At 36.0% G+C, this 72,089-nt stretch overlaps 1 protein-coding gene across 1 annotated transcript; it reads right to left on the reverse strand.

The window, feature by feature from the left end:
* Nucleotides 1–7,659: 7,659 nt before the first annotated feature.
* LOC125178544 (zwei Ig domain protein zig-8-like) lies at nucleotides 7,660–42,725 on the reverse strand. Its single transcript, XM_047882561.1, has 6 exons — nucleotides 42,528–42,725; nucleotides 34,967–35,095; nucleotides 20,254–20,362; nucleotides 13,823–14,006; nucleotides 12,554–12,654; nucleotides 7,660–10,490 (listed from the first exon to the last, which is right to left on the reverse strand). The coding sequence occupies exons 1-6, from the start codon at nucleotides 42,723–42,725 to the stop codon at nucleotides 10,084–10,086; spliced, it is 1,128 nt and encodes a 375-aa protein (XP_047738517.1). The 3' UTR covers nucleotides 7,660–10,083.
* Between the last annotated feature and the right edge of the window lie 29,364 nt (nucleotides 42,726–72,089).

Below are 72,089 nucleotides of genomic sequence, written 5' to 3' on the forward strand. Positions count from 1 at the left end.
ATAAATTTATCTCTCACTCGTTCCATATTGTGCCACTTAAATTTGCTAATGTTTGGCCATCGTTATCCGTAATTTGTTTCTTATTACCGCTCGATACTAACATTCCATATTTTGTTGTAATTTGAGTCTTTACGTTTCACAGTTTACCCGCTTGAGTATCAGTAAAAATAAGACTATTGGGCGAGGCATCAACGAAGTATGCATGCATTACTCTTCTAATGTGACGGTTATCTGGCAAGTTATTAGCGGTCTCACAGGGAATATTAGCTATAAAATATTTAACAGCCTTCTTCACACGAATGAGTGCTGTCGTGCTTGCGTGATACATGCGTACTGCCTGTACATGCGCATTGCGCTCCTCTAAACAAATGTTTTCAGTTTCTTATTTATTTCCCATAAAAACTTCTATTTCATTACACGCGTGATTATTTAGTTTATGAATTAATATGCTGGAGTCATTTCCAGCATTAGATATTTTTATGGAGTTATTTCCTGCTTAAACAGTTTAAATTATCTTCATATAGCAGTATTATTTCCGGTGAATAAATAGGTTGTTTTTTATAGACCATAGAAAAATTTACGCCATAGTTATGAATTTTTGATAGAAAAAGCATAGGAGAAATTTCTGGACAGCTTCTACTAGACCATCCATCTAGTCTTTAATTGACGGTCATCTCTTAATTGACCGTCAGTTATCAAAAATGTTTTTTTTCCTGCGATTTTGCACCGAATGTTATTGGATTGATTTAGTACATGACAAAAATGCATCATTCAGATTTCAAATAAAGTGCAACGCATTCACTGCCAAGAAAGCTCGTGTAGATAAAAATTTTTGTAATGATCCTCACTAACGGAGGAAAATAATTAATTCTAGAGCATCTAGGTTGTTGATAATTAGAAGACTTCCTTATTACCAGCAAAGATTGCAGCAAAATTTTTATTCCCCTCGTTGAGTTTTCTAAAGAAACTAACTTCTGTGAGCTGCACAAAAGTTTACGAATGAATGCAATTAAAAGTTTGCCAGTGTTTTCTCGGGTGATATGGCATGAATGAAAAACTTCTTTGCTCGATCCCAGGGGCAACAATTGAATACCAGTTTCGTTCTTAATCGTTGAATGCTTTAAAAAAGAAAATAAATTTGGGGAGCTCTAGAATAAAGAAACATAAGACTCACAAAGACAGAGGGACAAAATAACTATGCTATGTCAACTGTTTACACGCTCTCTATTTATTTTGACACTGAATTATGGTCATACACCTTTGTCATGCAATTTATTATATGTCGTACAGAAGTACCAAAAAAAAATATCTATCTGTTGGCATAATTTCTGTTAAATTTTCATCTAATATTACTAAATACCTGCTAACTAACTGACGATTAATGTTCGTTCGATCGAAACAAAAAACTAGTAAATAATACGTGGCATTGTACGTGTACAAAGTTTACACGTGCAGTCGCTCGACAAATACAGGCCTATCAACAGAGGCCCATATACGTTCGAACTGATAACCGAAATGCTAAGTTCAGTGTAGCACAATTATAAGCCTGTTGATGTTGACTAGCTCCAGCAACGAAGAACACCACTCCTCACTGGATATTTCAACTGCTGAAGTAATTACTCTGGAAAGAAGAGCTAGTCTTTTCATTCTGATCTAAGCTGTTAAACTGAATTTCTGGACAGGGCGAGAGAAGTCCCTATGCTCAATTATTGGATTTTGATGTTTTAATTAGTACCTTAAAATGCACTATACTGCTTAAGTATTCAATAGCAATTGTAATAAAAATCATGTCTAAAAAGTTTTTGGATGTTATCATCTAAGTGTCTTATCATTATTATTTAGAATTTCTATAATACCGTGCATTAGATTACAGCGAGTTTGACTTATCTCGAATGTTCCAAAAAGATAGTGAGTACAATTAATACAGGGCATTCTAGAATTATCCTGAGCCAATCTAGTGTCTTGCATTACGCTAGCTTCACAATATATCTCAATTACTATAAGAAACTCCGCGATTTTCACGAACTACTCAGCATGTTTTGAATTAAGCTATAAAAATTAAGAGTCGTAGCTTTAGGAATTGGAAGTATCACAAATTCGATGAAGTTTATCATTTTGCTTCGTTTGGAAAATATCTTCAGTGCAAACTTTAGAATCTTTAGATAATAGTAGCAAAAAAAAATTCTGGCAATAATAATAATTTCAATCACCTTCACTTCAAATATGCATAAATACAATGTCTGATCGAATATGTCTCCTAAAAATAATTATATATGAATCGCCTGAAAATTCATTCAGTATTATAACATTGATTACTGAACTTCAACTTTCGTAATATTTGATAAACAAAAAATTATTTAAAAATCAACTGAGGCACTAAACACTTCCATTTGAAATTATTCTCAAACCAGATCCTACGATATTATTCAATTTTGTTTTATATTTTGCATAACATTGCTTTGAATAAACTTTAAAAAGACAATTGAGCGCTCTGACAGGCATTGTTCTCTGGCTCATATATTGTTCTTCGAAATTCGGGCAGCCAGCGTCGTTCTGGCGAGCTGTACTGGATTTCAATACGTTCGATGATCGCGTCTTTTCCCCCTCTGCAGTGCCAAGACTTTTTGACTGTGATAAATGCCCAGACTGAATTTATATCCCTGATAAATTGGAAGCGATAGCGCTACTCACTTCAAATTGAGACACGACTTACTTCCCTTTGAAGGGACAAAAAAGAACGTTCAGAGCAGCCCGCAGCAGTCAGATGACATGATCACAAACCTTACGATACATTGTTCACGTCGATATGTTGTAAGAGGATGAAAATCTAGCATTGCTTATAAATTTTGACTGCGGTGTATTCAAAAGATGAACGTCCCAATATTAGTGTGCATAAAATTATTCGTCTCATTTTGCTTCCTTTTCTTATGGGCGCTTCGATGTATCGAAACAGATGATCGTATTTCGTTTGCAGGTATCCGTATCTGTTCAAAGCTTTTCATTGAAAGCTTGAATACAGACGATTATGGCTCATATACAAATGTACGTTCTCTTTAATTCACTTTTTATGAAGTTTTTGATGTACGGTAGCAGACGATTATGGCTCATGTATATACAAATGTCGACTATTTAGTTTAATTTTTTGAATGTTTTTGATGTACGGTAACAGACGATTATGGCTCATATACAAATGAACGTCTCTCTTTAATTCACTTTTTAGGAAGTTTTTGATGTAGGGGTAGCAAACGATTATGGCTCTTATTCAAATGTACGTCTCTTTTTAATTCACTTTTTAGGAAGTTTTCGATGTATGGTAGCAGACGATTATGGCTCGTATTCAAATGAACGCCTCTTTTTAATTCACTTTTTAGGAAGTTTTTGATGCACGGTAGCAGACGATTATGGCTCATATACAAATGAACGTCTCTCTTCAATTCACTTTTTAGGAAGTTTTTGATGTACGGTAGCAGACGATTATGGCTCTTATTCAAATGTACGTCTCTCTTTAATTCACTTTTTAGGACGTTTTTCATGTACGGTAGCAGAAGCTTATGGCTATTTTTCAAATGTACGTCCCTTTTTAATTCACTTTCTGGGAAGTTTTTGGTGTACGGTAGCAGACGATTATGGCTCTTATTCAAATGTACGTTTCCTTTTAATTGACATTTTAGGATGTTTTTGATGTACGGTAGCAGACGATTATGGCTCTTATTCAAATGTACGTCTCTTTTCAATCCACTTTTACAGGTTATTTTTGATGTACGGTAGCAGACGATTATGGCTCTTATTCAAATGTACGTCTCTTTTCAATCCACTTTTACAGGTTTTTTTTGATGTACGGTAGCAGACGATTATGGCTCTTATTCAAATGTACGTCTCTTTTCAATCCACTTTTACAGGTTTTTTTGATGCACGGTAGCAGACGATTATGGCTCTTATTCAAATGTACGTCTCCTTTTAATTGACTTTTGAGGAAGTTTTTGATGTACGGTAGCAGACGTAGCTCGTCCTCTCCACGACCAAGAGGCCATAATGCGCCTCCTCCTAATGCTCCTCTTGGTCGTGTCCTCGAGGAACAAGTACCCTGATGGGATTAAATTACCCCTAATGTCTCGTCGTAATCTAGGACGAGTCTTTATACAGATACGCTCTGACAGTGCCAAGAACCTCCTCCCGAGACATGCATCTGAATAAAGCGTTATTTTTAATCATTAATTACGGGAATTGTATACATGAGTTCTAAAAAATAATACGATTTCAAAGTTTAACCTGTGATTTTGGATACTGTTTCCGATTTGAACGATTTCTATTGGATTGCAATTTCAGAGAGGCAAAAATTTCTTCAGACTTGAATTGCCAATTAATCAGTCTACAAATTATTAAAAAAACCCCAATTAATTCATTTAAAAACTGTTGATCTTAAACTAAGTTGAGCTCACTACCACTTATGAAAGAGTGAATAAATAATGAATAATTTTTGTTCACCAGAAAATTTATAACATGAAGTAAAGATTAAACACTCATTGAGTTTATTGAGCATAAGGATCATGCAACTCCATGATCGAATACTGTTCAGTAAATTTAATGTCGAATTTTCTAACATCGATTAACATGATGCATAGCATTGTTGCAACAGGATAAAATATGAAATTTATGCAGAACTCTTCAAAATACTCTTTAATTGTCACAGCAGCGAATTAATAGCAACGCAATCATGGACATTAAAATAAAGTTATGATAGTTCTTCCAATTAAGAGCAACTTAATGGGGGCGAGCGATTCCGATGAATTTTGACACTTTCACACGCAGTGAGAGGGTAATAAAAAATATTTATTACAATTTTAATACATATATATTGCCTTTTAAAGGATAATATTTGCTCCAAGAATTTGGCCGATAGATGAGCAGTGCAGCTAATTCCCAATTTTAATTCCCGTGGTTGAGGAAGAGTTCAGCCCATTATTCAATGTTCCAGAATATGTGTAAAATTTAACCCCATATAGCAACCATGTTCTATGGTTGATAGTATATAAACGAATAAGAACCTGCAATAGAGAATTGGAAAATTCAGCCCATAAAAAACTTGAATTAAAACCTTGAACATTATAGCTAAAATCCCGTCCGAAAATCTTCAACATAGGTAAACAACGAGGAACCTTGACTTGAGGATGTTAATTTTTTGTTGCGATTATTTGAGTTAGATCCGGACTCAGCTACGCAGATACCCTACAATTGAGTTCTTAGGTTGAATTGAATGACCGAGCATGAGCTATAAATTTCCGGTGATTAAATTACAGATCGCTTCCTGCTCAGGCTTGTCAGTTATTTAGGAGGACTCAGGGTGCTGCTGCATTCCTGCTCAGGCTTGTCAGTTATTTAGGAGGACTCAGGGTGCTGCTGCATTCCTGCTCATGCTCGTTCATTATTTTAGGTCGGTCAAGGCAACAGGTCCCTCGTCGTTAACAAATATGCAGACAACACATACTATTGAAGATGAAGAAATATATAATAGTTTTAAATAAATTAGTGTGGGCCGTACGGGGCCAGGTTTATACTGTTGAAAAGGAACGTCTTTTATACCATTAAATAAAAGTACATATTGAATTATTAGAAGATTAACCATTCTCATGCCGGTTATTTCGGTAGCCATATCACCGTGGGGATAGACGGAGGAAAGTTATCAAATTAAACATGATAGCGCTAAAGAAGTATAAATATTTTGAAAAATAAGAATGGAAGGTCAAGTATTGTTAAAGCAGGAGGGAAGGTCTCGTATTGTTAAAGCAGGAGGGAAGGTCTCGTATTGTTAAAACAGGAGGTAAGGTATCGTATTATTAAAACAAGAGGGAGTTCCGCGCACCCTGAAAAAAAGACAGCTTCGTAGGGGTTGAAGGGAAAGGTACTGCCAGGGGCGAGCGAGGTTCTAAGGTGGGTTGTAATCCACATTCAAATGTCACCGCTAAACTGAGTAAAGAACGGTTATGTGGGACCGCCATGCTAGGTGGCGTGAGATCTCCGTGGCCCTGGTGGGGCGAGGGCAAATCTTGCGGGATATGTTGCCAGAACTAACAGGATAAGCAACAGAAAAATGGGCTTGTTGGATGTACTGTTGATGGAAAACCAGTCATTGTATTAAAAAATTATTATTTGGAGATATTTCTGTTAAATGTTTTAAAAATTTTGCCAATAAAGTAGTTAATCTATTTGTTAAAATTTCAATTTTCTCAGTAGAACATTTGATTAAGTTTTAATTCTCTGTGTTTATGATGGCAATTTAAATATATCCAGGCGTGTAAGTTCAAACAACATAATTGAAATCTAGACTATTTTAGTACATATGGCTGTTCCCTACATGAATTTTTTTCACTAAAAATATTCCACCAGTCGAGTAATTAAATAAATTTCTGTATTTGCCTAGTAAAAAATAATGAGGTCCATACCGAAAATTGTGCAAATTTTTCAGGTGAAACTGTGCGAAAAAACAAAATCACTGCAATAATTAGCTGTTGAAAATGGGCGAAGTACTAATGAGCAGAATTCGCCATACGACTCATTTTCATTGTAACTTTGAATTTTCCAATCGTACACTCATAGAGAATATCAAATTAATTTTGTTGATATCTGAATTTTACGAGGCGAATTTGTTGAGCTATTTACTTAATTTCTATCATATTCGAAATACACTAACGTTCTTTTGGTGTGAACATTTCAAAGCTTTACAATGAATACTATCATTGCATATATAATACTCCCGGGGGGAATATTCGGATTCATGAATATAACTGCTGACATCGTAAACGGCATCACAATTGTTATTGCTATTGTAAAATCACAATGTCCAGAATACGTACTTTTCTCAAACGTTCCCAGAAATTACCTAAGGAGGCCTCATTTAAGTTATATTGTCCTCGGGTGCCTGCCTTCACAAAGTGGACCTCGCCGCGCAATGGCCAATTGCACACACGCGTGCCTCTCAACAACCCTGCCGCTAATTTTTTATTGTTAATAAGTCTTTGTAGTCGCAGAAAATAACTGCTCGATAAAGACGTATGTGCTCTTTCACAAGAGTCTACATCTATAATAATAGTCTTTGATAACAGTCCTAACGGCTCTATATTTGATACAATCAGATGGAAGGTTATGGACATGACGGCTGCAAGTCTTCGTATATGGGCTGTAATATACTCGTAGATGGCGTATATGGGTTGTAATATGCTCGTATATGATATATAGTTTGAGTTAATGGGATGACGGTCTATATGTCTGCTATTTGAACATGTATTATATACTGCTCTGAAGCATGTGAATATGCTTACAGAGTTAGTGTTGGATGCTTCGACACCTTTCATTCGTCATTGCATTTAAATGGTTTCACTTGGTAACCTTCCCGGTGCAATGAAAATTAGTCGAAAACTTTAATTAATCACATTGGCCGGATTGAATAAGAGAGATTCCAGTGAATTATGTAATATTTCTGCATGTTCATTAAAATATTACGAAAAATGTTTTCATAGCTATTGCTTAAGCATATAATATCGCTCGACAATTTTTAGCATGTGATGTGGGAAACTTTTTGCGAATTTTTGATCCCTTATTCTGGGCGGTCTTCAATAAGATGTTAATGTCACCTAAGGTAATTAAAAGACAACATTCACCGTATATAGTGGATCTATTGACCACGTACACATGATATTTATACAAAAAAATCACGATACAGGAAAACGCTACTTATATGCATCCAGTCCTAGACACTAGAAAAATTGGCTCACCTGCTGAAATATAGTAGAATATTCGTATGCACATCATATGTTGGGTGTCACGTGGCATTGTATTGCACGTAAGTAAACTGCCGGGCACGTCATGAGCTCTACACTGCACGTAAGAACTCTGCCGTGCACGTAATTAGCTCTACACTGCACGTAAGTACTCTGCCGTGCACGTAATGAGCTCTACACTGCACGTAATTACTCCGTCGTGCACGTAATGAGCTCTACACTGCACGTTATTACTCTGTATAGCCCGTGAGCTTTGCACTGCACTGAAGGAGCGATATATTAACTGCACGTAAGAAGCTTTGCATTGCCCGCGATAAGTTCTGCACTGCACGTAATGAGCTCTGCATTGAGTAATATCATTATCCCTTTATCTGTTGTGAAACTTACAAGATTATTTTAGAACTCAGAAGGAATGTAACGTTTTAACTTATTTTGGGCCAGTAAACTTTCAGACCTCAGGTTGTATGAATAAAAAACCAAGAAAGATTCGAACTTGAGTGTATCGAAAGTTAGCATGAAAATTTTATAATCAGCGCGTAATCGTAATATTTAACACTTAAACTCGGCGGATAAACTTGAGGAGAGGAGCAAAACAATTTGAGTTAATTAAAGATTTCGGTTCTTAAACTTCAATTAAATTGTCGCTAATATTGTCTGCTGATCTTTATTTCGTAATGGGCTCGGATAACGTTTTAGACGAGTAAGCGCGTAATCAACTTTTAAAAATTCATTTAAATCTTTGATTATTCATGTGAGAATAATTCAACAATCGAAGGTAAAATGTCAATAATAAAATTTGCAGACAAAATCGCATTTAACACATCAAGATTTTCAGGAAGAAACTGTGTTGGATTGAAATTTGCACGTGTATTGCCCATGCAAGGATTGTGATCACGAGACACGTTCAAGATAGACAACCAAGATCAAATTAAACGATTAAAAAAATTTTGAAAATTCGTTAAGCAAATTTCCTGTGAACATAAATGACTGGAATGAAAGCCAAAAAAATAGAAAGAGCAATTTTCAATGACATCCTGAGAATTTTGAGAAAGCATAAATAGATGTAGACAAAGGAAAAAATGTCTATGTTAACCAGAGATGGCACTAGAGGCTTCTGGATGAACCTGGCTGAACTAGACATGAACTTCCTGGCTGACATTTCAATTTTTACGAGAATATAGATATTGAAATATGTTCTTGACTTCTTGCGTCCATTTGTACATGAGAATAAATATAAATATTCTATATATACGTGCATGTCTTTACACTCTATGTCATGTGAACAATAAGAAATGTGAATTTCGTACAAATTTTGCGCATAATGTAAAAATCTAATGTAAATCGTAAGATTAGTTCACACTCAGGAAAGCGAATTCTAATTATAAGAGGACCAGTTTATGAAATTTTATAATTTTTCTTGTTTTCAAAATAAATGTTCCAAATTTAAATCGAACTCGAATAAAGGCTTTTAACGATTCTTTATATTATGCAGTAAAAATTTGGGGATAATAAATGTTATTCGTATTGAACTAGAACAGATTTACAAATGAATGCGTAAGAAAATTTGAATAAAGAAATTTTTCCGTGTTGAAGTTCTGACAAGTTATACTTACGTATTAAAATACATGAAGGCAAGACACTTATTGTAGTTTATGCATTTTCCAGTAATCGAACACTATCAGTTAATAATCTTATAACAATAAATACGATTTGTAATTATCTAAGCTGTGCATTTATATACACGATATGTTTTTCACACTAGGGCAAAGTTACTTACTTCACTCATCAATAATGTTTGCAATTGCAAAACATTTTTCCATGACGACCACTTGAATAATCCAGATTTAATTTTTATTATATATATAATCCATACATGAAATATTGAAATGAATGATTCGATTGAATGAATTCACTGTGACATTGGGGAAGAGGTTCTATCTACGTCACTAGACAATTGAATATTACGACGAAAGCTATTCATGCTTAGCATTATTATCATAGTTATTATTGGTTTAGATGAAGGATTTTATCTGAGAAAGAGATTATTAAAAATGATTAAGATTATTTAGAAAAAAGTACATACACGAATATATTGACATAAACTCACATTTTGTACACATACGCCACACTTGTGACGGCTTCATACAGTTGTGTTTTTTGCTATATCTTTCGTAAATTGAAATCAAAGTTCAAAAAAGTTGTAGGAATGATTTTGCACATTCTTGTCGAGAAAATAAAATACTCCCAGTTGATACCCACCGTACTTGTTGTTTACTAAACAATTTACAAGTCGAACATATACAGATGTTCAGCACAAAACTTCTCCTATAACATGAACATTAGGAATAAATACAGAGGCATTATCGTGAACAGCGAAGTCCCTGCAATTTAGGAAATTCAAGGCAAATCTTCTGCTGTTATTCCCCTTAATTTGGCGAGAGCTTTGAACCGTAGGACTCTCTGGTAGATGACCTCCGCCATACTGGGACTTGCGGACGCTCGAAGCGCACTTTTGCGGACTGCAAAAGGCTGTCATTGTGTACAAGTTTGCAGTGAACCACACGGCGATTGACCAGGCAGCGAGATAAAGCACGGAGCCCCTAGCGCCCCCTCCCTGAAGGGTGAGAGTCCGTGGGCCGGCCGAGCTAGCACTCTTCACCCCGAGTTGCCGCACCGGAGTCTTGCGACTGCCTGACGAAGGGCCAGCGTTGCTGCCTGGGGAGCTATTGCTGCTCACGGGGTTAGTGTCCGAGGCCGTCTCCGTATCTGCAACGAAACGCCCAATGTAACTTTACGAGGAGAATTAGCTCGTGGATTTTCGATATTTACGATTTTTATCGGAGCTGTCCCGTTGTAACGGGATGCACAGAACCACTTTTAGATTGAACATTTCCGTTACAGCTCGAACGATCCTGGATTTACCTGCAGGGAATTTCTCGAGCCCTGTCACCGTATCCGGAAGTAAGAGCGCAATGAAGCTTCATGGTGGAATATTTTCAACACGTCTGGCATTCTCTTCTTACCTTCAGCGTAGAATGTTATTCAGCAATATTGTGGGAAATTTTCACCAGGATTTATTGATATAGTTGAAATTTACTGGACTTGAATATCGAATTTGATCTAATTCGCGGCAGGCATAACAAGAATTTATGGAGCCACTACGAGAAAATATGGACAATTATGAGATAAATTCACCCGTACGGATTTTTCTAAATTTCACATGATATTAGAGTAAGTGGAAGATGGAAATTCTCTTAAAAGTGGTTACTACGCCAAATGAAATTATCATTATTCTTTTCATCATTAATTCAGAAGCAAAGTGAAACTATTGAGCTGCAATTTCATTTTATTATGTAAAGCATGTTTTAAATTATCTTATTTGATAGAGATTTATTCTACTAACTATTAAAAAAAGGCGGCCAGAGTGTCAATTCCATCGTCCATGTCAAAATTTTCGTTTAAATGCTCATATTCTAATTCCTGGGTCTGTCAGGAGGTGAAGCATATGCATGGATGGATGGATGGACAGATGATTTGAGATTGGCAGAGGAATGTAAACGTTGCTGGGCATTATTGGAATGCAATTTTAAATGACCACATATAGTAACTTGCACGCCAGAGGGTTGATGTTTCCCTTAAAATTAACAATTGATTTATTTTACTCTCCCAAATGATTCTATGAACAGGATTTCCGAACCTTTCATCGTCCGGTCCTCTTACCACCAACACGTGCATTTATCCGGATAATTCAACAGTATTAGAATTAAGCTGCACGGAAAACTCATGTGAAATTTATTTCTCTGCCTCTTTGGTTTTTTACAGTAACCACTTATATAGTAAAATAATATAATATACATCGCTTTAGCTCTCCTTTTATAAGTGCGTTTGCAAAAATATTCAGTACCGGCTAAATGGATGAATTTTAGATTCCCTCTATGAATAACATAGTTCAAGGAATAATTAATCATAAACTCGCATAAAATATTCATGATCAAATAGCAAGACTCGATAAAATGATACAAAAATAAGTGAAGGCTGAAGCCTCTGAAATGTACTGTGACAGTACAATATTTAATTGTTTTGTGAACAATACACAATATTTATAAAAGCCGAGGATCAATAGAAATTGCGAAAAAGATTACCCCCGCAATCGGATTGTTGGCGTTCTGAAGCTCTGATTGGATTACCACACACACACATCCAGTGTAACTCAATAACTCAATCGGCTACCGTTACAATGACAATCACAGGATATAGAGAAAAAACCGCTCTCTGAATTAGAATACAAGAGAAATTACGGCGCAGAATTTTGAATTTAAGTGAGTTAAGAGCTCTTCCGATCGTTTATTGTGAACAATATCCATTATGCTATTCATTTTTAATCCACCAGAAAAAACAACTTAAGAAAATATTTGTCAATGACAGGCCTAAAATCATGTAACCATTAGTATCGTTATTAATAGTGATGGTTCTCCACTGATCAGTAGACTGATCATCACACTGTCCTTTCGTCTAGTTAATTGCCTCCAATACGCATTCATTCCTCTGCTTTGATATCAAATATCAATTAAATCTGTCCATGCGGATTACCGGCATAATATTTTCATGGAATTAATTGTCATGTATCCACTATCTTGCTTCCATTAAAAATAAGGTGAACTTACCTGGCGTTTTCTTTGTTTCTAAATTTTTGAAGAACCATGAATATTCGGAGGCCAATTTAATATTATTCATTCATAATAGTTATAAATATTTTAATGCGTTTAATTAATAGTAACCTTCAACGACGTGCACGTGTACAGACGAGGGCGAGGCGTTGCTAGGCTCACAGGTGTAGTTGCCGCCGTGATCATCTGTCACGGAGCTCACGGTCAGCACGCTGCACGCCAAACATGTTGCTAATTAGAAGATGCTGAGTGAATTAATCTGATTCGCATGATTGTTAACTATAATAAATATTATAAACAACGTTTAAGCCATTGTTATTAGCTAGCAGGTTAGCCCAGCATTGCTCGTTATTACCGATATACCTAATCCGTAAAAATTACGAAGCTTATGTCTTCTAATCGATTATTAGAAGTTCTTTCAAACTCACATATTACGCATATAAACATATGACACGACTTTCATTTATTCTCATTTTAAAATATGAAAAACATTTTGCTTCTCTGCGTCGTTGCAATTATATATTTTTGCCAATTTAAAAATTAAATTAAATTTTTCGATCCAGTCCTTCCCCCTTCCTTCTAATCCTGTCCTATTCCCCCCATTAAAAATGAAATCACGGGACAAGGTAATATATCGAGGAGACTCGACCCCTGCAGCACTTACATATTTGTGGCGCCTGGCTTCTTACATACACATAAGCCATCCCACAAAATTGGCAAATATTTATAAAAATCATATCTCTCATCACATTGGATAATAATTTTAGTATTTTTTAATGCAATGCAGGAGCTTGCAAAATTTAGCATTTTCGCATTTCACCAATATTTTTGCACTTCTATCGTGTGATTAAAAGTTTTCAAATGCATTAAACATGCTTTCTAGTCAACGTTATGCGTAAAGTGCAGAAGACGATAATAATCCGAAGTGCCTCAATAGAAAGTTCTTCATGGAACATAAATGTTTCAATGAATTCTAACGTTTGAAATAAACTGCCATCGTTATGTATTATGACGAGCGCTGTTCAACTGTTATGCAGTACTGCAACAAGATACAGAATCTTAACAGTTGAACAGCCTGTAGTCACGTACGAATACAACAGAACTGTTGTGTTAAACAGGCCGGCCTGCCCTTATATAGCCCTACTAACGTTACTCTGCATCGCGAAGACTCGCCATGCATTACAAATAGACCTGCTTTTCACTCCATCACCTGCCTAATAGACCTAACTGATAGACAAGACGCATCATCGTCGAGTTACCGGCGGCCATTCTTCGGCCACCAACCATGTTGTCGGCCCTTTTTAATAAGGACGATGTCGAGCTCGAGTAGCAGCGAGTCTTGCATGTCTCGAGTTGTCAAGCTGCAGGTCATTTAATTACCTGTAGTCCTTGCCAGACACGACCTTGACGTTTCTCTCGGTGTCATAATTGACCATCCGACGTCCCTGGTACCAGAAGACGAAGCTTGGAGGCGACGTTGCGTTCCTCATGGAGCACACCAGACGAAGGCTGCTGCCTGATGCCACAACGCGCTCCGGAGGCCCAAGAATTTCACTGAATGGTTCTGGAAATGAATTAGGATTTCACTTTTAGATTAATCTAAGTCATATAAAATTAAAAATACCTGGAATGAACAATTACATTGTGTCCTTCTGGAGATAATGTCGTTGTAGGCGTGGATACATTCGGTGAAGTAATTAAAGAGTGTACGGAAGTTACAATCTTAACAAGTACATGTGAACGGGAAGTACTTCACTAAAATCGATCCGCTGAAGCAAAATATATCTTATATATGAAAACGAAGAAGGTCATTGTGAAAAACCAGATCGAAGCGATATAATCTTTATAATTTAGATCTAAATTCAAGGTTTCTAGAACTAAATATTTAAAGGCAAGCCATCAGCCGAAGTAATCAATTTGCTTAATTTATGCCGCACTCAACGCTAAATAACGTCAACTGCCTTAATAATTGAGACCCCAAATCATGCAAAGTGGGATACGAGTCTTGACTACATACATTACTAAATATTGAGAATACAAAAGATGAGTTTGCAATTTTCCTCACATTTGAAAAGTGAACCTGGACTTTTTATTTGCTTCCCAAAGAGCGCAGTAACCAATTTTGACTCTCACTTGCACCCTCGGGAGTTAGATTACAAGCAATAATGGAGCTTTTCAAGCAATTTAGATAGAAAAGACAGAAAATCAAATATAAAGTTCTAATTTACAGATATGTGCAGTTCTTTTATGTGCAATATAGAGCAATCAGGACTCGCAATGCGTTATAAAAATCCAACGAAGGCTACGACGCGCCACTTCACATCTCCTGATTAAATTTAATAGCTCAAGGCAGAGGGGGGCCTGGACTTCATTTTTTTCAACTTGAAATTTATTTCAAAAGCCAGGCTCAAGCGCCAAGCAAATGAGCTATAAAATAAGCTGCAGAAATGTTGGCCGTTTTCCTCCATTTGCCGTGACTCCGCTGGGAGCCCGCGTCTCAAGCTCGACTTTTTATCTACGGTATTTCACTCGACTGCCGGCGCTATAGGTGTCTTGCGATTTACTGTCCTAACATTTATTTATGATGTTTTGTTTACATATTTATTTAAAATGTATAAATAACACATCTAGGTCATTGTATTGGTCATATCTAGGCATCACCGATGACCGAACATAGTTCTTAATGAAAACCTAAGATAATATTTATATTTGCCGCGTATGCATTGATGTTATTAGATCAAATTAAATAGAAAAAAGGGTCTCGTTTTCCTAATAATGCAAGGTAATTCATTCCCAAGCAAGACCCAATAATAAAGAAAAATGAATAAAAATTGCGAATTAATCAAAATTGTGTTAACCTGAAGAGAATTTATAAAGACATATACCTGGAACAAATACTCTCAAAGCTTTCATCCACGGTACCAAAAAATCTTTTTGTTCTATGCAATTAATTTTTAGTGTAACACTTTTATAAAAAATATTAGCCATTCTACGACAGTGAATTTTATGACAACACGCAGCCACTGTTTACACAAATAGCGTCCCAAAATATTAGGCTTTTTGTCGAGTCCAAGTGTCAATTTTAAAGGATATTCCAGTGAATTTATGGCCGTGCGCCACAAAATGCCTCAAAGCAATGGTAGTGCGACTGTTTGCCTTCACTGCAGGCGGCTTGACTTTGAGTGTCGTGTGTCCACAAAACAGCAGAAATAATTTTCGTGATTCAACAGTCGAAAGCTTTTGTCAATGGTTCAACAGTCAACAGATGTTCAAAAGTAGCTGAATACTGTGACGCAATCAAAAAATCATCACTCTATGTCAAACACGTTTTTCAACATTTTTTTTAAAGGCATACAACTAATCAAAAGCTTGTAGTAACGACTTAAAAATCGAAAGTCTTTGGTTGCCTTTGACTGAACAAAAAGACCGTTAGCAGCTTTTGAACTAGAGTAAAATCGCTAAAAATTGCGACTGAAAATTTTTTTTTAGCTGGTCTGCAGTATGAAATGATTCAACATTCCTAATAATCAGTGTGTTTGCGATTCAACTGTGAACGGCCTTTCTATAAGATTAAAAACATGGCCGCCTGCATGAACGATTCAACGACCCTGCTGCTAGTGTGTGCAATTGAATTCTAACATGCCTACGAATACCGTTCAACCCTAATCTGCCTGAGGATACGGTTAAACACTGCAACTCTTTATGATTCAACACTACTAAGCGTGTACACGATTCAACACTCCAACGCACGAATACGGTTCAATACTACAGAGCGCGTATACCATTCAACACTATAACGCGCGTATACGATTGAACACTACAACCCGCGTAAACGATTCAACACTATAACGTGTTTATAGTATTTAATACAACATTTAAAAGCGCGTACACCATTCAACACTCCAACGCGCGGATACAATTCAACACAGTCCCCAGATCCGTGATAACAAATCATCTCTCCCTGAGCGCTCAATTTTCGCATGGAAGACTGGAGAAGACAGGCAGTCATTTCCTGATCACATGTACAGCTGTTAAGAATGGAAATTTTCAGTAAAAATTCTGTTTTTTTTTTTTAATTATTGCTATTCTTCATGATAAAATAAAACATAGTTGCCCATAGATGCGAGGAATTGCCCTGTTAATGAATATCTTAAAATCAAATCCAATCTACTCTAATCTCGTCGTTATTCATTAAATATAGATATACGAGTACGTTTCGGATTGGACGCGAAATTTAAATCCAACAACTTTTTTTGCAACTCTCAATTTGCAAATATTATGCAAATTCCTTCTGGAGGATATATCAGCGATTGGCCCTGTGGTTCTTTCAGATCCATTCAACCATCTTCTCTCCGCCGTGAAATTTATTGGGAATCGCTTTGCTACTTGACAACCAACGAAAGATTTTGAATTTCCGACGAAAACTTGGGAAGTCCATTAGCGAAGTGACATTCAGTCGCGCGATGAGACGCGCTTTGCCGCACAACATTGCATCAGCGACAATTGAGCTCGCAAATCTGCTAGCGCATGCAATTAATTCCGGGACAATTTTTTTCTTTGGATCCAATGTTGCGAATTCCCATGACGATAAATTATTCTTCTTAAAAACATCGACCACCATGCCGATGAAGAGTCACGATCATCGCTAACTTCTACCGATATCATCCGTGCTTCAAATACTGATAAATAACGGAGACTTTCAACTTTTGGGGCGTTTTAACTTAGAAAATTTGTTTAAGACCGTTAAAAGCACAATGTTTCACGCAAAACATAAAATTTGATGACAAAATTTCTCATAAGAAAATTCACTAAATATTTCCCTGGATTGCCTTCTCTATGATCAATATATTAGAGATATTTTCAATGAGGAATTTTGGAAAAAAGCTCTTTCAATGAATAATTATCAATTAGACTTAACAATTTTCCCTTCGCTGTCAATAAAAAAGTAATTGCACCCCAAAATAGTCTCGCCCTATATTAATGTCACACCCTGCATTTCAATAATCTTATTCCCATGTGCCTAATTTTGCATTGGCTTATAAAAGCTACAGAGATTCAAATTTCTCGGTATTTGCTCTTGAAAATTTGGAGGAAGGCAATGTAAGACGAACTATATAAGAATTATTTATGTTCATAGAAGAAATTTAATTACTTATTTTTCTGAAGTAATATTAAGTCGTTCCTGCCATGGATGCTCCGTAACTCAGTTTTAAATTTTGAAGTCTCTGTGATATGACTCTTTCCTGAGTCTCTTTCATCACACGTTTTATAATTTCCCTTTGCTCAAAATGGTCAAATGCTTGAATGTGAATAATTTTCCTGTTGGAATTTTATCCTAAAATGCCAGCAGTCATTTTGAGAGAGACGACGTCCGGCCACCTATAATTCTACCATAGTTTCCTGCAGGGACCACTAAGGCAGTCGACGGCCCTTGAAGCAGCTCTTTATAACAGCTCGCAAAATCTGAGCCGATCGTTTGGAAGTCTCGATGAGGAAGCGACTGTTGGAGTCTCCGAATCAAACGCCTTCCAAGTAAAATATAACTTTCCCCCGAATTTTGGTATTGAGAAAACATCAAAGATGAGGAAATAGTTTGGGTTTTATGAATACTAAAGCGCCGCCGAGATATCGAATGGACGACTTGAGTACCGATAACAGCGACTCCTGTTCGAAGGCGATTTTATGGTGGCATCTTTGGTGCCTTGAAGGACGAGTGCCACGCCAAAAACCCCACAAAAACTGACACACAAAAAGCGATCCTGCGACACTGATAAGTTCCCTGCAAAAATGCTGCCTGAAAATGCAAGGTTTGGACAGCCCGACTTGTTTTGTGGGATAAAATATGGACCACGTGAGACGATAAGCAAAGTGAATAAAGCACGGAAAGCGTACGTTCGGGCGGGAACGAACGTTCGAATAAACGAATTCTTTTGTCATATAACATGGATTTTAGAAATGTTAAGAAATAGTGAAATAACATCAATGCTGGACAGAATGATGAATCAAAGATAAAATTCCGTTTGTAAACACATAACTCAGCACACATTTTCAGTTTTTAAAGATTATTGAAACGCTCGAAGCTTATTGCGTTAATTAAATGGAAACACTGTATACTGATCCAAAATAACTCTGATTAACAGCGAATTGAAAGGTAATATTTTGAGAAGCTAATTATCATTAATTAACAAGAAAATATATACGTTCATTCAATTTTATGGGGGTATTTTTTACGCGTGCCAATCCAAGCGGCGAGAACTCGGAGCCCTGATAATAACGTTATTTATTTTATTAGTGTTCTGAACTACTCGTTCCTTTTTACAGCTTATGACAGGATTTTCATGACCCTGAGTGAAATTCACTATTTCCAGTAATTTCTCTTTAATGTATTCTAGAGCTCACCCACAACGTGGAATAAATGGGAAATCATTAATACTCATGGCTCCGTAGGCGTCCTCCAATATCTTTCTATCCGATTATAAATGGTGATTTTCGTTGGAAAATCCAGTCATTCAACTCGTAATAACTACCAGACATAATCTTGCCGTATCACATTTTTTCCATTGACACGTGTAATCAAGTTGTACGCTCCTGTTCACTATAACACGAGTTCATTATTCCCCTCAACTGATGCTGGTGTGAGGTTATGTTATTTCACTTTAATGTCATAGCACGCACGTGAACGCTAGCTGAACATTAATTCAAACCGTCTTTCTAGTCAAGAATTCTAAAATCTATTTGTCCGACGTTGAATAACTATTGATTTGCAATGTCCTAGTCTTTTTTTTGTATAATTATTAGCGAAACTTTAGTAAGTCAGGCAAACAGCAATTTACGTTTTTCACGCAACTCTCAGGGACATTCCATGGCCATGAATGTGGGCAGCGCATAAAATTCATCATGAATGTAAAAGATGAACGGGAGTGCCCATAACAGCTCAGATATTGTGCGTGTTCACTGACGATTATATCAAAACTTTAACCTCAGGGCATTTTGTTGCAGCATTTTGTTGTTATTATACTTTTTATACTTTCATGAGTAACTCCGCATTCTCTGTTGTTAAGCAATATAATTATTCATAGCAATTGATTGTCCAAGGTTATATTGTCAACGTTGAAGAAGGTCAGAGCTTGAAATTATAACAATTGCGAGCAGCTGATCACTATTTTTTTCGGAAAAGTTTTCAATATAATTAAGTAGTATGAAGTCGCTTTTCTTTTGAACAGTGATCCGATTAAAAAAGCATAAAAGTACAGATGCGATATGCTAATACGCAATACCAAAATTTACAATATGATAATGAATGATACCAAAATGATAATGCACCATCTCAGTACAGCTAGTATGATGATGCACCATCTCAGTACAGCTAGTATGATGATGCACCATCTCAGTACAGCTGGTATAATTATGCACCATCTCAGTACAGCTAGTATGATGATGCACCATCTCAGTACAGCTGGTATGATGATGCACCATCTCAGTACAGCTAGTATGATGATGCACCATCTCAGTACAGCTAGTATGATGATGCACCATCTCAGCATAAATGTCGATAAAAATTTTTCCCGCGGCAGCACAGACGACAAGAAATTTGTAGCCCTGACACAAAAAGTGGCTACCCAACTAACAAACGAATGTACATTCAAAAATATATTGTCAGGAATGGTCCAATGCTGAACAGAATTAGGTTAAAGGGCCAATAATTTTACGATTCCATCACAAGGTTTCAGTTTTCGTAGAAATAAAGGGCAGATGATACGGTAGGGTTAACAGGTATAAGTCATATAATCCTCATGAAATATCATACTCACCGGCAACCGTGAGATGGACGAGGGTGGAGGTGTGAGGGTAGGTCGAGATCTGACATTCATACTCGCCCTCGTCAGAGTGGGTCACGTTCAGCACATTAAGGAACCACACCTGAGGACGAAACAAATAACTCTCGATACATTTACTTTTTATTGATTTATAAGGCAATATAAAAGGTGGTATAATAAATATGAATCCTATATGACGTACGACTCACGTATACTAAGATACGACCAGGTTATTTACAGGAGTCATGCCTTTCATCCGGGAACAACAATAACAAAGGGAGCTAATCAAAGACGTACAGTTTTTGTATACGATTGGGATGTAATTTAGAATTATGATATTGGAACCTTGGGATAATGTAGTAACCAGAGTTCCAACATTGATGTAAGCAATACTTTAATGCAGTTTATGTTGAGGTGCAAGTGTAATGAATATATTTATAAATATTATGAAAATATATTTCCAATTGAAATATTATCATGAAAGAATATGAACAACAAATGAATTTTCTTCAAAAGAAAGGCTGCACAAGCAAATCTATCATATAAAAAGAATTAAATAAATCGAACTGGGCAGGGTAAAGGATCTCACCAAAGATTTATTGTGAGGGAGAAATTTTTGTTTTGTGACATGTTGCTAAACTGCATTCAAGCAGCAAATACAGTAAGTGTAGGCTTCCTTGACGGAGCATCGTTACTGAAAAGTTCGTCCAGATGAAGTTCGTATGCTGTATTAACTTTAAATATAAGTGGTTGCTTAAGTAACTCGAATAATTGAGTTCGGCAGCGGCCTCGACTTCTTGCAGTAATAAAAGTCGCAAACAACTGAACTGAGAGAAAAAAACTGAAATATTTATGGTAGCGAAGCGAGTTGGTACAGACTCGAGACGTTATGGGCGAGGCGAGACATCGTCGTCTGTACAGACTAGGGATGTTGGAGGCGAGACGAGACATGGTCGTCTGTACAAACTAGGGATGTTGGAGGCGAGGCGAAACATCGTCGTCTGTACAGACTAGGGATGTTGGAGGCGAGACGAGACATGGTCGTCTGTACAGACTAGGGATGTTGGAGGCGAGACGAGACATGGTCGTCTGTACAGACTAGGGATGTTGGAGGCGAGGCGAGACATCGTCGTCTGTACAGACTAGGGATGTTGGAGGCGAGGCGAGACATCGTCGTCTGTACAGACTAGGGATGTTGGATGCGAGGCGAGACATCGTTGTCTGTACAGACTAGGGATGTTGGAGGCGAGACGCGACATCCTCGTCTGTACAGACTCGGGATGTTGAAGCAGAAAATTTCAACGCTAGGATGCATAAAAATAACTAAACCGTCCGGTATTGTTTGTTTGTTTAATACCTTAAGAGGTGAAGAATTTTAAACATTTGAGTTTAAGTTGCATATACTGTTATGCTTTAGCTGAAATATCAATGTTCAACGTTAATTAACATAGACGAACCCAAGATGAAAGGAAACCCAATAAATCGAATAGGGTCAAATTATTCTCAGAAATTGCGAACTGATACACGACTTGCTCTGGCATACGGTATTCAACAGCAGAACATTAGCTTACTTTCTATCATCCTATGTTACAAGCATAAGAAATTTCATCAAACGGTACGAGGTTTGATCGAGCTTAATCACTATCGGTAGCCAAGATTGAAATCGAGTTTCGCAATGAATACTAATTATCAGAATTATAATGCCTATAAAAAGAGATTCACTGATAGGTGTGAACGATGGTGACCAGATGGAAACAATGACGGAAAAAACACAAACAGTTGCTAAGCTGAGTTAAAATAATATGCGTTCAAAAATTACTTTTTAAAGACAACACTTCAAAAGAATACAATGTTTCCAAAGTTACACATCTACAATGAATTTCTAATTTTATTTCCATACATAAAAAAATATTTTTTTTTTATTTTTTCATAAATTAAAAATTGTATTTAAATCATGTTTAATAAATATTTTATTCAAAATAATTTATTGTGTCAACTGATTCATGCATCGTCTCCGAATTTACGCAAGTGTGCAAAATTTCAGATCAATTGGACAGGTAGAATTGTGTTGAATATCGATTATAAGACTTGTAGAATAAAAAATTATTTTGAAATTTTTTAAATTACAAAATAAAATTTATTTCTAAAATTATATAATCTGTCAATTGATTCCTGAATGTCTCCGACTTTACGCAAGTGTGCAAAATTACAGATCGATTAGAGAGGTAGAAGTGTGTTAAATATCGATTACAAGATTTGTAGCAGACAGACAAACATACAAGAAGTGAAGTTAAAGAGAAGTGTTGTAGAATTAACCTACCAACATGACGAAAATTGTTGCATTGCATGATAAAAAAACATGCGAACAGAAGGTAAAATGTTTACAATAGAAAATTTATGGTCAGTGAGCGCAACTCGAATGACATGCAAGGTGTCTGGAGAAAACCAATAGCAATATAGTATGCAAATCAAGCAATATTCTTGCCCAGAACTAATGGCTGGATAAGAACGATATACATAGAAATTGTTTTGCTCTGCGCTCGACCGAAGCAGGTCTTGGAGAAGGACCACGCTGAAATTGCATACGCATAAGTCATTTTTAATGCAGGTTTCGTTGAAGACCAGAGAGTATTTCTTATTGACAATTTTCTTATTATTTTTCTCGATTCGGCGAATTAGGCTCTTGATAGGAAGTGAAAATCCAAATATCAGGTTTCCAAGGGACATTTTATTATAATTACCTGATATTTGGATTTTCACTTCCTATCAAGAGCCTAATTCGCCGAATCGAGAAAAATAATAAGAAAATTGTCAATAAGAAATACTCTCTGGTCTTCAACGAAACCTGCATTAAAGAACAGCTTCTGCCAAACTACAATAAGGCATTTTTATGCATATACATACAATATCATTTATTTCTTGATCCCAACTACTCTAGAGAGTGGAAGTAATTATTATGAAGTGTCTCCTTTTTTTAATTACAAAATCTGATAGCGTCAAAATGCAGATTTTCATTCGGTATTATTTGTAAAATATTTGGAATTTTGCTGAATTTTTAGACCAGAACATATGTGAATGAATATTTATATAATAAAAAGCCCAAATTAAAAACATTTAAACCGGCCAAATAAACAATAATTACGTTTTTTGTTGGAATTCCTGGAATGATATTATGAATTCGTGTTTTGAAACAAAGATTTAAAATTTAACACTTTTATATATGGGACAATATGTGCACTGATGTCACGCAAGTCATTTATTTCTCGTAACGCAATCTCATTATAATAAGCTGCAGGAAGATAAATTCTAGTATCTTATCATTTCACATAACATCTGAAATCGAGACTAGACTTTTGACAACTATCTTGATATCTCATGGAACAATTTAAAATGCCCGGGGAATGTTTTTCCCAGTCATGCTTAGATCTTACATTTATTCTCCTTTACTAATTAGATATCTACTTTGTTGAGGACCAAAATGAGCGACTTGTCATTCTAATGAATCTCTTGAGCAAGTTCTGCCTCTTGCCGCTGGTCCCTTGAGGGGAGACTTCTTTATGAACAGAGAACTCGTGCTTCCTTATTAAAAAAGACGACCGAGAAATATTACTTTTTATCAAGGAAATAGCGGTATTGCATGATCCAAGAGATTTCTTAGTTGTCAACTACCTGGAATTCTTTTTCATCATTTTTCAAACAGTAAAATTCGTTCGTCAAGATTTATACTTTAAGGTAGAATCTCTTCTGCAATAACTTTACTAATGCACAAAAATGGAAGAAGAGAAGACGCTAAATGTGAATTTGTCATTTATGAAATTCCTTTGCAATTCCTTGATATTACTGAAATATGCTCATTTAGTGGATTGGTGTGTATATTTTACTAATATTCTTACGCATCATCATAAAACATACATGTTCATAATATTTATCCAGATTTATAGTTGTCGCAGCACCTCTCCCTTTTGACCGGCCAATGATGGAAATTTCAGAAAACAGCAGAAAAAAATTTACTACCAACCACCAAATTCATTCGAATATACTTAATCTTTAGTGAGTAAAAGACTTTTAAATATTTACTGTCCATCAAACTTAAATGTGCTACTTAATTTGAATATATATTTGCAAGCAAATTTGCAATGTTTAACGTGGCTTGGAAGTCTAAATTCTTTTGAGTTCAGAGAGAACGCAAATTATTACTTCGGAAAATTTCACTGCATGTATTCGGACCGGAAACATTAACAAACCAATTTACTAGCACTCAAAGAGGCCGGAAATATTTTATGCTAATTACCCATATTTTCAGTGCATTCGTTTCCACACAAAAGCTACAGTGTTTCTATACGTATTTCTCAGGCGTGTTTGATGAAGACCATTATGGGCGTTAAAAACGAAAATGAAAAAAGGTTGCGCGCTGCCGTCTCCTACGTAATGATCTTAAAGACTCAATTACGTGCCACAGCGCTGCAGGAGCGAGTGCAGCGCTGCACTGAATAAAAATTTCAACCATTCTGTGGTAGGGAAAACACCGGCGCAGAAAAGAAAAATGATCGAAACGAGCGTGTATTCCCAACCCTATTGTTCGTCATCATTGTTATTGCGATCGATGAAAACGAATAGAACTGAAAACTACATGCTAAAATTGAATTTTTGTTTAGGAAGTTTGGCAGCATCACTATGAATTGTCGTGCTATAACACTGGACTAAAGTGAAATTGTAACGTACCTAAGATAAACTAATCCAAAGCTGCAGCAAAGCAAACACATAGATGATTTTCGTAATATTTTGCTTAACTCTATATTTCACGTTATCGTTAGAAGTTTTGTTGAATTATTTCGTGGTTTTAATTGAAGGTATTGACTTACTCTAGAATCGTATTTTTTATTCATACGTTTTTTCAACATATAACTGTTTTGTGAGTTACCTCCAGATTTCATATTGAAATGTATTGATGTTATTTCAATATTAATTGTCTTCGAAAATGCCAAATAAGTGTGTCGATTATCCAGATCCATTATGTTATAATTGTGAAACGGTGAAATTTGTTTCACAGAAACATACTGTCAAATCAATTATCAAGAAAGCTTACCATTTGTACTTTGGATGTAAGATTAGAGATCAAGACCCACCCTGGCCCTTCATATTAGTTATATATTTTTTACGCAGGGCTCCCTGAAGGCAAAAGAAAAGCCATGCCCGTTGCTGCGTGCGTCCCTGGTTAGCAGGGAATACCAGATCGTGTCACCGAAGTTTATTTTTGCAATGTACCCTCTTTAGATCATGGCATCACAAAAAAATATAACTCAGTACTCACTGCAGTGAGTGACAGAGAGCGCATTTTCTCATCGATGAAAACGTGAAGTCACGGACGGGCAGACAGACAGACGGACGGACAGACATGGCGAGCGCAATAGCGCATTATTTTCCATAAATGAGAAAATGCGCTAAAAATAGTATTCATAAACCATTTATTTATGTAAAATCATTGCAAATTGATTTATCGCTTTCATTTAAGTATGTTAATACTTGAACAACCAATTAAGTTTCCACTATACCCACTCTGAGGCTAGCTGGTATTCAGCATACCACTCGGGGCGTCCAGTATAATATGGTTAGGATGTACAGTACACGTTCCTCAGAACCCTGACACACCGACAACCTTGGGCCGATGTTCACCCGAAATGCCTAACGACATTCCGCTGTACGGCTTGGGCTAGCCTTGCTGCTACATCTGACATGGGTAACTTAACTGGTTTTGGTTCAATTATTGTTTGGTTCATATTTATTTTTGTTCATTTTTTTGCGTAATAGGTAAGGTGATTCGTAGTAAATTACAAACTTCACAGTAAATTAAAAATTTATTATAATCTTAGAAATTCGCGTGGATTGAACCTATACGTTTCATTTCTAGTCCTTTAAATAATTCTCGAGAAACCCGCAAATTCTATCGGATGGCATTTTTCAGAATAATATGCGTCTATTATACAATAAAAACATTCATAAAAGTATCATTGAACGACAACGAATTATTATTCCGGTGAAGATAGCCTTGGGTTACGGGTTGCAAATGCCAGGCAGCCGTAATTTTGAAAAAGGTATAAAATGCCCCGGGACTATCACAACCTCACTAAATTATTCTGAAGCAATAGCAGAGACAGAATTTCCAAATATATAAAATTGATTTCAGTTCAAGCTTAAAGAACCATTATAAAAAGAAGAAAAGAAAAGCGGGTTTGTTCGAAGGCTTGTTCAATAGTGAATTTCTTAAATAAATTTACTAATGAACAAGCGTTGAAATTTCAGCAATAAAAAGTTAGAAAAAATACTACTGTCCAAAAGTAATATGACTTCAGAATAATTTCAGCAATTGCTTTCAAAATAAATGTGAACTTATCTAATTCTTTATACCATTGTGGTATTATAAATTTTCGGTATCATAAATGCACTGCAGAATATAAAAAATCAATATGCTATCAACCATTAGTGTTTCTTACGTTAGAAACAGAGATCTGAAATAAGATCACTGTAAGAACTTGCACAATATTATGATATATTACAATTGAGTGCGTGTTTAATTCTCGAATCTCGGACTATCTCTGACAATAACATACAACGACTACAAAATTAAAGCCGATTTCAAAGTTTAATGATGTGCCTCAATTACCTTTTTGGAGGATTGTGATGGTCTTTTCTCGAAAGTTTTCGCAATAGGCAAAGTTTTGGTAAATTTATCTAGATTAAATGATCACTTTTCACTTTACAGGCTAGATGATTCTGACGGTTGTTTCTAATGTTATGAATTTAGACGCGTTAATGATTATTTCTTTTGGAAAAACTTGTATTAATTTGATCCTTATTAGGTATAATAATAAATTTCATTACCTTGTTTCTGATTTTTTCAGCCACCTCACCTTAATAACCCACTACATTGAATATAATATTAATTCAATGTATAGCAGAAATTTCTAGTATATTGGCAGAGTCTTTGAGATTCTCTTTGTTTTATTCCTTTTTATCGTATCATCAAGAGGAAGCTGCTGATCATGAAGATATCCGGAGGCTAAGCGAAGACTGGAGCCTCCAGAAAGTTCAGAAAAGATTCAACTCTTTGCGTTAAACATAGAAACTATGAGATGGAGTTCTTCGCATGTCTTTTGTGTCGACAATGCAATAGTGGAAGATTTTGAAGTGATTCTTATATATGTATATGCCATGTGTAAGGTTTATTGATTGAAGGAAGTAATTTTGTCATCATGTATTCATTCCTTCTGTCTTCTTGTCATCATGTATTCATTCATTCATGTACTCATTCTGCATAGGTAAGAATTTATTTTGTGTTTGAAGCCAGGGGCTATAAAAGATTGGTATATTCCATGGCGTATCCACAATATCTACCGCGTTTGAATAATATCTGGATCTGATGTTTGGATTTTAGTTGCAAACTTGCGAGATATTGAAAAATTGTTAAATGAGATTAAAAAAATTGAAACTTTATTCAAAATTTAGGAATGAAAATTTTCTCAGATACAAAATCAAGTTCTATTTAATAGTTTTTGTGATTGGAATTCATCAGGTGGCTAAGAGTTGGGCGATTTCACCGAAAACTATTGAACAAATGATGTTGTTATTTAAAATTGGTTTCAATCAATCAAATAGGGTTTCAAAATCAAATAAAGAAGATGAATGTCTCCAGTTGATTCATATTCCTGTTTCTGGAATTACTGTTTTTAGGATAGATCTTACACAGCATCAAACTTTTATGGATACTGAACACCCAACGCTGGGGAAAATGCTGATAAGAAGAATATAAATTGCGTTAATTATTTGCCTGTCTTCTTGAGTATATACAGTAATATCCGGCAATATTTCTTTCTTAAAACGTAGAACCGTCAACACAGAGCTCCTTACTTCTGACTTATTTCTGCTCAAGAGTACTCAGAAAGAATACTTCAAGATGTGGTAGACCCTTTAGATAATGAGATGTCTCAAGATCCCGCAGAATTTTTACTCAGCGCTAAATATAACTCTCTTAATTGCCTTGAAATATACTCAAGAAGATGATCCGCGATTATATACCTGTCTCAGAAACGAACAACTTTTACGGTTAGCAACACATAACATTCTAACAAAAATGGCTCGAATCCATATACGTTGAGGAAATATAATTAAAATAACGACATGATAATTGTATCGATGTGTGAATGAGATTGCGTATTTATTTGTTTTGCTAATTTCATTTCATTTGTTGAGCGAACACCAATCCAAGGTAATTAAATCTTGAGTGTCAAGACCGTAGATTTTCATTTTGATTTTGATTTCATCACAGTTTTGAATGGAATTAAAACTGGAGCAGTATCTTGAAGTAACATTAGAAAAAGTATAATTTATGCAGTTTTTACCAAGCATATATTTGGGTTTTTCTGCATTTATACCGTCATAATTATTACTAGCAATATTACTAACTGTAAAATTACCAACTTGATGATAATTAGTATTCCATTGTAAAAAATAAATTGCTATGCAGCTTTGCTCTTTCTTCTCGTTTCAATGGCAAAAACTTCCAATTTGACTGTTAATTTGAATCATTTTGGCTTAGTTTCACTCGTTAAAGCCGAGGGAAAACTTATTATAGATTGTAGAAAGGTTTATCATCAAAATCATACTGAATTAATGACTGAGGAGTAGTCATTATTGTAAGTTAATTACATGAGATTTTCTAAATTCCGCTTTATTTCAGGCCTTTAGACTTCAAACAAGAGAGATCGTCAGCAATGCAAATATTTCAGGGGGCAAATTAGTGAGATTTAATCAAGCAAATTCAGTTTTAAACGCAGCCTGCATCGCGATGCTAGGCAGCGAGGCCATTCATTTCCCTGTCATGGCTGGCCATTTCTTGGGAATAATAAAAAGTGAGATATGAAAGCTATTTATATGAAATCATGTTGAAATGATTGAAATAATAATTAAATGATGCTGTTGCACAAAGTTCGAGTGTCACATATAAGTGATAGAATACATGAATAAATAATCTTATGATCAAAACTGTATTACTAAAAAACAAAAATCTAAAAAATAGCGGTATCATAACATGGTTTATCATGTCTTTGTTGAGACTTCAAAGGTAAAATTTAAATCGAAGAAATAAAGTCGCTTGAATTTTACTTTAATGTCTTGCCCAAAAGTTTGTGTTACCGGTTCTGAACAATCTTGAGACAAAACAGCTGAGAAGATTTTTCCGATGTTCAGTAACTAATGTTTCATTTTACATATGAAATGTATTTGCTTATATAAATCTTTCTTAATGAGTGGAAATTCACCTCAATTCGTAGTTTAGAATAAACGTCCTTATCCTCGGTATGAATCGAAATCTTTCTTTAAATACTTGAATCGTAAAGTTTTAAAGCATTTCTTGAATATGTTGGTAATTTTCGCTAAGAACTTGATTATGTTTCACAGATATCTTGGCCATGAAGACATGCCTCGACCTATGAAATATTTTCATTATTATGATTTCACGATGTTAGCTGACTGGCCAATATTCCCACAGATTTTAAGCCAATATTCAAAACCGGAAGGTAGAAGACACTTTTCTAATATTCATGAATCCGTTTCAAGTCAACCTATAAATCGACCACCTAAATTTGCAACATTATTCCATCAAATTCACTATATGGCTTGAAATAATTTATTTATCTATTGCAATGTCGCTAAATCTAATTGCCATTTCCATACTTATATTCTGTGAAAAGAGACGTTTTTCTGATTTTTGTATCAGCCTATTTAGTCTTCAGCTTCTTACACTTTGCTTCAAGTTCAATGAGAATAACTTACCAATGCACCGCGATGTTCGAATTTACTTTGCTTTCCAAACTAAGTATTTTCAAACTTAATTTGTTGAATTCAGGAGCAATTGCTTCTTTTTAAATGTGTTCCCGTCACACCTGATTTTTTTTGCATAAATTATGAAATTAATATCTAAACAATACAATGAAACTATACCCGAGAACGATAATAAAAATTCGTTGATTTATTGTTCTCTACCATGTTATGACCTACATCTGATACTGCGTGCAAAGAATGGATTTTTTGTTCATACATACATGTATTATACCGTCCGAAACTTCCTGTTTTGTTTGAGTATAATTGTAATTTTTAGTTATTATATAGATATTCTCTCTGTAGATAAGCAATAGTCTCACGTTTTTAAAGCATTTGGAAGGAATTTGCCTGCATGCGTCTGTATGTTGTCTTGCAACTGCAATAATGGAATGATGGAGCTTATAGAGGAGATCTATGGAACCGGAAATTCAATTACAAACGCTTCTTCTTCATTCGGCTGTACGCGCTCGTCTATAGCAGTGTAACGTCCCTGTATCTGATAACAACTTTGAAATATTATCTTTCACTTACAATGTTCCTCATTTTCGAATTTTATTGTCATTGTACATTTATAAACACAAGCCTACTTTGAATGTCGCTTATAATTCTCACCAACTTGAAATTGTGGATACATCATTTGTCTGATCATTAAGATATCCTATTGTCATGTCTTTTATTCGCCGTCTTATTTTTTGATATCTTCTGTGAATTTTTATTATGGTAGTTTATTTTTTTGAACAGACGATTGTTTCTTTTTGACAATTTTTAGCAGACGATGGACCTGGACTGCCTAACTTTTTTTATACAAGAATTTAAATTTTTTGTGCAATTTTCCTTGTTGTCAAGTTCTATGTAGCATTAAAGTTTACCATAAACAAAAATAAAGATAATACCCAAAAGAATTCATCGAGTGTTTGCTACAGCATAAAGCAATTCTTTCAAGTAGCTGGCGAAAAGTTCTTGTCAATTATAGTGACTTGGAAATTATATTCACTGTCAATAATAGTAAAGCCAAGATAGAAATTGTCTCTGATTTTATCCGTTGCCTCTTGACGGCACAAGTAAGCTTCTCTTCACCTCAGTTCTCTATCATAATAACTGCGAAGTTGTATGGAGAGCGCACAATAATTATTTTCTGCGGTTCCACTAACTCATGCAACAAATTTCTCCCATAAACGTAGCGCAAATACCGCTACTAAAAGCGCACTACGGACCAAACACAAGTCGTAAAATCTACCGCCATATGGGAGACTGGATATATGACTGGGTCGCTCGGCCACTTCAGGCAGGTTTTGAGGAAGCTTTGGTCGTATGTTGGGTGGTCTTGCTAAACGCGTTATTTACAAAGAAAACTTTGACAACCGGGCTGAGTAGACCTAGAAAACAATATATTAGTTGCGGCAAAAAGTGAAAGTCTCATGTTGCTCTCAGCCGCACTTTCTATGTCGTCAGAGATGCCTAACGCAAGACAAATACCCAGTTTTATTATATGTGGAACCCTTAACCATAATAGTTGGCAAGTATTACTTGCAGGACAAGGGCCATACTTTCAAAAAAGTTAAGAGATCGTAAATTCATTAGCCAATCATTGACGTCCTTTCAAGCAAAATCCACCAATCATAGACAAGATAATAGAGCGTAAGTACTTACGTTCACTTAGCGAATTTTGAGAGTATGGCCCCAGATTCATAGTGAGGCTGAATTAAAAATTGATAATATTAAATACTTGAATATTCCTATTGAAAAAGTTCATTTATTTAAGCGAGATTTTCAAACGAGCTATATAATTAGGAAAATCTTACCAACTCTCGTCTTGGGAAAAATATTTTAATTATCAAAACAGAAGCGCGAATAAAAGAGAATTTGGACGCGACAAAAAATTCTTAGAAGAGATATTCTTTTTGTAATTTGCAATATAACGCTTTTAATATATTATTTTTAATATTTCGGCATTAAATGATGTTCTTCTATGATGTTGCCGCGGCGTATAATACCTGCTGTACTTTGCAATAGATGAAAGTTTGTCAGCTGATGGCGGCGAGAAACAGAGACGCAAGTGCAGTATTTTGTCCGGCAAAAAGACAGACTCGACGTCAGTAAAGTTGCCTCATTAATTCACAACTTCCCGGGAAGACTTCGTTCATCGTCACTTTTTGTGCCCGTCTTTGTGCAGCAAACTTGTCTTATCTTTCTCCGCATCAAGCGCTTCTTGTTGACAGTTTATGGAATAATTCTGTATAGTCACATAATTATTATTAAAGTGCAGTATGCATAAAGAGAAAGTCGAGAAAAATTTTATAAATCGAGAAATAAATTAAATAAATTATAATTTTTATTTAATCTGACCAAACTTCTTATTTAATAATTTTATTTAAGCTGACTGATATTTCTTATAATCCAGCGATATTATTTGGTTGAAGGTAATCCTTAAAACTGAATTTTTAATGCTTGAAAAGACAGGAAATTTTGTTTCCTGACACCTGTTGAAATTCGAATTCGAAGTATGACAAGAAAAAAATTAAGGCATATTAAGTTTGTTCGTTAGATGTTGGTATGTTAATTTTTTTTCAATTGTACCAAAAAAAATTATCACACCTAATTTTGTTTTGACTTATTTACAAATCACGAAGAAATTGAAAATAATTGAAAATGTGCAGTTTGCGATGAATGAATCCTCATAATTACCTGCATTATTTCTTTAAATCAGAGGTCCTTCGGGAGGCAACATCCTTGACAACGCGTTTAATAGTACGACAGCGAGCAGTATACTAGTACACTTGAAAACTTGGGATATGTTGTACGTATCTCGTGGCACGATATAATGATACGAGGCATGATACGACATAAGGATACGCTGCATGATACGACATAAGGATACGATGCTGCACGGTATGACAAACGGATACGATGCTGCATGATGCGACATATGGATACGATACTACATGGCACGTCATAAGGATATGATACTGCATGATACGACATAAGGATACGATGCTGCATCATACGATAAGAATCCATCACAAGGCTCTCTACTTCTCCCCACTGAAGTCTATTCTAACACGTTCGCTATGTAATTGAAGGCTTTTAATCTAGATTAATCAAATGCTCCCCTTAAATCAAACACGACTACATTCTAAAAAAATTGTATACAATTATTAATAACTACTACAATATTAATCCAAAACCTGGACTGCTCATTTTGAACAAAGTTACCCGGTAGCCAAAATATTAGATTATTTCCCATTTACAAGATAAATCGAGCGCCTGAGTACAGTTATACGTTGACTGAGTCCTGCACCGTTTTTAAAATAAAAATTTAACTTGCTATCACCGTAACTTACCAGTAAATAATTTAATCTATATTTTGCAAGGCATGAATAGATGTCATTTCTATTTTATTTAAACACATATTAATTAAGCAACGGTTTCACAAGTATTGGAAAAATTCAAATGAAATCATTCTCAACTCTCGCCGAGAATTTTTGATGCGATCGCCCCAGATATAAATGAATCTTGAATTAAAATGAGCCTAATTGCATATCAAATGTTTTAATTTTAGTTTCCCAATAACAAAACTCATTCAATTTCTACATTCTTTTGGATATGTCTGCATAATCTCATTAATTAGAATCCCTGGGAAGCGTGTAAATACGTGTACATTTAAAAAAAAGTAATACACGTATTAAAGTAAGTTAATACGTGTATCGAATAAATAATAATTCTGAATTTAGAATAAGACATGCACAGTTGCGTTTTTGCACTCATAATAATTAGCTTTCCCTAATAATCATTAGTTAGGCAGCACTGAAATAAAGTTTTCAGGGTAATTCTATAACTAATTCTCCCCTAATTAACAAATAATATCGATTCGTCTCCAAACATTGGAATCATGGTAATGATTTTTCTTACCTAATCGCACCAGTATTGAAATTTATCACTGCAGTTAAAAGTTCGAACCAATCATCATCTTCTGACGAATCAGGACATAATTAAATATAAGATAAATTAAAAAAATAAAGATTTATCCCTACCAAGAACGCTATGCCGGCCATGTTTAGGGAGAATAACAGAGCATCGCTAATTTGAACAAATAGAAATTATTAGATATAATTTATTTTTTTAAGTGAAATTTTAATTAGTTCTATTTATTATACATTCATTTTCCGGGAAATTTTCGGTTTTGATGCTCAGGATATGGAATCCATGTGAATCGGCTTTCCAGCCATTGAGGTTATTCTGTATTTTCTGTTATTCTGTATTCTGCATTATGTATATCATTGATATTCTGTATTCTGTATATTCAATATATTGTAATTGAATACAGTATATTCTATACTGTATTCAATTGAGATAAAGAGCGATCAGCTCATTCAAACCTCTGCCGAACAAAATATTTCCATTTAACCGACCATATTAAAATTCGAAAATTTTTGTTACCATAATTCTAAATGAAATTGATTTTACACCAGAAAATCGAATTACAAATTAATTTTTCAATCCAATCCACTTTTTTATGCCTTATATACCGATATATATATTTATATAAATAGATAAAATTTCAGAGCCAGGTAATGTGCCGGCACGAAATACATCTTGAAAAGGAGCTTTAATATCCCTTTTCTTTTGCAGTGGTTGGCTCCATAAAAACACCCACACCTTCTGGGAAACCCGTTTAATTATTTGAACTTTATCCTTTTCCTCGCAACAAATTCGGTCGATGCAAATCACGAAACGAATATAAGTAAACAAAGCTCAGATAAAAGAAACCCGAGATATCTTTTGGAATCAGAAAGTATCTTTAGGGATGAGTGAGAAGATGAAAAGCACTGACCTGGGAATGACGGGCGCCCTGGTAATGAGAATGCCGGGAATGCGACACAAAGAAGCGAGGGTCGTTGCTGTACATGCTTTCTCCTACAGCCAGCAGCTCCAGGTCCCGACGTCTGATCCACGACACGCGCTGTAATACAAGCAAAAATATGAGCCTGCCTTCTTATTATCCTTATTTTCCTTCTGATCTAATTTTTGCTTGTGTTGGCATTAAGAAAGTTTGTGAATAAATGGTGCATGACTGGTAATGTTGGGTTAATTTTATAAATAAGAAAAAAAGCTCTTAGTGACCCTGGACATTTAACCAATAACAATTGAATCAGTAGATTAACCAATAAAATAAATTCGTGAATATAAAATATAGCCCTTTGTCTTCCTAGCTTTTGTCTATTAAGCCGTGAACAAGTCTCAGGATCGGATTCAAAATTCGGAGCCATTCTGAAAAACTGCATGTAAGAACAAATTACAAACATGTATTAATCTAACTAACAGGATAGTACGCAAAGCATATAGCAAATAAATTATGCATCAATATAAGTAATATTTAAAATCGCTTAACAAAACCACCATTGAATCGACATATAATTTTCACAAAATTATCAGACCAAATACTAGCACAAGGTCACTGTAGAGGGGACTTAAAACACTAAATGAGATATTACAGTGATCCATACTTTAACTAAACGTATTTATATTTGCACAGGTATACATTCTATAATAATACCCAATTATTGCATCACGATCCCTAAGACGATTTGATATGAAGTTAAATATGTAAACTAGAATGAAGTGTGCAGAATATAGGATATTAATTAATCTGTACTGTTTCATCTGCCCTAACAATAATAGCAGTCCTATTAATGCGAATTTATATGGTAATGATTAGAGATTAGGTGCTAGTATGATATGAGCAAATGTAAATCTTAAGACGAAGAATGTAGGGACTCCAAATTCACGATGAATACTCTTAATTATAGGTATTTTTAGCACATTTCCTCATATATGGAAAAAAGGCGCCATTGTGTTCGTCATGTCCGATTGTCTGTCCGCATGTCTGTCCGTCTGTTCATGACTACACGTTTTCGTCGACGAGAAAAAATGCGCTCTCTGTCACTCACTCTAGTGAGTACTGAGTTATATTTTTTGAATTTCTATAAAAATTTGTTTACTTTTTCATTTAATTCCATAAACATCTTACACTACTCGTCCAACAATATTGATGATAGGGTAAATAATGACTTGATAACTACTATTTCGAGGCTCAGAAATCTAATTTGCACGGTATTGTCCTGACAATTCCGTGTTACAATATAATTTAAATCAAGGAACTAACATACATATCAGTACGCAAAAAAATCGTAAAAGTATTCGAGCGTTTGTTGTGATTCCACTCAACATTGCATACTAACATTAACATCAGTTGCCTTCATTTTCTTTTCTCTCTCTCTCTCTCTATGTTATTGTACAATTTTATTGCAAGTAAAACCCGAAGCTTCCACTGACCGGATCGTTACTTCGGGTGTAATCGTTAGAAGCGCCTGAAATAGTGAAATTTGAGAGCAACTCTTGAAGCGGTCGGGGGGCAACAGCAACATCTTGACTTTCCCGCTGGAGCTTCCCTCGCAGCACTGAAATATGAAAAACTAAGCTAAAATGTCGGCAAAACCTCGGAAAAAGAATTCTCAACTTTTTCTTCGAACTTATTGCAAAAGTTTTCGCAAAACTCTAGTTATTTGTTTGCCCTTTAGGCTGATTTTAGTGCTAACGAGACTTGAAAAATGGGAACAACGAAGTTTGTACACCGAAAGTTTTTAGCGTGGTCAGATTTTCGTTTTATATTTTGAGAGCTCAAGAGCAGTATCCAGCCTAGGCGTAACTCAATCAGCAGCCCAACGACCGAAAAGCTGAGAAAGACTTTTTGTGTACATGACGAACTTTCGCTTCCGAAACACATTTCTCCTCCACTTATTGACATGCGTCGCCGACTCTCTGGGAAGCTGCAATTCATTTCAAAAACCGCTATGTTAAGACTTTTATCGGAATGAATTTGGTAGGCTCACAAGAAAATGTAGAAGAAAGCAAGCAGTTTATTTCACCATGATATTAAATGCTTCAGTAACGGAGAAGGTTTATGGACAAATAGGCTCAATTTTTTTAATCAGAGCATGAATGGGAAAAACAGTTTGGTATTCCAAAAAAGTGGTTTAAATTAATAATAATCCATAAAATAGAATGTTAGCAACATAAACAAGTCAAATCTCCGTAAACTGATATTGATATCTGGTATCTTGAAGTAATTAGAGACTGGGTTATTAACTCTATATTGCCGCGCCTCATGTATTCACAACAACTATTTTCCTGCTAACTTCCATAAACTGCAAAAGAGTTTGATTTTGATAAAAGAAACCTGAAATAGCTTAAGGCTGCTCTAAACTTATATCTAATCAAAGGACTGAATACGATATTAATATTTCAATAAAAGAGCGGTGTAATAACAACATAGGCCAGCAAAAAAAAAACGTTTTGCAAGCTCTAGCAGTCTGGCTGTTCCAACCGGACTTCCTGTTATTTGTTCAGGATGCTAGGAATCCGAATTTGATCTGCATTTTTCAATAGGAGGTCGGATTTATCGACAATTTAAGCCCCCACGTTAATTGAGGAAATACTTCAACATGAACAAATGTATACGTATACAATCGAAATATGAATGTAAATATTTTTAAAATTCTTTTCAGTCTCTATGATTGTTGGTGGAATCTTCCCGTGAATCTTTATATGGAGCAATGGGCATTATTTCAAAGCATGAGAAATGTTGGTTTACAGAAAATATTTGATATTGCCGCTACTACCCCACCGTATCATTACTATAAAATTAAGCGGTGTTAGTTCTATGACAATAGACTTCGGCTGGGTCCTATTAATTTGGAATAACAATGTAGAGAAGAGCACATGCATTTTATAGATGCTTCTTGTAATGATGTATTATAAAAACAATAATTTAGATTTCCGTATGATGTTACCAGATCGTGCCCTAAGTGCGGAAAATTTGCCCAAAGTATTGTCTTTCTATGTGCGCCACCACAGTGAACAAGTGTGTAACAGTTCCTTGAACACCTGATAATTGAAGTAAAAGTTACATCTTTGTCTTTTATGACCTGACCTGTAATTTTAATGGACTAAAGTTAAATCTGTATTAGTTTAGGGATTTTAGGTGACAAAAAATCTGATCAAGTTTTATTGTGAGTTTTTAGGAACGAAATATTCGTAGAATCTGTCAGCCATTGTAGTTTTTATCTCACAGGCAGAGTGACAACTGAAATTTAGACACGACTTCTCCCACACACGTCGTTTTTTCTTGCGTTGTTGAATGAAAATGTGCGGTCGTCTTTAATCCTTTGTTGGCATTCAATCGCAAGAAATGATGAGTCTGCTGATCATTGCGGATAGGATAGTCTGGTACGCTCAGTAATTAATGGCCTCCCGTAACATCACGGTTCAAATTATTGACGAGTCAAAATTAAAAAGTTTTGTTCAAGCTCACAAATCTCCAACGTAGCGCAGTGTTTGGACTTCAAACCTGAAGCGTTGATAATCACGAACTGAAGACAACAAATAAAGTGTGATAAGTTTGAACAAGCGTTTTCAGCATACGACATGCCGACGTTTTCTATTGCTTTAGCTCATATTTCTCTGGATTCAAAGTTACGTATTTTGAACTTTGGAAACCTTGATTTGAATGATGAAAATTAAGCAATATGAATATTGTTTTTTAATTTAACCTCTAACTGAAAATTATCACCAAAAGTGAATAAAAAATGTAGTCAGTATGAAGATAAGCGAAATTTTTTCCCCTAAATCTCGACGTCGAGAATTCCTTTTTGAGTAATTTTTCGGCTTAAGGTGACCAATAACGAAGAAGTTTGATTAAATATTTAGTTGTATAAGAGTGATTTTTTGTGCGTTCGGAAATAATTAAGGATGAATAATGATAATGACAGGTATAAAAATGGTATAAATTTACCGCAAAAAATCGTGTTTACAGAGACTGCAATGGACCATAGCAGCCTTTTTATTGAATTTTAAGTTATTGAGATAACATTCATGAAGCGTGGTGAAAGTTTTATATGATGCTTGATTATAAGAATACACAACCGAAGAAGCTGCTCAACATTTATAATATAAATAGGAAATGTGTGTGACGGCATCACGTCCACTGCTCGAATGGTAAATCCGCGAAAAGCACCTCTGTCTCCGGTTCGTCTCCGCAGGATTTTTTTAGGTCCAGGCCGCGATTTGCGGAAGTAAATACCCTTGAACGACATCGAAGGCTGACGCGCGAGCTCGCCTTCGGACGGTCTTACGGAGATACGAAAGAGATGTTGTCGTCCCTGCCGAGACATCCCCACTAAACTGACAGCCCCAAACCAGCAAAATCTCGGAAAATGCACAGTGGTGCATTTTATAAAGATCTGCAAGCTCTTATGAAGATTCGCAAGATTTTATGGAAATTCGGAATCTCGCGTGATGATTTCCTAGGATTCTTGCTATATATGAGGTCGGCCTCCTCAACTCACCTGAAATTTCTTGGGAACTATAAAGTAGACAAGAAAGGCGGTCGTTTCAAAATCTGGTGATCTAAATTTCGTTTGGTGTGCCAACATAAAGAGGACAAAAGAATTGTACTCGCCAGGTGAACGAAATTTTCTATTCTACCCGTCGTAGGACGCCCCAAATGTCACGTGGATGAAATGCAAGCTGCAGGGTAAGATGAGATATTGTGATTTTTCCGGCAGAAAAAGTCTTCGTATCTCGCCTCGATGTCGACTCATTTCAGTCGATGCTATTCGTGACTTTTATTCACGATCCAGTGCAAAAATCGGAGCTATATTTGCATGCAAAAGTTAAATCAAAATAGTTGTTGTTGAACATGATAGAATGTTCGTTGCGATTTTATTTAATCTCCATTTAGAACATCATGACACCCAAGAATTATGACTCATTGATCACACATGCGCAAAAGTTGAATATTAAATCAATCCAAAATTCCAGAAGCACAGAAAGTTGTGATTCCTTCCACCTTCATGGCATGTACTATTACATTAGAATTAAATAAATCATCATGTCACACTCGTACTTTCAATTGCGGTTCTATCAGGAGCAGGCGAGCCATCTCGCGCCACGTCTGTTTCGTAGGAGTTCTATAGCAGATCAATATACGGCCATCGCTGAAGCAGCCTTAATTTTCAATAGGGAAAGAATGTCATCCGCGAGGCTCTTCAGAAGTTTTCGACATCGACAACTCGGCGTCAATGCCCACCTAACTGCGTCGGATTTTCCTCGGCATATTTGAATGAGTTTCGAGCTGCAACTCGAAATTTTCGTGAGACGTATTGACTTATTGAGAGTCAGCGGACGCCAATCACATGTCTGACTCAGGCACCGAGCGAAAATATTCCAAGATTATTATTTGATTTTGTCCCGCATGCATTTTTATGCTAACAAAAATAGGCGCAGAGGTAGTAGAATTCTATACCTGTTGACATGCGGCACAGGGATTTCAATTTGGCAATATAATTATTAAATCAGTTCGGATAAATGATCTCGCCAGACGTTATAATCATGGAGCAACCGTGAAAAATATCAATATACAGCAATCATCAAAGTTGATGTTAGATTCTACATTTTACTTACAAGCATTGGAGTGTCATGAAAAATGGCATGATAGAATTCATATAAAATTGATTTCAGTTCAATAATGAAATAAACATTGACATAGTACTGTATCAGTAAACACTAAAATTCGCATTCATAGTGCTCACACAACAGGTTTAGTGCATTGTATCTGATACGAAACTGTTATTAAACTTCACATTGAAATAAAAATAAATATAAATGAACCCGCGTATGATGTGAGTAGAAGTGTTCTTTGTGCGAGTTTTACTTCAACTGCATAAGATAACAATGCAGCGATGCAAGCCAATTTCTAAAAATATAACTCAGAACTAACTGCAGTGAGTGACAGAGAGCTCATTTTCTTGTTACCGAGTATCATGGATACTCGACAAAGTGAAGTCACAGACAGACGGACGGATAGACGGACGGACAGACGGACGGACATGACGAGCACAATAGCGCCTTTTCTAAATAGATGAGTAAATGCGCTAAAAATATAAAAATCGCGCTAATCATGCATTTCGTGAATAAATGTTAGCAAACAGAAAATTGTGATCCAAATGGTCTTGTATAAGAAGTAATTTTTAGGTTTCATTTAATATTCATATTATAAATTGATAATTCTAAAATGGTCTGGAGCATAAATTTTATTCGTCTGCTCCACCTGTATAACGCCAGTTTTGATAAATATCGTTAAGTTAGTTTAAATCAAGTTTACTTAGCTCGACAAATACCAAATTTATAGGTATATATATTTAGATAATTCATTAGTATATAGAAGTATAATTTATGAAGGAAAACGTACTGGATTATACGAAGCAAATTCTGCACTTTGAAGAAGCTATTTTGGATCATTTAAACGAGCAAATGTTCTTTAAATAAATGTGTCAATAATATATGTGATAACAAATGCGAATTCGATAACAGAAATAATATACTGCAAATATAGAACTATACTTATATATGTGTTTGCCAAAACTAATGAACATGCCGACTGTATTAGCTGGCAAATAGGGATTGATTTCTATTCACGGACTCTTTATTTATAAGAACACTTGAACGTTCTCCAGGACTACGAGAGCTAATTCATTCTGTTTGTCCAGTGGTTGAATCAGTTGCGAGAAATAACTTTTTTCATGTTATAGTTCTTTTCTTTCGCATACAAAAGTAGTAATATAAATAAAAGTCGTGATAGAAATAACTGTTCTAATTAATGATTTGCTTTCAATTTATTTATTAAAACAAATAGCCATGGATGAAATTTATATGGCATTGGAACTTTTTTTTAATAAGTCTGAGATTAAAAAATGTCGAAGATTTGCAAATAATAAATACCTAAGTTTTTCAACAAATTCTTTAAGTATAGCTATTTAATATGTTTTTTTCTCTTCGATTTTTATGATTTATAGCGAGCAAGAATGCAGTATAATTACAGTGATCACAAAATTTTCCTTCTAGACACAAGTCATAAAATTCAATTCGTTCTCCCTATAGCTGTTATACATAACAGCATTTGATACTTGACAATGAATGAGCGATTTATTCTAAACTCTACATTTTTAATTCTCTCTAATTTTTAATTAAATGCTTACTTTTAAGACAATAACTGTATCAAATCTGCAGCAGCTGTCCTAAATATGTTGATTCTGCTCGCAAAAAAAATCGATCATTCATCTCTTACCTTCCAAAAATCCATGGAGTTTTCCATATTATAATCTGATAGCTTTATTCATTTGATTGATAGATAATACGTGTACAATTTTGATTCCTTATCTACTGTGAAAAATCTCATCGTTAAACAAGGAATATGAGGATAATTCCTATCACTGGCACTTGGTACATTCACCAAGGAAGGAGCGACCCATAATTATAACATTAATAGCACTGACCGTGCCGAAGAGCTCGGCGGGTACAGGGCAGGCGAGCTTGGCAGAGTCTCCAGGCTTGACGGCGGTCACGCTGTTGTTGAGACCGAGCGCGTCTAGGGCGTTGGGTGACACCAGCAACTTGCGGTCATCGCCGTGCGCCCGGGAACCTCGGTCGCCTGGATGAGCTCGGGCCGATGTGGGGGTGTTGATGCATGCCATGCCCACTAGCATTACTGTTTGCGGGGAAAGAGAAGAAATCAAAGTTATTTTCGTAACCTATATCAGACTATTTAGGTACAAATGTAGCTATTCTAGGTCATTGGCGCGCGCGCGCAGGAACCTCGGTCGCCTGGGTGAGCTCGGGCCGATGAGCTGCTGTTGTTGTATGCCATTCATACCAGCATTTTTATGTATGCCGGTAAAAAGAAGACGATGAAAGCATTTTTACCGTTGATCGAAGTTTTTAGGTACAAATGTGCCTAGACTGGGTACACTGGTACCGTTACAAAATTATGCAGTAATTTGGCATAATTATTATGCAGTCTGATGAGAATTATGCAGTCTGATTCCCCTCTGATTGTTGTTACATTTTTGTAATTATGAATGGCAAGCTGTAGGGACCACCGATATTCGTTATTAATTTTCTTTTTCATTTTTCCTCAAATAGTTAACAGTCAGCCAACCATCCAAACTTCTTAAAGATTGACTTTTTCTTTAGTTTAGATTGCCGTTAGTATAGTTACCAGTCATTTCACTTCAACCTTGCCCGCCAACGTTTGTAGGAAGTCCTTAAATAGCTTTTGATATGTTCATATAATTTGTAATATTTTCTTATATAATATTCTTCAATCAATTGTGTCAAACATGTTATGCAATTAGCCTTATAAGAGTTGGTTTATTCAACAGGTATGAAATTTACCTTACTCACAAATACTCGGTTCATAACGTCCGATGGTTAATATTACTCGTAGGATTCCCTGTTTGCATTCCCTTAGCTTATAGCGGTACCGGTATAGCCACTATAAAACCATACGATCTTATTCAGTAATATTATCCAGCGACATCGAGGAAAGTAAAAAAATTTTTCGTTGAAAAAAAGAATGCGCTAAGAGTGAAAAGTTCTCGGTCATTTCCTGTACTGAATAGAAACTTTTACTGGGCGGTATTTTACAAATAATGCAATTTGGTCGATCTCAAATCGATGAAATTTTAATAATTTTTCAGCGTTAATATTCACTTCTAAACACGAACTGTTTTGTATACAATTCCTATTGACGCATCGTATCTCAAAAAGACACTATCAATAAATGTGCACCCCACAGGTGATTTCCAATAGATTTGGTACTTCAAACAATTCTAAAATGTATACTTATTAAATTATTTATATGTGACTCCATTTCATAATTATATCGTAATCACCAGTAATTCAAAATTACCTTCGTCGAGAAAATCACAACCGGACATTTTGGCAAATTCTGAGAAATGAAAATTTGAAATTTTGGAAATCTGTAGCTTTGAGCAAACTGTTGCCCTGCCATAGTTGGCTGCATCGTTTACAAGAAGTGCGCTGCCCACTCGAGGATAATGGTAGCGCTGGAGGCTCAATTACGCATTCTTTAACCCTTAACGTTTGCATGAGACTTAAAAGCCCACTTGAGGTCCCGAAATTACCGTATACCTAACAGAGGAATAGACTTGAATGCACCTAGAAGAGTTAAAAGACGCGTACAGCACAATTAGCTTGTGAACAACGTAGCGTCATTAGCGTCATTCAAACAGAATATATACGATAAAGGGTTTCTTAATAGCGTGTCGAAATGAAATTGCGCTCACGATCCGTTTGAACAAGCCAATACTGTTGCGCATGCATAATATATATCCAGTCAGAATACAATATTTCCTTCAATCGAGACCTAAATAGTTCAAATAACTGCAATGGTAAGAAATACAGGTTAAGAAGTCATTGCAGATTTTTTGCTCACTAAAAGTCTTTCTTGAGCTATATAAATCCTTTTCATATTTACTTAATGTTTGTATGACTCAAATTCACCAAAAGTGGGCATCATGTTTGTTTGAAATAAGTTTAATTTGTATTTCATGTTAACGAATTACATCATCTCCTCCGAGTTAATATAATTTTTTTATAATAGCTTCAGATTTGCTTACTCCATACCCTAAACTAGTCAAATTTTGATCCACATTTTACCCTAATGGTTTTCTCGTACGAGCAAATAGATTTCATTGAGTTTGCCTCGTGTTACATCGAGCCAAGCCCTCGTTTGCCTCGTGTTTGCCTCATATTTACCGAATGTTTAACCACATTGCAGCGGGTGAGCTGTGCAACGTTAATATTTGGTTTAACTCAGCTTTGATCTGATGGAGCAGCCGGTTCCCTGGGTGATGACGCAAGTCAATATTTGGGAACTTTAATGGTACGGATTATTTGAACAGCACCATTTACGCAGTTACATTAAAACAGGCTAAAAATGAAAATCAAAATTAAACTTAAAAAAAATATCGTGAATTGGTAGTCTAAGAAATAATGCGACACCTACTGGATAGGATTCTTGAAGAAACTTTGCCCCCCTTATCACGCAGCTATGCCAGAAGACGCTTACGAGAATTTGTATCTAACGACGGTTCTCGTTTGGAGAAATTCGGAGATGAAATATAAAAAGATAACTCGGCGTTTTGAAAACGTCTAATATTAGCGCAATACAGCAACTCTAATTAATAATTTGTGTTTTTGACTTGCCCATGTTTGTACATTTCAATTATTTTAATACATATTTACTTTTTTATTTTATTTTTTAGAACAAACGTTCATCTCAGCATTAAGCAAATGGTTGACTACAGGCTGCATGAATTTTATATTCATAATACCGAATTCATCTAAACGGTCGATCGACGTAAAGCAAAAAGTTGTATTTATGAAATGTATATGTTTGTTATAGAAACTTGATTTAGTTGTGCAAAAGTTTGTTTCAATAAGCTTTTTGTGCACAAACCTACCGTCATCGATGAAGCTTTTTTGGAACTGAACGATGAGTTCTGATAATGCTGGTAAAAGATTCATCAATTTTATTCAATTAATTTCTCTGACCGGGTGAAATGAAAACTTATTATTAGCAACTAAAGAGTTTTTACTCAAATTTGGAGAGGCTTGACTTTTGACTTAAAACTCGAAATTAGGCACGCATAACAGAGAGATAAACTTTTATTTGATTCAAATTTGTGGTATGATACTTGATTGTTGAATGAGATATTTAAGTCTGTTAAAATTAATGATGATTTCGTGTATTGGTCAATGAATGGTAAATGCAAATATTTGTGAACTATTGCCTGAATTTTACAACTTTCTTTGGGCAAAATTATGAATTCCGATTGAAAAAATTTACCAACCTATAAACTGCTTTCGAGCTTGGCGCCCGAATTCTGAAGCGCATTAATCAATTTTCTCAAGATTTGAATTCCTTCATTGAACAAGATTTACATGATATCATACAATTATTATTTCTAATCCAAATATATTTCCGAAATCAATTCATTTCATACGCACGCCTTGCGTATACCAGCACCATGTCTATTAAGCCGTTGGCAATTTCCGTTGTCGCGTACACACCCAGGCAATAACCGAGACCTGAGACTGCCAGCTCTGTACCTGCGCTGTGTTTCATCACAGCGATCGTAAAGCGGCCTCGCTTGATACAGCAGTCAATTTAGGCCGGGCAGTCACAGTCATTCTCCTCCTAGCCTCTTATTCGCTTTGGCCCGCGAGGGCGCTTCTGTTACCTATTTATGAGAAGCACTTTCAGTCTCATTGGACGCCTGCAGGGGATTTATGGATTTTCTCGTGATGTAGGAAGGTGACAAGTTTCTTTTCCTGGAAATCCACTACTGGGAATAAAAATAAGGCGAGCAGTCCAATAGCTTCCGAGAGTTACTATAAAATAAAAAAGAGCTCGCTTTTCGCGTTTTGGAACCGAACTTTGAGGAAAAACTGTTTGAAATCTTTTATTTACTATAAGAAGTCCAATCGTTGGCAAAATTAAATGAGTTTTAATAACAATGTTTGAATGCAATTTCTAGAAGGTATGTATTGTAAGTCATTGTGATTTTGAAAGTTTCTAAGTGAAAATCAATAAAGTAAAGTTGTGAGACAAATGAACAAAAATTGAGAAATATATTGGGGAGGATTTCAATTTGTTAGCCGATCATTTGAGGAAAAAATCTGAGCTGGATAAGTGAATGTTTATTTAACAACGTAATAATAACAATAAATCGACTTACGAAAATATTTCGAACAATCATTTTATTTGTCAACATCTATTCCCAATAAAAATTCTTGCAATTTAGCGTTGCATTATATCTTCGTTAAATTGTTTTCAATTCATTTCTAAGTATGGTTACTCGAAAACCAATATTTCATTCAACAGAAATGCAAAGTCTTTGCATGATAAATGAGAATAAAATATTTAATTTATACACCTTAAAAATTCGTAGCTTATCAACAGAATAGATTGACTCGAACGAGAGAGTTTCTGTGAATCAATGTTTTTCAAATCATCAACGAATCTCAAAACGTTCATTCAATACGTCCTTGTTATCAATATTTATAACCTTATTCCGCCTTTCTGCTTCTTTGATATATTTTGTCTGACTATACATTTCATATCAGTTAGCCTTGCACAGTTTCGATAATAAAATTACACGGCGAGAAGCATTGTTGCAACTCCAGAGTTTACCGGAGCTAGAAAACAACCTCTAATGCAAGTCGTTTCCACTCTGTTTGCTTCCACGCAGCGAAGATGCAATCTGATATGCAATAGAAAGCCAGAATTCTAGACGCAACTGTTTGTAATTCACACAAAATGAGACTACAAATATCCCGCTGAGAGGCGCTTCTAAACGCTCATGATCGTTCTATGAGAAATGCTCGTCTACGTTCAGGCCTCATGTCATATTCTTGAAGCAAATTCGAGTGTAAAAATCTGCCCTCTAAACGGAATCGCCAAGGTTGAGATCCAACTCGATCAAGAAGACAAACTCGAACTCGAAATGCAAACGTTCATGCAAAGTTTATTGGTTCGTGAGACTGAGATACAGATTAAAGTTTATGACGAAGAAGAGCCCTACCAAACAGGTTTTAAACATCCAAATATTTTACACGATTCTTTCTGGGAATTGCGTTTGGGCGAAAATGTAGCGTTTTGATATTATAGATTCTATGGCGCTTCTATGATTGGCTCGAGAACATCAGATCGGCTACGAAACCGATTACTTTCGATAATATTCCGAATCGATGTATGCAACGACATTTTTAATGCGTTCATGTTTTAAACATGAACTCATGGTAATGGACAAACAAACGGGTAATATTCTAATTAAAGTTGAAAACGTATTTCACCGTCCCCAAGTTCAAAGAGAAACTCGCTCTTCTCCACTTGACGAAATCGCAACGAGATTTGCGAGCCAAGGAGGAAATTGCATGCAAAAGTCTTCTTGTTTCCCAGCGGATGCTGTAAAGAAATTTTCCTTTGAACGTCCCAGAAAGATTCACGGATGCCATCACGTTGGAATTCGATAGGCACTTTGTATCTGTGCGAGGCTGTGCAGACGCTCCTTTATTTGTACGGAGGCTGAGGCAATTGCCTCATTTTAGGGTAGTTCACTTTTGTGGCGTAGGTCTCCGGTTCAGGTTCTCCTGTGTGATTTATTATCGCCTCTTGGGAAGATCTGCACGAGGGTTGATTTATATCTCTTGCTGGTTCTGACGTTCAAAATCGACTTATTTTATTAGTCTTTGTTGGTATCTTTTATAAAATTTTAAATCCTATACAAAAAATTCTAGTAAAACATGGATGGGATGGATGGGTTGCAAAAATTTTTTTTTGGGCATGAAGGGTGCAAATTTATGGCACCGAAATTCGTGGAAATTCCACGAATTTCGTCTTTTGATGCAATAAAATTTTGCCGTAAAACTGAAATGATTATTAGTGGATTAAATCTTATTATTATTGGTGGATTGAATCTGAACTTTGTTTATGAAAAATAACTATGCGTAAAGTATTGACCACTAAACAAAAATTATCACCCTTCAAAAATTGGCGAACATTATTTGAAGGGTTAATGGATTTGTACATCAAGCTAAATTTCAAGATCGACGAATTTCAAATTTTCACTCTAAATTTTTGTGGCGTCTTTCATACGCCCGTTTTTCTGCCTTAAATAATAAGAAGAATAATTGTAGCTAATGCTATCTATTGTCGAACCTGTCAAGCCACTAAAGTTCACTATCCCAACTAACTTGCTTCGGTCTGCCCAAGGCTGACCACAGCTGACACCTTTGCCCTTTTTTCAGCCATAAATTGCGCATAAATTGTAAATCCGAAGAATTGTTATTCATCGTTTTTGTTCAATGTGTCTTGGTAACTAACTAGTAGTGTATTTGTTATCGTGTTTGATTTTTCATTATGAATTTATGATAGTGAACCATTGGCCTAACAAGTTAGAAAATGGGTTACATTGCTTACTTATTCTTCTTACCAGAATTAAAGTTGTAAAGAAACACTTGCAGAAATTTTCACATCAATTTTTAAATTATATATTTACAAAGAAATTTCCAATGAATTCATTTACCATAACTGAAATTCGTTGAATATAAGTTATTGAATTATGAGCAAACATGTTTAAACAAGCCCCCAATTTAGCTGTGAGTGTGCAGCAGGTCTGTCATAAGCTAGCAGTAATTGCGACAGTAAATCTATAGCAACTCTGGGCACACACCAAGCCGGCAGGTCTCTTCAGGGCCACTGTAACTGAATTGCAGTATTGCTGCCCGCCGAGCTTCGGCCACTTAATTGTTGACCGAGCCTCATTGCATGCTTTACTGGACTGTATAGAATCACAGGCGGAGTATGAGGGGTGAAATAACGGCCGACGTACGGCCGGAGATAATTCGGCCATGGTATGTAACTGGACACAACGTGAACAATGCCCTCTGGTATTCAATGCGGTATTCTAGTTCATAGCATCGAAGTAGATATATTTGCCGAAATAAGATATATTAGTTCTTCTATATGGTTGTTTAACATATTGAAGTTAATTGTGAAAATTATTTGAAGGATGGTTCATCTCCCAATATGATGGGTAGTTTCGGGTGAAGCTCGTAATTTAAGGATTTAATTGCAACACAATATTATTGTAGGGTAACATGGGGCAGCGAGCCCACTGCAGGTCATGGGCCCATAGCGGGATTCTCGCTAAGTATGTCAGATATTGGTCCGTGTTCTCTACCGCCGGTCGACAGTTTCACTGGGATGAAGTGCACGGACTTACGTTTTGCTAAGTGTTTGCGTTATTAAGTTCTTTGCGAATAACTGTTTTAGTCCAGATAAAAATTTTTTTGCCGCTAAATAAAGTTTTTTTCCATTACTATAATTAAAAATTGAATAACTCTATAGGCGTCTAATTCACATCATACATTCCTCATTAGTTGCACCTTTAAACAAAACAAAGAACCACCTCGTATCAATTAAAACTTCATCAAAAATTTAGTTTAAAAAAAGTGGGGGGCGCGCTGCCCCACGTTACCCTACTAAGTCGTTTGAATTTTGATCAACTAATCGGATAATTTTTTAATGTTCGATCTACATTGTCAAAATTCTCACAATATGAAGTTTTATCGTAAATGAATTTTTCAATGTCTTGAATTCTAAGAAAAAACAATTCTATTATTCAGTATAATTTTACGCTAGCTTCTTGCGTTGGAGCTCCAAAATTGTTATAACTAATGTTAGAAATACCCTATGAATTTTTTGGAAGTTTAGATGTATTCGAAATGATTTTTTCATATATTTTTTGAATATTTATTGTTATTAGTTTGAAACTCTATCAAAAGGAGTTAAATTGATTAGTGAAAATACTTTTTTGACACCAACCCGGAGCTGATGATTCTTCGCACTCAAACGAATCATTGTTGTTCGAAACTATATTCTGCATAGGCAGAGCCTCCACCATGAGAATATTTGCGAAAAAATTTTAGATGTGAATTTAATAAAGGTTAAAATGCAATCTATTCAACTTGAATAGCATACAATCACTTATCATTTTTGAACACAATGTGAGGAACCTCTTTATCTCGTATTGTTTGGGGAAAATTCGTCCCTGTTGCTATTCTGAACTGATGTATGAGTGAATGATGGAAAACTCTACACCCGCTCCTCGTCATTTGATTTTCAATCAGGATAAAGCCACAAAGCAGCTAATTATCCTGAGCCACAAGCGGCTAAAAAGCTCGTATTGAACAATGGCTAATATCCTCTGTTGAATGGCCTTCAATTAACCTCCCTGTAGTGCTGAACATGACACATTAGCCTGACCAGAGACTTGAATAATTGTGTGCAGTGTGTCATGGTAAAGTGTACATGATTAGTGCTAGCCTATCATTGACCAGAGATACGGAGACAGATTGATTTTAATCAAAATTATTAAGTGGTAATAACAATTTTAAAGCGATATGCAAACTTTAACACAATATTCTTTTAACAATTTGGTAAATTGATTTATGTAGAGTAAAAAATAGAACACTCCTAAAGTACTGTTAGTCTGAGCTCTGATGGAAGCCTAAAGTTCGCATCACCGGCAGAGACGCCGCCTAAAGTGGCAGGTCGTTTGATCAGCCGATACAGAATTGTAGGCTCACAGAGGAACACAAAGCGAAGACGGGCTAAGGTGATGAATAAAGGACGTGAACATTAAATTTGAGGAAATTTATCACAAAAGAAACTTTTGGAACGTTTGATCACTGAATAAAGTAATAGAAAATATATATCACATGCATAGAGACACGATGAAAGCGGTCAACTCGTCACCATCATTAAAGTCTAAAGGCTTTATTTAGTTAAAACTTGCAGTAGCCACATCCCGTGTGACGTGCATTTTCATTTCTTCTTTATTCATTTTTAGTCGCTTTTTCCTAAACGTCAAGATGATGCAGTGAGTATTGAGCGAAATGTTTAATGAATATAATGTCTCCCATACATTGCACCTTAATTGGACTGATGCTAAAATTTCCAATAGACAATTCTTTTACAATGTGCGATTTGTGTAATTTTGATACCTAATATTTGATTCTACGAAAAAATAATGCTCGAAAAATTTGGCTTAAACAAGTTAAAAAACGGCATGCTGCGAAATTACTAAAAAATCAATGTTTGTTTTCTGATGGGAAGTTATAATTTAAGGTTAGAAACTTGATGAAGCCTCAAGTTTTCAAAATAATTTAACAACATTTTATCAAAAAAATTTGATATCAGGCGTACATTAGAGATTATTTCAATAAATAAATTCCGTTGTTTTATATGATTCAACGAAGCTGGGAATATTTTTGAAAAGGGATACACTGTTTAAAAATGTTTATAAGATTGATGATTGAAGAATTGATTAATTCTGTAGGATAGTATGGAAAAACTTGATTTAATAATAATTCAGGAAAATACATTGTCATGAGTGTACCTGGAATAACTGAATTCAAGCAATTAAAAAAATAAATGTTGAAACTTCATTAGAATGAAGCGAAAAAATATTGTGGGCAGGTGAACACATAGCGATGATTTTAATAATTTATTGCCTCAAGCTTGCTCCACAAAACAGGTTATGATAACTACATTGTTTTCTCGATAAATATTTTATTTCATCTTTGCATCACAGCAAAAAATAGCGCATTAAAAAAACTTTGTGTATTCTGCAATATTAATAATTCGTGCCGTAGTGAAGTAACGGCCATCTTAAGATTAAACAGGAAAACTTGTCATGTAGAAGGAAGTTCTCGGATAGCTCAACTTCCATTAGTTGATGTGCTTGTCTTGAACGAAAAGTATCCGTCAAGTTTGTTCCTGAAGTTGCCGTCATTCTTGAACGCCAAGGAAAATAAAAATGGAAAAGTTTTTTTTTATCTCTGGGAAAAAAATAGTCCAAATATATTTGGAGTATACCGAAAATTGTCATTGTACTGCAAGTGATAAGCTACAAAGAGAAATAAAAGATTATGTCAATTCAAAAAGTTGGTAGATTCCATTGATTTGGTTTTCCTTTCAAACCTGGGGCCATACTTTCAAATTTCGCTAAATGAACGTAAGTACTTACTCACTATTTTCTTGTCTATGATTGGCGGATTTGCTTGAAAGGCCGTCAATGATTGGCTGATGAACTTACGATCTCTTAACTTTTTCGAAAGTATAGGCCCTTATCTCAAACTTCATGCGATCTGTATAACATTTAATTAATATGTACGTATTTAAACTATTTACATTACTTTTATGAACGAAAGTTTTACTGATCACTTAAAACGTATCATGTATTTAATTTAACACCAAAACTGTGGAAATGCGCTCCCCTTTTAAATAAATACAAATTATGAATAAATCATCATACGTTTTGCAAAAAGATAACCTTCACGCATTCGCTGGAAATTGAAGCATCCGTAGCCTAATAAAATTTTTACTTCAACGACAAAAATAACCAACATTTGCTAAAATTATATGGAAGAATTATTGAGACAAAAATATAATAAAATGAACAAAGCAAATAGTTTCACAGTAAAATTGGTGTAAGCAATTTGTTCAAACATGTTTCAGAACACGTATCAATAAATAGTATTTTCGAGTAAAAATATCAATTATCAGAACCCCAAAAAATTCTTCATTGATTACTTGTAAAAAAATTCCGGCGATGTAATTTTACAAATAACTACATCTTCTACAATCTTATGCCTAAGATATGCGAATATAACAAAATTGCCAAATAAACTACAAATAAACTACAAGTAACTACAATCTTCTGCCAATGATATGCGAATTTACCAGTATATGTGAAGCTAGGTGCACTATTGGCATATGCACAAATGGAAACAAACAGCCAGTAACTGCATCACCTAATTCATACGCTTAAAAATATCTGTTAAATTGGGTTGAAATAATTGTAAATATCCCTAATATAGAGAAAGATGACTAATAACGATCTTCGTATCAAAATATTCCATTTTTAAGCTGACATCTTATACTCTTTGCAAAAGGACTCTAGTGCTTCTTGCCGGAGCTTAATTAATCCATTCAATAAAGTGTTTCATCGTAAAATATTTTGTGCGCCACTAATTGCGGAAATTGACCCGTAAATGCAGAGCGTCTCTACGAAGCCCGAGTCTTTTCTGCGCGGCGCCAGAAAAGCGCAGAATTTTTGACGTTGGCACAAGATCGTGTCGGCGCGGTGATTATTGCACGAGCCTTTATAGTCGTTAACGTCACGACTCGGACATCAAAGAGTGTAAGAGACAATGGGTAATGAGCTGCGCACAGGAGAGATGTTCATAAACACTGTCGCATAGTATGGCAAGAACATCGTGCTGACACATCGTTACTTATAAGAGGTGAACAGGTAAGAGCTAGCGCGTGTTTTACAATACTGATGTAAAATTTCCTTTGAATATTGTCCTAGTAACAGAAGGTCTAGTGTCCCTCTGGAGTGAGCAGTTATGAGCGCGTCGAAGCATTTATATTACTGATGTAAAATTTCTTTTGAATCTTGTCCTGGCTTCAAAAAGTTTAAGAAATATCCAGTAACGCAGAGTTACAGCTGTTGCCAAGGTACGTTTAACTCTCAAAGAGATTATCCACTATCCTGTCTAGCCAAAAAGAAACACAACTCCATGCGGTAGATTATTAAGCCCAGTCCAAAAATTAGGAATATAACTCTGAAGCTTAAAATGAGAGGAAGGAACATCGTTTATGTCTCTTAGAGTAAATATGAGAAAATTGGCGTAATTTTTGCGCATAATGAGGAATTCAGTACAAATTGATGGAAAACTCAGAAACATTAACACACTCTTTAATTAAATTCCTTTACGGTGCTGGACAGAAATAGACAAATTTGAGGTCGAGAAAACTATCGAAATCCGATCTATTAGTACAAAGGCATGCATGGTTAAGAAAAACTTGGAATAAAAAATGTTCAAAGTAGCTGATCAAAAAATTATGCATTGGTTTAGAATTTAAATAAGAAATAAAATAAGAATTTTAAATTTAAATTTTTTTGGGAATTAATTGCTTTAAAAATATCGTTCACCCCACTTAAATTCAATACAGAAAATGAACGACCATAAAATAATTTATTTCGAGAATACGGACAACATTGACCAAGCCAGAATCAGAGACAAGTTGAAGCCGGCAGCTTATCAACTCTTCATCGGCATCCCTTAATTCACCTCTAATATTTAATAGGGAAACGGCATGGTCATATGGCGATAGTTCATTTATTAAAGATGCAATCGATGCAGTCGCTGCCGTCTCCGCAGGGTAATAACAGTTAAATAACTGAAATGCTGGTCCTTGCTCTGGTTATTACTGTAACTGGATCTTCCTGTCGTGGCACCAGTGACAGCTTGTCAGTTACTGTCAAATTCACCGCACTGCTATGCCATTTTCATATCGAGTGAATCATCTAAAAACTGCAGCTAATAACGTGTTTGCCAGTTTGTCATAACTGTGCATACTTTACGTGATGACAGGAAAGATAACAGTGAATACTTTGAAACTGATCGAGATGGTCCATATTAAATTGGTTTATTTTTCAGTACACGGGCTTTCAGTACAATAATTTCGCTTATAAATATCTCTGTTTAATTGAATCAACAAAAAGTTCTTCTGATTTAATAGTAACCTCTGACATAACACGAAAATTGAGTAAATCAAACCAATTCACAGCACGGCTCATTTTGTGTTTTTTCACCAAGTTACAACCTCATCCACATTTTAAATTAATCAATTGCGAGACGGATTCTGAACCCGTGCCGCATCACAAATCATTCGTTTTCACGACACATTATGAATTATTGAGAAATCAGTCAATCTATAACCCAGGTAACATTAGAGATGAACTCTCGCTTGAATAGCAGTAGACTTGATCTCATTATGCTGAGAGCGCTGGAGAAGTGGTCACTAACGCGCCAGCCTCCTACCAATCATGAGCTATTGGAGCACCCGAGCGCAGGTCGGTCTGGTCGATACTTGGTCTCTCCCTTCTAATTATGATATTCGATGAAGCAGCGCGTCTGGTAATCATGGGTCCGATGGAACGGTCCAGGTGGTAATCATCCCGGCAGGAATGTCGAGGGCTTCCCTTTATGGAGCAGTTCGTTCATTAAGAGCCACAGTGATCAAAATCCAACTAGGATAATCACCTAACTGGGGCTCGGCGAACGGATCCTTATCATACTAGAAAATCCATGCGACATCCTAGTTGACTAATAAATTTTCCCTGATTATGGCAATCACTGCACTAAAGCAATCTGATTATTGGCCGTAAATTAAAATTTTCATTAAGCAATAATCTCACGAAATATAGTTTATAAAACTATTTTTCAAAATAATAGTTACTAAACGAAACTGCCAAAAATTTTTAACTCCTTGACAATAATATAAAATGCCTATAATTAGTGAGTCACGTGACGGTACAGGAGGTGGAAAAAAGTAAGCCAGTACTCATTTAGTGCTTCGTAAAATAACATGAATTTTCAATCCACATATATGACTAAATAATATAACTTTGCCACGAATAGACAAATTTTAATTTTATGCGTTTTCCATACCGTACAAATGAGCGTAAAAATTTGCCGTGTTTACTTGTGAACGCTAATTAGATGTCCTGTAGGATCAGATTAAAAAATGGCGAGATCTAGAAAGAAATTAGTCTTGTTTGGTTAAAATAAAAATCCCCCCTAAGTTATTTTAATCCGCTCCTCGCTGCCACACATTTTTAACTTATCTGCATATTACCTACTGCCCAACGATGGCCTTCATCGGCCGGTGATGTGACTGCTTAGATTTTAAACATTTTTGGTTACTTGAACTTAAGAACTACAGGATAAAAATAGCACTTGTCTTGGTGGAAGCTAGCGCGCGCATCACTTCACAACGCACCATATTTATTAATCACTCCACCCGGAACTTCTTTCATTTATTTATGGCGAGTTTGAATCTGTCTGCCAATGTTCCTAGCCTTTCAGATTACAACTGATAATTTATTGGCGTTTTGAGGCAGAAGCCAATTATTATGACGTCAACCGAACGCTATCATTCAAGATTTTCGATGAATCATTCATTCATCTAAAAAGATCATTCAAGCAATTTCAGTGTGGAGGCTGACTGGGTAATAGCCGTAAGATTGCATTAGCCAGTTGCGAGCTAAAGCCTCAACTTACTGAGAAATTATGGTATGCTAAGAATCGGTAATTAGACGATCACATATGAATTTTTTTTGTAATTCATTCACGTAAATAAGTAACAAAAAAAGGACATTCAATTTAATAATGTAGTTAAATAAATTATTGTAATGACGCGTTGAAGCACAGGTTGAAGCTGTTGAATTTTAATCGCAGCATTGCCTTCTTCAACCGCCAGACTTAGACTACGAACTCATGCCAAGAACTCATGTTCAGTATAAACGCAATCTATACTCATAAAGTGGCCAACTTTGCAGCTGTACGTTATAGTTAATGACTTAAAGTCGCCGTTGAGTTTAGAAAGCGACCATAAATTACTTTACTCAAGCCATATCTTCTTTCAGGCTTTTGATGGTCCAATACCATCGACAGTGATGAGAACGAATTCCTACGAGCACAAAAATTTTAGTCGACTAAAACATTTTAGTAGAGAACAGTGCTCACAGTCGTGTGCGGCGAATTGTAGATTGTTTCTACAAAACCATTGCAATGTGAACGCAAAATATAATCCGCTCTTCCTTTGGTGATTGGAAAAAGGGGACGAGTTAAGCAACATTGATTGATTTATTGTACAAAATCCAAAATGGCCGCGTATGAGGAGGTAGCAACAATTATTTTCTTGATCAAAATTCCCCAATTATTTTCGTAATTATTTACTATTATTTTAGTATTTACTAATATTATTATAGAGTAATTACTTATTTTACTGTTCGAAGTATAATACTTCGAACAAAAATACTTATTTACTGCTCCTAAAAATAAGATCTATTGTTCATGAACTCCATAAAATTGTGTCAAAATTTACTGCGATTACGCAGTTATGATTCTGAATGTCTGTGTTTTCATCCGTTCATTTCTGTGACGCATTATACATACAGATGCATGGCATATAATAGATTCCGTGCTTCTGTCAATAAAAATGAGACGAATGTATAGAACTAAAGATTGGATATTATTGATGCTTTCAACCACACTCAATTATATTTATTTTACTGCGAATATTACTTTCATGGTTTTTTAATTTTTCAAGTATACAACCAATCTGTTGCTCAAGCCGTTAAATGTCAAGTTTGCTCAAAAAACGCGTATTTTACCCAAAAAAGTGTTCTGTTGGAGAGAAAAAAACTTCAACATTCAAGTCTGAAACTGAACTGAACTTATGCATGTGCGCAAAAAATACACCGAATCGTTATACATAAGGACAAATATGCATAAACTCTCTCGATAGAAAAAAAAACTAAAAATACACAAGTGCAAAACGACGCAAAAATTTTCATGTATACCAGTATTTCCAAACAACGCTGATATATGCAAAATTTCATGAATAATTTACAAGCTGCTCGATCTCACTACATTGACGTAACACGTCAGAAAATCGTTTCGAGAGCTAAAGCCTGTTATTTGTCGTAATTGATTGTTGCTGAACCATTGGAGACGCAGAGCGCTGGATTTGACAGCTGTCAAATAGCAGCTGTGAACTGCAGCTGTTACATCTGTGGAGTATTCACGCATTGAAATCTCAAGTCTCAGCTTCGAACGGCCACTCCATCAATAAGTTATGTGCGTGGAACGCCTCGGAATAATGGGCAGTATTGATTAAACATTGTCATGTTACCGCTCTCCTGATGATTCTTGAGGGCAACAGGCATTGTCATCAATACATAATCATTCGAATTTTCATTCGTCAACTATCATGAATAATGCTGAAATTAAAACCATAGAATACATCATGGATTCTATTGAAGATATAAATGATGGAACAAATTTTCATCTAATCTTAATCAAAATTTAATCGAAATGTATTCAAAGTTCTTTCCAGTCGATATTTAGGTTTCATTTTTGGTCGCCCTGGAGACTATTGTGTTGCTTTTTGGATGAATCAGGCATGAATCGGCCACCTGCTATATTCCGCTGTAATTTAGAAGCCTTTTTTGGGATTCCACCACCCAATGGGTCAAATCTGTCCAATAAAACCGAAAAAGAGCTGGTCTAGCTTCTTAACGGTGGTTCTCGTCAGACGCTGGTATTTGAGCTTACCATGACCATCTCCCGCTCATAGAAGAGCCTCGATGTATGTGCACACTCACGTTTGTAAAGTCATTTGATACCATAATTTACAAAATTTTGAGCTTGCGGGGGCTACTTGGTAGTAAAATATCATTGTAGATATGACGCAAATGATTTTTCGACAAAGATATGCCTAAATTTTTTACTTCATCACATTTAAATCCCAGAGGTTGTTTGGAGGAACGCAAAAACATCAATGCCTCTACGTGATATAAAACATATCCGTGAGACAATTTGAAATCATTATCATAACATTAATAATCAATTTTTAAGATGTTAATTGGCACAACCAGCGATTGATGAACGATCGGTTTCGCATTCAGGGGCCCACACGTTTGTATTATATATTCAGGTATGTGAATTACTTCATTATAATAATCATATAATTATATTCACTGTTTGATATAATGCTTTTCCAGATGGTGGACATTGTACAATGTACCTTCAGTTATACACACGAGGTCTGCAAAATTTGAATATTCTGTGTCAACGTGATACTGTAGTGCGGTTCACATTATTCTTTCCTTCGTCATTGAATCAAGATCGTTTAATTCAATGGCAATTGTACGTGCCGGCCATTACGCATCGCGCCGTAAGTATCATGACACCTCGCAACTTTTTGAACAAATCAATACTACTTTTATTCGGTGGTTCATACGACGGTTCATACGACATCGTCAAAACTTATTCATACTCCACAGTAATTATTTCATATAGTTACATTATTCTGTTCGTTGCACAAAATTTGTTGCTATAGATGTAAAATCTTTAACCCCCACACATTATACTCCCCATTAGGTGGGGTTACCCTTACCCCAGTTTAGGGCTATGCAGGGGACGTGAGCAAACACGAAGACTGCTGGCGGTAGACTAGTAGTTGCCTAGTTCCGCTAATCTTGTTCACGTGTTGTGACACAAGCTTGTCATTTCAGCTGTGAAATCGTACAGTGGCCAGTAAAGTATGCGACTCGAAAATAATTTGTTTTATCGGACAAACATGCTAATTCTGAACATTTCTATTAGCACAACTTTCTTAACTTTATTGTGCAGGGCTTCCTAAAGTGATGTTCGTTGGAAAATCCGACACCGCTATATGGCGGCATTTATGAGCATAGTTCAGCGAAGATTTTAGCAGTAATAGTAATTTATATATTTAGGTATCTGTTGGCATGAGCGTGTTATTTGAGCTGCTAGTGTTCTAATTTCTAATTCATCTCAATAGCCGAATCGATTTATGGAACCGAAAGTTAAGCATTACCAACAGACGACTGCATGATTAGCACCCGGAAGTCTTCATCACAACCCGCTGCAAGCAAAACTTATGAACGAGGATGCACAGCGTTGTTGTAAGTGACTAAGCTACTTGTCATCTGTGATTATATGCTTTCATAAATTGTATTATCAAGTTTTTTGTCGGAGTGAAATCGAAGTGTGGTTATGAATTGGGTTATTTTTGGAGAATTGCAAATTATGAGAGGACAAATTTTTTAATTTGTCCCCAGAACATGCAATGTTTGAAACGTCGCGAATTCCAACTGAAATTCGACGGTAGTAATAATTCTTTTCGTCTATACAGCCACTGTAGGCAACTCGTGCAGAACGCTAAACAGCTTGACAGAACATACAAATGACGTGTCGTGAAATAACAAGTCGTTAGCAAATTACACTGGATGTTGCGCGCGCATGCATGCAGGAGCAGGAGGAAGTGGAAATGCACACGGGTCTCGCCTTGAATTGCATTAGCGCGGACAATTAATTATATTTTAAGTATTTCATTCCTGGAAACACAGGTATGAAATTATAAGCTACCATATTGAATCTGCGTGTACTGAAATTGTTGAATTTGAATTCTGTCGATCCACTAAGCCGTTGTTTGCAAATAATTTGTGATATATTTGAGGAATGATTTATGTGATTATTGTGGGAGAATGCTCAACAGTATATGTGAATGTTTTGTGCTGGCAAAAATGAGAGAAGGTTTAACACTGGTTAAGGTGAAAGAATGTTTCGCACTGCCGTCTGTGGAAAATGTTTGGTGCGCACAATAGGTAGTTGTGTTTAGTACAAGTGAATGGGGCAAAATGTTTCGTATATGGATAATATTGGAGATTATTGAGCGGTGTTGAATCTTGGAGAATGTTGATTGTTGAGTGCTGGTGAATGTCAGAGAATGTTTGGTTGTGGGTAATGCGGAAAGTTAGGGTTGAAAGTTGAATTAACTGATATTATCCTCGTGTCAAATTCGTTTTTCTAGGACATTTGCTACATTGTTCCGCAGTCTTCCATTGTTTATGTATGCAATTTAAATGCCTCATCCCTTCCCCCCAGTATTAGGGGGGAAGGGAGGGCGTATTTTTCTAACACACTTATCTGATTAGCCCGTGTCCGTGCCGAAGCTAGCAGGTGCTGAATACGCGCGCCCCACAAACGCCTCGAGCTTACTCGCCCTATGACCAGATTCTAATCAGACTCTTATTTCGCTCGTATAACCAGAGCGTAAAGCGGACATATAGTGCCGCTAATTTACGCGATGAGCGAGCTCAAGGCGTTTTTAATTCAGAAGCTTACCACCCCAAAATTTGGATATTGTTAAACTTTCCCTAAATAGAATTTATCCATTGTTAAAGTTTTACAGTCACGACTAATATTTAGACTGATTTTGCCTTGAATATTACCCCAGAAGTAGATTATATGCAAGCCATAAAATCTAAATTTTTTATTATGCCATAAAATCTTAAATACTTGTTCCGTACCAAATAAAACTTCATCACTCATCATATTTCCAGTGAACAAATTTGGCGACTTGCTTTCCACAATAACATTATAACGAATTCACAGCAATTTATTTGATGCATGATGCAAGTATTAACTTTAAAAATCATGTTCATCAATAATCCCAAGTTAAATCAATAGGCGTACTTTAAAGAAATTGTCACCTAAAAATATACAAGGAAAATCCAATCCAAATGCCGAACGGGAAGCTAAACATTTGAAATATCTTCCAGAAGTCTTGAAATCACATTTTTTGGACTGAATGTGCAGAGCTGAATGATGTGGATGAGCAAGAATGCTTCTAATATGTTAACTCTTGCTCTTGTGCCCTGCTAATGGGAAGTAGAGATTTCGTGTCGTCATCCTGGAGAACGCCGATGCAAAATGAGCACAACTGCATTCATAAACCGTACAGGAATGTGTTTCTACAGGAAGAGTATCTTTATAACTGAACAATGTTTGGAATTTGAAATTAATGATTAACGAAAAAATGAAGGTTTCAGTAAAAAGGCATTTTCAGCAGCCAATTGCTAGTACTTATGATAAAATTTCTGGATTATGGCCCTAAGTATGGTGATGAGCAATAAATTACCATCCTGATATCACCCTTATGAGCATTGTGGGAATAATTCTCTCTAAAGAAGACAAAACTCATTTATTGTTCCTGTTATCTAGTAAATGTCAGTGAGATGTTAATTAGAACAGACATTACATAACTGTTAAATTCAGTGATTAGGCTCAACACAGATTTATATCGGTTGAATTTGATAACATAGATGGAGGAAAAAAAGAATAATGAAGAATGAGATTAATGAATCGTAACTTTAGAAGATTTTATTATCTCTGGAACGGCCGCTAAAGACAGACGGTTCAGTGAGCGAGACGCGAGTTTATTCCACCCTCAAAAATTTAGAACTAAAATCAATTCGAATATTTTTAGCCATAACCCCAAAAATGTTAGAGTTATATTTTATTGAAAGCTTTTATTGAATGCTGACAAGTGTAAAGTACTTCACCTCGGCAAGAACAATGAACAGCAAGCTTACAGCATGAGAAGACACGGTTGCAACGAGAGGGTTATGATTTAGAAGTCTTGCGTGGAAAAAGATCTTGGAGTTTGTATTGACAAGGAGCTAAAATTTTATAGGCATATTGAAACGCAAGTTAATACATCCAATAAACTGCTTGGGCTGATCAGACGCTCCTACGAGTACCTAGGAGTTGTTCACCTCTGTCGTGCGCCCGAACCTAGAGTTTGGAAATGTTGTGTGGTCACCGAGACTTGAAAAGGACAAAAATTTAGTTGAGAGTTTTCAAAGACGTGCAACAAGGATAATTCCAGGATTAAAGGGCAAGTCTTATGAAGAAAGATTGAAGATTATGAAGCTTCCCAGTCTCCGTTATCGTCGCCTGCGTGGTGACCTCATTGAAGTATACAAGTATACTCATGGTTTGTACAAGGTCCCAGAAGGATTTCTAGAATTTGAAACAAGAACCAACACCAGGGGCCACAGCTATGAACTAAAAAAACTGCGGTGCAACTTATCCACGAGACAACATTATTTTCTTCTCGCTTCGAGTCACTGACATGTGGAACAGCCTCCCTGAAGATATTGTTGACGCTCCGAGTGTGAACGCGTTCAAGAACAGACTAGACAAGGCCATGCAGGAGCATATGTTTAGTCTTAAAATGCCTCGTACCCTACGGAACAACTGAAATCTAGAAGCGATTTTAAATCTACCGTCAGTTAACTATACTATACTATACTATACTATACTATACTATACTATACTATACTATACTATACTATACTATACTAACTAATTAAAAAAAACTTCCGTTTACAGCTTCCAGCGATCGGTAGAAAATATTCCAGCGAAGAAGAAAATTTAAGCTCGTTATAACACACAACACAAATTTTATCGCGTTAATCATCCGCCGAGAATCAGCAACTCGTCAAATATCCACCAAACATTCCTAATTTCTTCAAGCAGTTTATCATTCATGAATTATATTCGTATTAAATTATATTCAAAGGTTCGGAGTTTAATCATAACATACATTAACCAAAAATAATTGTAAGAAGTTTCAGTTTCAATGATTTACGATACAGCAAGGGAAATATATAGATAAAGTTGAATTTTCAGTCCTGAAATTAGTAAATTTCTTCCTGATGCACGGGATACCATCTGAATCCCAATCGGTTTTTGATTAAGAATTTTCAACCCAAGAATACCGGATTTTTCCATAAACTCCATTCGTACGCAGGCGGTGCACGTCTCATTTTCAATCACTATAAAATTATTAATTAGATCACTACAAAATCATTGAATAGATCAGTCGCAGCAAAGAAAAGAGATTGCGTAATGGATTGAGCTGATATCACATTTTCAAATGGCGCTATTAAGGCAGCATTTTGAATTTCGCCTTGCATTTCGGCAATATAAATATAAGAAGGGAAGCTCTATTGACTTTGTCGCGTAAATTGGAGTATTCCCTATAGACGAATCGCAGTGCTCAGTCCAGCATGGAAAAATCCGCTCTTTATTAGGAGGATTTGTTCCGCCGCCGGCGTTTCATCGAAAGATAAAAAAATATTCACGTTATGATATGAAGAGGATGATTCCGAATATTGAGCCTTAAGCCAAATATTACGTTACGGTTGTTTATTACTGAAAGATCATTTTTACGCATAGAAATGCCTTTTCTAGAGTGACCTCAATTGCATGGATATATATCATATAAAGTTTTTAATACCATATAAACATTCATAGAATTATAAAAGGATTTAAAAAGCCGAAAACTGGTGTATTAATACAGAATTTGTTCTTTAATGCTTGTATTACTAAATATCTCGTAATTCTTTAAATTTTTTAAATTTCTAGATGTTTGTCTCAATTAGATGAATTATACCTCTGGTGTGATTTGGAAACTCAGACATAAGTTTTTACACAGCGGAATTTTATTATAATTGTGCAACGTTTCAAATAAATTATTCATTATGATTTAAAACATAGTTTTTGCAACGCTTCAAATTAAAATTTGAGTATGATTTATTTGCCGAAAAAGTGAATTTGATGTGCGAGCAGAAAATTTGTAGAGAAGTAGCATTGTCATAAAATCTAACTAAATTTATTGCAAAAATTTTTTTCCAACCAATATTTCACAATTTTATTCATCATTCTTCATTTATTCGAACCCGCTACTATGAAGCTGTAGTAAAAACATTTTAGTTAGTGGAAACATTCCGCATTGGTATGAGCATGTTTCTACCTATGAACGAAATTGCTTGATACGAACCAAACCAAAATGCTACATCCGTCCTCCGCAACTCTAGTCAGGATTATCACACCACATGCTTCAAAACTCCTCACAAAATACGTCAGGTCTCATATTATTATTACTGGCGCTGCACGCCTAGGATCGAATATCATCTCGTGTAAGACGACCTGATGTAATAAAGGCTTCCATTTACTTATGGTAAGGCGGGTCTCTGGCATGCAGGGTGGCGGCGCGAGGCATCTTTTATATTACATTTTTTACCAACACCTTCACTTAAATGGCTGGCAAGTACACGTGGCTGCCAAAGCCTTGAATTTTATAGGCTTGATGTCGCCCTTACTAGGTTTCACAATTACGTGGTAAACATGATGGAAATAACACAGACTGATATTAAAGAGGAACTTGTTTTGTTGAAGCGGTGCAAAAACTACAAATACGCAATATAAGCTCGTCATTCATCTATTCATGTTTAATTCCCGCCTCCTTCCCGCTGTATTAAAAATGAAACTGAGCATGAATAAGTATTATAAATTTATAAATTCTGTAAAGCAGAGTGACAACACACGAGCTTCATGTATTAAACCAATTAATCGGAAAGAGATAAATTGACTGAATAAAAACTTTGACGTAATAATCATTCGCTACTGCGAAAGATTACGATAAGCTCTCAACTGGATACTCCCATTGTGAGTTGTTTGCAAGCAAAAATACTCGCTTCAATGATAGAAATATTTTGTTTAAATACGACTTTCTCAAAGACTTTTCCGAATATTGCTCAATGACATACAAATAGATTCAATATTGCATACCCTGAGCGTGATATATTTCATGGCTAAATAATTTTAGCTATAAGTGGGCAATATGTATACATACCCCTAAATCGGAGTATGGGCAATTACTCATAATTCCAATTAAATTAATCCAAAATGAATAATAATGGATTTCAATATTTTATTTAGAAAATTTTCGAAAAATATAATGTGGAAATTGTTCAAATTTTGAGTGAATATTGTATTTTACGATCGTTTATTTTAATACGTTAAATATCAAATAATGTCAGCAGATCCCACACACAATGTGTGTACCTTTAATACGATGCTATTAAAAATTTGTTTCTTTTCGCCTTCTTTCTTCAGGTTACATATGCCTTAATACTGATAACAAGTTTTAGCTAGATGCTCTGAGCACTGCATTATAATTCACAATCTAAACGCTAAAATTTCAATACTATTTTCGTCACTGTCATGATTAATAATTATGATTTAACTTAAGTAGTTAGATTCCTGCTAAATATTTAGTAATATCAAAGGTTTCTCGTTGATTTGTATGGATTTGAATTAGGTTTCCAAGAACCTTTGATCCGTTGTCAGCGCTTCAACTTTTCTGATGACCGTCTCTTGATCCGTCCCCGAAGTTTTCAGAAATTTTCCGTCCAATTTTGGAAGCTCATTTAGTGGACAAAAGCTTGCGCTGACCGGACTCCCAACAATCGAGTTCGCCCTGATTTTTTTTCTCTTCAAGCCAAGCCTTAGCAAAATTGACTTGGAAAAGGAGAAAAATTCGAAATAATACACGCTGGTCTCAACAAGTTTGCTAGGAAATTCTGTGCTAGGGGAAGTTTTATCGTCACTGATTATTAGACAATAACGAAATTAAGTGGCTTTTGAACGAATTTTTCTTTTTCGCAACTTCCTCTGGCCCAATAATTATTGTGCGAGGTACTACTAATTGGTACTATTTGGCGACTGATTCTAAAAAAATCATATTATTGATCAAACATGGGAGTTTTAGCTGAAATGTTTGTTTTAAGAGCTCAGATGTATTATCAAGTAAATGAAAGATTTTTGACTACCCAAAATAGAGTTATTTTGAATAAATTCTGAAATTCATACATTCCGACAAATTGTTTTAAAATTCGATCGAAATTGGCGAAAATTACACAGGAAAGTCGAGTTTAAAAGGAACGAAAATATACAGCATAAAACGAAACAATGGTACGAAAAAATATTTGACCACGAAAGGCTTTGAAGCATTTAGGGAACTTGGCGATTTTTCAATTTGATTGTAACTTCGTGCAGCGCTCACTATGTTGAGTTTTTCCATCTCCGTCCAACCGTCCAAGCGTCTTGTTTGAGCCGAGAAGAAATGAATTGAGTTGACTTGCACTAGACCAGCCCTCGCATCTTGCTGCTTCTAACTAACCCTCTCGTCTAGTTGCTCTATATCAAACTTCTCGTCCTAATGCTCATTTGAATCGCGATGGAGTCAACATAAGTAAATGACCTTATTTATCATTAACTGAACAATAACAAAAGGTTGCCTACATGAGTTAAATCTAAATGAAAAAACGTCAATAATCAGATATATATTATTCATTGAATGGCATCAGATATTTATGAAAAACATTATGTCGACTAGTTGTCACGAATATATATCGCCTCTACTAGGATTACAAAATACTTATTAAAATTGTCAATCACCTCCAATTCTGATAAAATCTAAAGCTCAATAGAAATATTAAAGTCTTGCACAGGAAACTATCAGATTTCCTAGCACTGACTCGATGAGCGAGCCTTGCACGGTCGGAGCGTCGGGACAATATCTTCCTTATCAGGAGTCCATAGGAGCAGCTGAGATTGCTGAGGTAGCCATAAGTTTTTATCGAAGACTCTTGAGGAGCTCCGGAGGTTCAGTAGCGCAGAGCATTTCGTGCCTGAAGGCCACTAAGCGTGGCCCCTTATTGACGCTTGCCACTCCGCCAGTCAAGTGACGTCAAGATAGCGAGACTCTACACACCACCGCGTGATAAACTCACCGCGATTGCATCGAACTCTGCACGGCTGAGGAGAAAAATCGTGCAACGGGGTGAACACTTCCGGTGCTTCCCTCTGTTTCAGGTGCACGATTCAGGCGCTGGGTGGGGCTAATGCTACATAATACAATAGCTTCTAGTACAATCACAATACAGTAATACATAATACAATAGCAGTGTCAGAGATACTAAATATAGTGAGTTGAAAAGGCCCAAGCTCGCTTTGCTGATATCAAAGTATTGTGATTGGATATTTGCGTTTAGTACGAAAGATCCATTGAACTGAATGCAAGTTGATATTGACAAGCAATTTGATCAAAGCCGTTTCTGTGTATATAAAATGCACCCAAACTCCGGGAGCCTGTTAGGTGAATACGCGTCATCGATTTTAGGCATTCTGGACAAATGATGCTCTAAACTAATCGATTGCAATAGTTAATTCAGTATTAAGCGCCTCTCCTTGGCATGTTGAAGATTTCCGAACATGTTAAGTAGGAGTACAAAATGTGATGGGAGGAGTTGGCGGAAAAATTTCCTCACTGTAGTTATTACTCTAAGTCGAAAGACATAATTTGTTCATTAACTAGTGTTAATAATTTCTAAAGTAATAATTCCCTTGCAAATACCTAAGTAAGTGCGATGAAGCCTGTTTTTTAACTCTGAAGCCAAAGGAAATGAGTGAACTATTATCCGCGCACACAAACATGATGAGTTTCTTGGCACACAATATTCCAATAATAATCATATATTTTTACCGACAGTCATCGTTTTCTTAACACACAGCTCTTAATAGAGGCTGCTAAAATTGCTCTATTGAGATTATTTTGACCTAAGCAGGTGTATACTAAACGTTCTTTGAGCTCATTCTTACATTTTGAATGAACACCCACAAGTAGCTCGACAGAAACATCCCTTTTGGTCCCCCGTTGTTGGCCGAAGCGAACGCTTCAATGGGCAAGAGATGGGCCGCCACGAGGCCACTTCTTCGATAGCAGGCAAACAAGCTGAGTAATTTTGCACCTGAAAGCCTTTATGCCTGCCTTTTAAAATAGTGATAGTTTAATGCCCTCGGCTTTGCAGCTAATCCCTCGTAAATTCAGCGAAAAGTTGCGTTTTCAAAAGTATTTTTACACATGTTTTGCAAGCAAAATATTTCTAATCGAATAGGATAGAATTCCGTTTAGTTTAAAATTTTCTGCGCCATTGTGAAAAATGTTACAGCTTTTTTCAAATAAATTATCTTACGTCTTGAGAAGCGAAATCGGCTTTACATTTCTTGAGTAATTTGCCTTCGAGCTGCCAATTTACCGGGCTCGCGTTCACTGGAGCGTTATCTCCTCATAATATAGACACGCACTTCATAAGCCCTTTGATATCCACGCGAGATAAAAAAATACTGCCTTGACATGCCAAGGTACGGAGTACACGGAATGCCTTCACTGCTCAGCGTTCACACAGAGCTCGAGGCAGACGAGAAGCGTTCACTCAGAGCTGGAGGCAGACGAGAAGCGTTCACTCAGAACCGGAGGCAGACGAGAAGCGTTCACTCAGAGCCGAAGGCAGACGGGAAGCGTTCACTCAGAGCTGGAAGCAGACGGGAAGCGTTCACTCAGAGCTGGAGGCAGACGGGAAGCGTTCACTCAGAGCTCGAGGCAGACGAGAAGCGTTAACGCGAAACTGGGAGCTTGGGAGGGACAGGAGGCGTTCACTCTGAGCTCAAGGCGTTCACTCTGAGCCCGAACCTAAAGGCAGACATGAGGCGTTCACTTAAAGCCTGAACTTGACAAGAGACGTTAACATGAAGCTCGAGGCAGACGGGAAGCGTTCCCTCTGTGCTTAGGGCAGACGGGAGGCGTTCACTCGGAGCTCGAGGCAGACGAGAGGCGTTCACTTGGAAGTCGAGGCAGACGAGAGACGTTCACTTGAACTCGAGGCAGACCAGTGGCGCTCAATCGATGCTCGAGGCAGACGTGATACAATTACTGTAAACGATGTGTTAATTCGATGAAATTTTTGATGATGTTCACCGACAACGAAAGGTGAACGAAAAGTAATGATTTTCATCTGCCAACCTTGGGTGAATGACGACTGGGAAATGTTCACCCACAACGGAGAGAATACGGGAACCGTTCACGCATAACGGATGATCGGCTAAAAGCATTTCCTCTGAGGCATTGTTTCAATCCACGCTAATTGTTCCGGCATAGCTTTTTGCGAGGATAGATCAACACTTTTCATTTTTGAGCGAAATGACATAAATGTTTGGCGCGAAAATTTGAAGCGAAACTACCAGGTGAGTCAAGGAAACTTTCTGATATGTATTTCGCGCCAAGCACCGAGATGTTGTAGGAAAAGAGCTGGCAGTATTTCAGCCGAAAGGCAAGATCATGAGGCATTTTGTCCGTTCTAGTCAGTTGCCAATATGCATTGGACAAGTGATCAGCGCGCGTTTGCTGTCGAGGCATACTTTTCTCATGGCCGTAACTTTATTGCTACTCAACGAGAATTCCGCACTCGGTTCCTCATTCGTCCGTCAGGTCGGGTTCCTGATCGGAAATCGATTGTTACGGGACTGAACAAATTTAGGGTAAGTGGCAGTGTGAATGCAAGAGGGACTGGAGGTCAGACCACTGCCACAACAATGTCAGGGATGTCTGATTCCAACAGGATGGAGCCATGGCCCACACAGCGCGACGTTCAATGAATCTCTTGAGACAACTGGATCTCTTTTCTGCAGAGCGCCTCATCTCTTGGAGGTAACCTTCTTTGGTCAGCCCTATCCCCGATTTGACGCCATGTGATGTTATTGAGTTATCTTAAATTAAATTGTTTACAATGACGTTCCGAGGACCCTACCTCATTTGAAAAACAACACACGCCAAGCCATCGCCAACATACTCGTCAATATGCTTCGGCGAAATGAATGGAACTTCAAAAATCGACTGACTAAATGCATTGAGAATGGGGGCGTCATTTTTCCGATGCCATCATTAAAACTAAGTGATACAACAATTCAGGTAATGTCTCTTTAGTAAAATTTATATTGTGCTGATATCTTTACTAGTTTTTTATCGAGATTCCGAATTAGGATGTTTCCGTGAATCGCCATGTGTAACGAAACAGTGAGCAATAACTAAGTAAAAACATAAGCTAATTAAATGGGGGAGATCGAGTATAAAATACAATTTCAGTGCGTGGTTTCCGACGCGAAACTTACGAATGAAAACTGAACACGTGCCATGAAATGGTGAGATGAAATACTGCTTGTTTGTGGTATTGTCTACTGCTGTCGTGAATTTCAATCACTTCTCTCGAACAAAATTTGCAATGACAAGTTAACGAAACTAACCTCGTGGCGAGGACAAGGATAACAACGGTAGAGCATGTAATAAATCTTTTAGGATTTATTGAGAAGAAAACGTGCTAAACCGCTGGAACTGTCCACGGACAGAGGTGGGCAGTAGCGCGCTACATGTAGCGGTAGCGGTATCGGCGCTGCATTTAAGGCAATGTAGCGGTAGCGGTAGCGCCCGCTACATATTTTAGTAGCGATATGAGGTTTTGCCGCTACAGCGCTACCGCTACATTTATAGATAAAGCCTTTAGAATTTACTTAATAGTATTAAATATTATTAAAAAAAACATGATACAAAATTAATATAAATTACAGAATAAAACTGTACGAAAGATTTCGGTGTAATGTTGTCAACCTCATCCTGTTGCCAGTGTCAACATGTTAGTTGTTACCTGTTAAGTTGTTACCAGTTACCACTTACGGGTATTTTTTCATGTTTCTGTTTGCTTACAGTTATTTTTACACAGTTTTTTTATGTTTCACCTTCCCTACATGGATGTCTACTTTAATCTACCAATATAAAAAAATCCTCGTATATATACAAATAAAAGACTGTTTTTTATATGCATATGTGGATAATTTTTGAGATTGGTAGATTAAAGTAGACATCCATGTAGGGAAGGTAAAACATAAAATAACTGTAACTTTTATTTACTGTATCTAACCCGTACTACTTCGGTTAGGTTAATTGCAATAAAATTGTATTGATATTTTTTAAAAATGTTCTATTATCATTAAATGTTTATGAGTAAATTCCAATAGCAGAACAATAAATATTTAGATATTTCCAATTATTTTGGCCATTGTAGCGGCTAATGTAGCTGCGCTACATTTTACTGTAGCGGTAGCGGTAGTGCTCGCTACAATCTAGTGCGTGTAGCGGTAGCTGTAGCGCCCGCTACATTTAGAGCATGTAGCTGTAGCGGTAGCGGCCGCTACATTTCAAAGTAGCGCTGCCCAGCTTTGTCCACGGAAGGGGCAATCAAGCTGCGCCACCCCTTCTTCCACACGACCTATCT

The sequence above is a fragment of the Hyalella azteca genome, unplaced genomic scaffold, assembly GCF_000764305.2.
Source record: "Hyalella azteca isolate HAZT.00-mixed unplaced genomic scaffold, Hazt_2.0.2 contig10727, whole genome shotgun sequence".
Taxonomy (NCBI): domain Eukaryota; kingdom Metazoa; phylum Arthropoda; class Malacostraca; order Amphipoda; family Hyalellidae; genus Hyalella; species Hyalella azteca.

Excerpts from the sequence above, each read along its gene's own strand:
- LOC125178544 (XM_047882561.1), bottom strand. The coding sequence starts at position 42,725 with ATGGCATGCATCAACACCCCCACATCGGCCCGAGCTCATCCAGGCGAC. Across the intron at positions 35,096-42,527 it reads CCGCCGAGCTCTTCGGCACG|CGCGTGTCGTGGATCAGACG; the intron begins GTCAGTGCTATT and ends CTTGTATTACAG. Across the intron at positions 20,363-34,966 it reads AGGGCGCCCGTCATTCCCAG|GTGTGGTTCCTTAATGTGCT; the intron begins GTCAGTGCTTTT and ends TTTCGTCCTCAG.